Source organism: Atractosteus spatula, chromosome 14 (assembly GCF_055471065.1).
Source record: "Atractosteus spatula isolate fAtrSpa1 chromosome 14, fAtrSpa1.hap1, whole genome shotgun sequence".
Classification (NCBI taxonomy): domain Eukaryota; kingdom Metazoa; phylum Chordata; class Actinopteri; order Semionotiformes; family Lepisosteidae; genus Atractosteus; species Atractosteus spatula.
The window spans coordinates 26,542,801-26,611,833 of NC_142719.1; the positions used below are offsets into that span (position 1 = coordinate 26,542,801).

The 69,033-nt window shown below is 36.7% G+C and overlaps 1 protein-coding gene across 1 annotated transcript; it reads left to right on the forward strand.

Moving 5' to 3' along the window:
• Nucleotides 1-11,700: 11,700 nt before the first annotated feature.
• Nucleotides 11,701-52,712, forward strand: rad50 (RAD50 homolog, double strand break repair protein). Its single transcript, XM_088933506.1, has 27 exons — nt 11,701-11,737; nt 12,717-12,766; nt 16,593-16,754; nt 17,888-17,971; nt 20,341-20,492; nt 21,285-21,470; nt 23,702-23,906; nt 24,740-24,868; nt 28,474-28,639; nt 29,300-29,493; nt 30,636-30,842; nt 31,300-31,482; nt 31,728-31,885; nt 33,413-33,588; nt 33,965-34,202; nt 37,248-37,437; nt 38,254-38,380; nt 38,883-39,076; nt 40,529-40,639; nt 40,820-40,912; nt 41,008-41,121; nt 41,502-41,629; nt 41,745-41,969; nt 45,019-45,104; nt 45,390-45,532; nt 47,008-47,141; nt 51,865-52,712. The coding sequence occupies exons 3-27, from the start codon at nt 16,626-16,628 to the stop codon at nt 52,049-52,051; spliced, it is 3,939 nt and encodes a 1,312-aa protein (XP_088789632.1). The 5' UTR covers nt 11,701-11,737; nt 12,717-12,766; nt 16,593-16,625; the 3' UTR covers nt 52,052-52,712.
• The last annotated feature ends 16,321 nt before the right edge of the window (nt 52,713-69,033 follow it).

Consider the following 69,033-nt stretch of genomic DNA (forward strand, 5'->3'; position numbering starts at 1 on the left):
AGCGCTAGGGCCCTGGGTTCATTCGTGGGGTATTGCCTGTGTAGATTTTTCCATGTTCTCCTTGTGTTCACTTGAGTTTCCTCCTGGTACTCTGGTTTGCTCCCACAGCCCAAAGACATACTGGTAGGTTAATTGGCTTCTAGAAAAATTGGTCCTTCTGTTAGATTAAGTGTTTGTGTCTGTGTGTGTCCTGTGATTGACTGGAGTCCAGGGTGTATCCTGCCTTGAGCCCAGTGCTTCCTGGAATAAGCTCTGGGCGACTGTGACCCTGAATTGGATAAGAGGTTATTGATAGCGATGTGATGTTCTATTGATTTGCTCCATACACATGTTACTGAATAACTTTTACTCAATTTCTTTTAAAGGTAACCTCTTGACTCATCATATATACAGTGGTGTGAAAAAGTGTTTGCCCCCTTCCTGATTTCTTATTTTTTTGCATGTTTCTCACACTGAAATGTTTCAGATCATCAAACAAATTGAAATATTAGACAAAGATAACACAAGTAAACACAAAATGCAGTTTTTAAATGAAGGTTTTTATTATGAAGGGAAAAAAAAATCCAAACCTACATGGCCCTGTGTGAAAAAGTGATTGCCCCCCTGTTAAAACATAAATCAACTGTGGTTTATCACATCTTTGGAAAGCTGAGTTAAATTTCTCTAGCCACACCCAGGCCTGATTACTGCCACACCTGTTCTCAATCAAGAAATCACTTAAATAGGACCTGCCTGACAAAGTGAAGTAGACCAAAAGATCCTCAAAAGCTAGACATCATGCTGCGATCCAAAGAAATTCAGGAACAAATGAGAAACAGAGTAATTGAGATTCATCAGTCTGGAAAAGGTTATAAAGCCATTTCTAAAGCTTTAGGACTCCAGCGAACCACAGTGAGAGCCATTATCCACAAATGGCGAAAACATGGAACAGTGGTGAACCTTCCCAGGAGTGGCCAGCCAACCAAAATTACCCCAAGAGCGCAGCGACGACTCATCCAGGAGGTCACAAAAAACCCCACAACAACATCCAAAGAACTGCAGGCTTCACTTGCCTCAGTTAAGGTCAGTGTTCATGACTCCACCATAAGAAAGAGACTGGGCAAAAATGGCCTGCATGGCAGAATTCCAAGACGAAAACCACTGCTGAGCAAAAAGAACATAAAGGCTTGTCTCAGTTTTGCCAGAAAACATCTTGATGATCCCCAAGACTTTTGGGAAAATACTCTGTGGACTGACGAGACAAAAGTTGAACTTTTTGGAAGGTGTGTGTCCCATTACATCTGGCGTAAAAGTAACACAGCATTTCAGAAAAGGAACATCATACCAACAGTAAAATATGGTGGTGGTAGTGTGATGGTCTGGGGCTGTTTTGCTGCTTCAGGACCTGGAAGACTTGCTGTGGTAAATGGAACCATGAATTCTGCTGTCTACCAAAAAATCCTGAAGGAGAATGTCCGGCCATCTGTTCGTGACCTCAAGCTGAAGCGCACTTGGGTTCTGCAGCAGGACAATGATCCAAAACACACCATCAAGTCCACCTCTGAATGGCTTAAGAAAAACAAAATGAAGACTTTGGAGTGGCCTAGTCAAAGTCCTGACCTGAATCCAATTGAGATGTTGTGGCATGACCTTAAAAAAGCGGTTAAGGCTCAAAAACCCTCCAATGTGGCTGAATTACAACAATTCTGCAAAGATGAGTGGGCCAAAATTCCTCCACAGCGCTGTAAAAGACTCATTGCCAGTTATCGCAAACGGTTGATTGCAGTTGTTGCTGCTAAGGGTGGCCCAACCAGTTATTAGGTTTAGGGAGCAATCACTTTTTCACACAGGGCCATGTAGGTTTGGATTTTTTGTTCCCTTAATAATAAAAACCTTCATTTAAAAACTGCATTTTGTGTTTACTTGTGTTATCTTTCTCTAATATTTCAATTTGTTTGATGACCTGAAACATTTCAGTGTGACAAACATGCAAAAAAATAAGAAATCAGGAAGGGGGCAAACACTTTTTCACACCACTGTATTATATTGTAACGACTATATACATATCCCCATTAGTTTAGTTTAAAAGAAAGGTCACTGTCAGTCACACTTTTCTTATTTCTCTGATAACTGTAACACAAAATTACACCTGCTGCAGCTGGTAAAATGCAAAAATATCAGCTTTCACTACAGCACAGTAGTTACAGTGTTACAAGACATCCGTCTCAGTCTTTTTTGAACAATTACCTAATTTGTTTTAAAACAAATTAAAATACCAGACACAAAACAGAACACACACAAGAGATGGAAGCTCACATATTAAAGAAAATAGAGACAAAGAAGGGGAAAGGGGCTGATTTAAATGGACAAGAGATGGACTGTTTCAACACTGTAACCTAGCTGTATTTCTTTCCCTAAGACCAACAAGCCTGGTTTTGTAATCATATCTCTTACACAGAATATAAAGATTATCCCTGCAAAAAATGTAGGGAAACATGATATTTAACACGTTACTAGTGTCAAGTAGATTCTATAGGTCACCACTGTACCATGTGCTGTTAAATTTGAGGTGCTGCCTTCTTACTGTGCACTGATACTGTATGTGCATACAGTATATATAATATAACTCAGTGGCACAGAAGATAATGTTACCTCTTGGAATCTAGAAAGTTCTCTAGGAGCAGAGACCTGATGTAGTACTGTATGTGGGCAAGAGCACTGTGACTCTTCTGATAGAGACAGAGTTGCATCTGTTACTCATTCACCCATTATCTAGGGCCAGAGCCTCTCCTGGCAAGTAACGGGTACAAGGCATAGTAAACCCCAAATGAGACACAGATACAAGTACAGACATTCACACATTCACACCAGGGCCAATCTTTTGAGAATACGATTAACCTACCACTATGTCTTTTGACTGTGGGAGGAAACCCTGAAAAAAAACCATGCTAACATGAAGAGAACATAAAACTATGCAGATGGCACACCACGGACCCAGTGCTGCCTCATTTTAGCAGCCATCTCACCCTGCAACTCACAACTTTCAGCCCACTGAAGCTAAGCAGGTGTGAACCTGGTCAGTACCTGGATGGGAGACCTCCTGGGAAAAACTAAGGTTGCTGCTGGAAGAGGTGTTAGTGGGGCCAGCAGGGGGTGCTCACCCTGCGGTCTATGTGGGTCCTAATGGCCCAGTATAGTGACGGGGACACTATACTGTAAAACAGACGCCATCCTTCAGATGAGACGTAAAACCAAGGTCCTGACTCTCTGTGGTCATTAAAAATCCCAGGGCGTTTCTCGAAAAGAGTAGTAGTGTAACCCTGGCATCCCGGCCAAATTTCCCATTGGCCCTTACCAATCATGGCCTCCTAATAATCCCCATTTATGAATTGGCTTCATTACTGTGCTCTTCTCCCCACTGATAGCTGGTGTGTGGTGAGCGTTCTGGCACACTACGGCTGCCGTCATATCATCCAGGTGGATGCTGCACATCGGTGGTGGTGGAGGGGAGTCCCCATTACCTGTAAAGCGCTTTGAGTGGAGTGTCCAGAAAAGTGCTATATAAGTGTAAGCAATTATTATTATTATAATTTGTTATTTATATGTTACATTACTGAACAAATGGACCGCCCCCACTTACAATAATTGCACAATACCGCCATCTTTTGGCCATAATGCAGTAGTACAAATCCTCAATACATTCTAACAAGCATTTGCAGTTTTTGACATTCCGTATGTATGAGCCACATGGTATAAGTAGAGAATACGCCTTATGTACAAGAAATGTAGTCCCCCCTTTGATATATTCTAGACTGCATGTGCTTGCTTTACTTTGCTGTATGGCAAAGATTGGAAAGAATTTTATGTGCAGTGCTGCCCATACCGCTGCCCATACCGAATCTGAGAGTCAAGACCAGATTTGATTTGGTTAAAACAGATAGGGGCTATGCAATTAGAAATAGTTATTGCACTTAGGATATATACATAACTATAACTGCCAACAATAAGCTCCTAAATAAAAATACAATTTTGTCACTGTAACTTTAATGAATACGGTAGTCAAAGAAGTGAAGAAATTATCACTTGTTGGATTTTTAAGTCACTCTTTCTTTGATCACAGAACCTCATCATGTCTTTACTTGAAAATGTATGCCTGCAATAGGCTATTTTTTGAAAACCTACAATTCTACCATTCTCTGTGTGTAGAAGTCACCTTTTCAGTTAAATTCAAGCTTTATTATCCTCTGGGGGATTTAATATGGCACACTCCAGTAAACCAATACAATAGTAAAAATAGTATTACAGGAGTTAATTGTGCATTGTTTGAGAGAAATATTCCAGTGGGGATGAATAATTTCCTCAGTCTGTTTATCTTACAACTGGGGTCATACTGTAGGTCTCACAAATGGAAGGAGTGTGAATTCACAATGAAGGGGGTGAGGCACACACTCCACAATGCTCATGGCCTTCTTTGCAAACCTTTTGTTTGTAAAGGATCTTTTAAGTGAATTTGATTTGGTCCAATAATTTTGCTACTTATTTTCATTAATATTTCCTACATATTACAATTAACAGAACAGATATTACCAAACCAACAAGTCAGATGGTATTGTTACAAATGTTGGCTGGACAGATATTTTAAAACAATGACACAAGACACACTACAAACAACAACACACATTATATACAGTATTAACAGACCAGGTGTTTCAAAGACCTAACATTCTGGTCACCCAGAAAACCCCAGACTGCTACTAAGCACTAAACTCTTAATATGCCCACAGAGGCCACAAAAGAGATGAGCTCCTTTCTAACTAAATACAAAGCAACCTGCAGTTAAATCTCTCTCTCTGCACCCTGGATGCCATAAAATAAATGGGAGCCTATATCCCTAATACAAAATGCACCCTAATCAGGAAAGACTAACTGAGGTATCTTTTACCCAGGAAACCCAAGTTCCCTTAAACACAGAACAGCATGCTCTCTCTAACAAGGTTCAAATACTTAGCTCCAGTCAGGTTTGGTTTGGATGATCAAGAACTAGGGGCTCTCGCCTGGCACAAGCTTCAAGTCCCAACTCCTCTGGACTCCTCTCTCTTCTCCCTGCTCTCCTTGTTTCTTCCTTCTTCCTCTCCCCCTCACCTCCTGCTTCTCCTCTTCTTTGTACTCTTAATGCGATATTATATAGTCTCTTTCTCTGCTGCTCTTTGCCAATCAGTAATCCACAACATTCCTAGGTATACTAAGGTAAACTCTACCATTGTTTCTGCTCAAGGGACCCCCAGACCTCAGTAAACATCCTCTCTCCTTTGAAGTTAGAAGTGTTTACTTCCAAGTGTCACAAACTTTATCTAAAATCTAAGAGACACTTCTCAGTCACCTAAAGCTGTAACAGTATTTTAAGACACTTTCCATAAATAACTTGTGGAAAATTGTGAAAATAGTTCTATCTACCATAAACTAGCTGAATTTCTTGAGAAAAAAAAAGCCTCTGTTGCCTATTTTTCTAAATGGCATCACATTTGTCCCTCCTTCTCAGGTTTTTGTCTATGATTTTTCTCAGGAACTTGTGATCATTGACAGTTTCTATAGTCTGAACGTTAATTACAGTGGGTTGGAGGGATGTTGTATTTTTCCTAAAAACCAATGACCATTTCTTTTGTTTTCAAAACATTTAATTTCAAAGAGAACCTGTCACATCATTAAGTAACATCATTTAGAATTAACCCATGATGATTTTTCTGGGTCACTGGGTCTAATAAGCTGACCAGGGCTGTGTTATCAGCAGACTTAATGTGATGTCTATCAGTTTGCTTTTCCTAATGATAGTGTGTGTGCGTGTGTGTGTGTGTGTGTGTGTGTGTGTGTGTGTGTGTGTAATCTCACCCTACGGTCTCAGTGGGTCCTAATGCCCCAGTATAGTGATGGGGACACTATACTGTAAAACAAAGGCACTGTCCTTTGGATAAGACGTAAAATCGAGGTCCTGACACTCCATGGTGATTAAAAATCCCTGAGAGTTTCTCCAAAAGAGGAGGGGTGTTACCCCGGGGGTCTGGCCAAATTTTTCCCCATCGTGGTAATAACCCCCATTTCTGAATTTTGTTTCATCACTCAGGTCTTCCTCCCCCACAAATTGCTGATCTGGTGAGTGTACTGGTACACATCAGCTGATGTTGCATCATCCAGGACGTGGTGCTTTACGTTGGTGGTGGAGAGGAGTCCACAATACCTGTAAAGCTCTTTGAGTGTATTTTCCAGAAAAGCGGTATATACTGTACAGTCAGTGAAATTGATTATTATTAGTAGTAGTATCATCATCATTACACTGGTACTGTATTACCACTACCTCTCTGAGAGATATTTTTCAGATGAAGCAAGTTTTGTTCAGGAGTACATGTTTGAGACCTTGGTTACCCAGGGTTTATTATTGTTAGTTTTTGTTATAAAACCTGAAAGCGTTGGAAAGGAATGATGGAAATAAAGTAATCCTACTAAGTAACGATACTACATTATATTATCAGAAGGCTGCAGGTCAGATTGATAATATGTGCAAGGTCTATTTTTTTAGTGTGCAACTGTAAACATCGATTAAATCGAGATGAATGGATTTCAAACGCCTTTTCTACATTCGCTTTGTGAAAAGCTGCGGGATCTCGAGTAAAATAGAAGCAACGCAGAAAGACTCATAGCCGTTCAGTCTGGCGTACATACGCTCTGGCGGACAGCAATATTTTGACACCAAGTCACTTATCTGACAGACCCTCACATCATGATGTTTACAGTACCTGCGGTTATATATTTCTGTCCAGCCGGTGTAGAGAAAACCCCTCAGATTTAACATCGTTGTCTTTTACTGTCTCGTCTAGCCACATCTCCGTAAAATACTCAGGCATTGCAAAACTCGCACAAGAGCCGCAGGTTAACAGACAGATTGTACAAATTCCCTTTCAATGACCGACCATTAGACAAAACTATAGAAGACGGGGAGAGTACATTAGTACTAAAATTTCTGACTAAAATTCAAAATATTTCTTACTTACAATCACACTACTAACCAAGATAGGAATATAATGTTTAATTTTCTTGAATACAGGCAATAAATCTTTCAATAAATAAAAAAATATAAATCTGTATATGTTATATTAACGAGTTAACACAGAAATTTGATTTACCATGGCATAAAACAGATTTAAAATAGTGTAACGCAACGGGGTTCAGATGAGCGTCTTTGCCCCATTAGGTCGACCCCGCACTGTCGGGGGCTCGAACCCGGGACTCCCGCGTCACTCAACAGGACCCAGCTTGTTGAGCTAAAGAAAGAAATCCCTACATCCCACTAGCTGTAGTCCTGCTATTACAGGGAAGGGCGGTGACATCGGCAGCCATAGTGCGCCAGAACGCTCACCACACATCAGCTATCAGTGGGGAGGAGAGCAGAGTAATGAAATCAATTCATAGATGGGTTACACCCCTACTCTTTTCGAGAAACGCCCTGTGATTTTACATTTTTTGGGGATTTTTAAACACTTTTAATGACCACAGACAGTCAGGACCTTGGTTTTACGTCTCATCCGAAGGACTGCGCCTGTTTTACGTTATAGTGTCCCCGTCACTATACTGGAGCATTAGGACCCACATGGAGTGCAGGGTGAGCGCCCCCTGCTGGCCCCACTAACACCTCTTCCAGCAGCAACCTTAGTTTTTCCCAGGAGGTCTCCCATCCAGGTACTGACCAGGCTTTTACATTCAGAAAAACGTATAGTTTCTGAATGGCACGGTGGTGTAATGGTGAGAATTGCTGCCTTGTAGGAGCCCTGGGTTCCATTCTGGACCTGGGGTAGAATAGATCTGAACTACTTTTGAAGAGGCACAGCATTTTTGGGGTCAGGAAATGATACTTTTTTCTGTCTAGCAGTGCACAGCTCTGTGTCAATTTGCAAGGAGGAAGTGATATAAAAACACCAATAAGATTGCAAGAAAGCAAAACATTAATGAAGAACGGCAATTTCCTATTACCTGTCGGTCTATTTATCACATTCCACCTAGTTGTGAGGATGTACAAACGTGCAAATTTGAGAAAAAAGGAGAAATATATTTCAAATAATATTATAATATTACAACCAAGTATTTTATGTCCAATACATTTCTGTATTTATGTACCCCCTTTGAAATGTTCATCGATTGCAGAGAATCTGCCTTTACTAGATAAAATGGTTTTGTATCACCATTAATATCTGTTCAGTTATCATTTCTACTCTGTTAGACTGGCTTAGAATGACTGTTGGTGATTAAGCAACAGGTACACCACATCATAATGTTTCTATCAGTCACCATATATCGTTGATACAGGCCAATTAAAGACATAACAGTCTAAAGATGTCGACGAACACTGTTTTGCAGTACATTTTACCTTGCTCATTTGCATCGATGTAGATGGCAACATTTGATAACAAACTGAGGTACCCTTAATCAGAGAATTCAGGAAGATGTAATTTTTTTTGATGACTCAAGGTTAAAATCATCCACACTGATGACTACAGTGCTAAAGGCAATTGGGTGAGGGTACCTCTCTTCAGGAGACCAGGAAAAGAGTCAGAGTCCAGGCTACAGAGCTGAAGTGATCAATGGGCCTTTATTTCAGCTGAAGCACAGCTCTCTTTAACAGTCAGATAACAGAAGATACAATTCTCACAGCCCCAAACCTCCTCCAGCAACTGCATCACTTTCTATTCTTGCCTTTCTCTTAAAAAAACATATTGTTTTCTTTAATAATTTGTAGCTGCCTGCAGTCTACACATTTCATGTCAAAATTAAGCTAAAGCACTCAGTGTTGTATAGCCTCTATTTCTTTTGGGATAATATTCCAGAGCCCTGTCTCCCAGAGGGAATAAACAAACAACAGGAATACGAAAAAAAAACCAGAAACAACCATGTGAAGGTTATTTAGCAGGGAGTAAAAACAATAGCCTTCAATAATTTATGACAAGTCTTCCTTTACTGACTGCATTTTGATAGGGACAAAGCCAGATACCAAGAAACCAATAATACTTGCTGAGTGTGTAAATACTGTGACTTAACAAATTGTACCTGTTCCACCTGAAAATGAGGAAAAAGTTGTGTTTTACATGTATCACAAAAAGAAAAAGACAACCCTTCTTTAAATTAAATGTTGATACATAAATCATTGATACAGTAACAGTTTGCACATATTTTAGCACATTTAACAAAAATATAGATTTTCTGTCATGATTTCATAAATACCTTTTTAAACTCCATTAATAAATACATAAAATAAATATTTCAATAAATAAATAGTATAAAAGTATAAGTATAAAATTGTTGTGTATGGAAAAAACCAACACATTACAAAATAAATCTTCAGCAGTGTAAGGTTCTGTGATGTCAGGATCCTCATTTGCATTTTTCAAACCAAAGCTTGACATATGATAGTCGCAGCTGCTTTCGAAGTTTGAGCAGATGTAATGAATTTGCACGTACTGTATCTCTGCTGAAATAGCTGCAGGAAGACATACTGTACAAGGGCTCTCGAGGAAGGCAAACCTGCAAAGCTTGCAGTGCGAAGCAATTTGCAGTACAAGAATTGATCCATACACACAAAAACAGAGAAACCCTAGTGATTTAAATTCAAATTACTCCAGTGGTATGCATAACTTGTACTTCAATAAACAACTGCAAGAGTAGTTGCATAATTATACTGTATATCCTTTTGTTCCCTAAATACATTGATTTAAACCATAGGTGATCCATACACTCTGGCAGATTGTCTCGTTCCGGGATGTATCCCCATTATTTACTGCACATTGCAGTCATGATGAACTTTCTAAAGAGCTCTCTTTATTCTTCCTCTTTTTCCAAATTTTCGGTCTAAAAAATGCGGAGGTTCTTTTAATTATATTGATGGAATTTCAAAATAAAAGTCCCCTAAAACCTACCTCAGAAAAATAATCCTGGACCACGTAAAGTCACATTTATAGCACATTTGTACATCCTCACAACTAGGTGGAATGTGATAAATAGACCGACAGGTAATAGGAAATTGCCGTTCTTCATTAATTTTTTGCTTTCTTGCAATCTTATTGGTGTTTTTATATCACTTCCTCCTTGCAAATTGACACAGAGCTGTGCACTGCTAGACAGAAAAAAGTATCATTTCCTGACCCCAAAAATGCTGTGCCTCTTGAAAAGTAGTTCAGATCTATTCTACAGTCCCACAGGTAACAGAAAATCACCATGGTTTTTGGAGAGGCACAAATTTTGGTTTGGTCGGGAGGAGAGTTAGACCACTCCCTGCACCATCACTGCACGGTCCCAGTCTGGGAACAGCAAGTGGTTTTATAAACCCCAGCAAATTTAGCAAAGACACCAATCTGACAAAACCATGGTGATTTTCTATTAGCTGAGGGTCTGTAGAGTAGATCTGAGGTAGTTTTGGAGAGGCACAAATTATTGTTTGGTCGGGAGGGGGGTGAGACTGCTCCCTGTCCATCACTGCACGGTCCCAGTCTGGGAATGGGAGATGCTCTATAAACCCCATCAGTTTTGACAGAGACACTTATCTGAGAAAACCATGGTGATTTTCTGTTATTTGTGGGTCTGTAGAATAGATCTGAGGTATTTTTGGAGAGGCATAAATTTTGGTTTGGTCGGGAGGGGGGTGAGACCACTCCCTGCTCCATCACTGCACTGTCCCAGTCTGGGAATGGGAGGTGCTCTATAAACTCCAGCAGTTTTGACAGAGACACTTATCTGAAAAAACCATGGTGATTTTCTATTAGCTGAGGGTCTGTGCAATAGATGCCATCTACCTTTAGCAAGGTACAAATTTTCCCCATCCAATTCTGCACTGCAGTTTTTCTAGAGGTTATCCACCCAGACCAACAATATTAATAAAGGCTTAAAACGGAATAAAGAAGGATGATCTGCTATTGGCTGATTGTCTTAACATTGTATGTTTCACCACTTTTGATGGTGCAAAAAATGTTTTTGTCCCTGGTTATGGTTTAAAAAACTGATTTAATTTAAATATAATAAAGGATTTGATTTAATTAAAAATTTCAGATACAGCTCCTTTAAAGGCTTACATCTTAAAACATTTTTCATTGAACAGAAAAAAAAAGAAAAATAGCAATGACAATTTCTACAGTAGTATAAGTGGAAGAAAGGTGCTGTAAAATTAATCTTACATTTGTCAAACTTGGAGAATAGTGGAGGCGATTTAAAATTAAAAAAGGACCCTCTCAAATTTTGGCAGATTGTTCAAGGAATTACAGTTAACCACGAAGAAATAACAAAGCAGATGTTTCAGCTGCTTGTCACTTCGCTTAATGTTGCTATACTCCTCATACGCTACTGTGGTCGCTAAAGGACTTTTATTTTGATTGAAATTCGGCTATTTACATACACTTCCAGATCATTCGTGTCGCTTAGTTTAGCTTGCTTCACGCTACTACCTAACTTCTTGTAGTAGCGTGAAACAAACTACATTAAGCGACGCTAGCTTGGCAGTGCCTTTCAAAATAAAAGTACCCTAAAACCCGCCTCATAAAAAACAATCCTGGACCCGTTAAAGTCACATTTATAGCACAAGAACAATTTGTACATCCTCAAAACTAGGTGGAATGTGATAAATACTAGACCCATAGGTAATAGGGAGTTTACTACTTCCTTCCTGACCTTTCCTACCAGGCGGAAGTATGCGCTATGTTTAGTTTCCGGGGCCATCTTTAGAAACGCGGTAAGAGCGGTCCTATATTTCAGTTTTTGTAAAATGTGTAATAATTTTAATTTGTGTTTATGCTGTATTTTTGTACAACTATGATGGTTGTAATAAATGATTTGTGTTGTACACGTGTACGTGTGGCTTGCAATTTAATTTGATGTTGTCTTTATAGCGCAGCCAAGGACAACGTAATGTTAAATTATTGAGTATGTTGACGTTATTCCTTTGTAAGATAAATTATTATAATACTTAAATATCCACAGTAGAATTACAAAGATACAAACACAAAGTTGAATAAAATAAAGAATATTTTTTAAAGTTCTACGCGAAATTTCTGTAAACGGTGACAGTTAAACGTGAGGGCTATCGAGAGTGAAATATATTGGTAATTCTAATCCCAAGAATAAACCACGTTCTTCGTAGTCTGAACTCCATTGTTACTGGATTGCATAAACAACAGTTTCTCTAAAACACACCTTTTAATTCGAAGAGATTGACTTTTAGTAAAGATATTGGCTTTTGACTTTTATGTTAAAATTCTATTTTGAATTATTAATAAAAAATAACAACAACAACGAGTTAATCGGTTTAGTAAATGTATTTTCCTAGAACAGAAATCAGAAACCCTGCCTGACTGAAACCTGGGGCTTGGAGGTGTGCCTTCTGCTGTAAATAAAGCTGCACCATATTTTAAAAAAAAAAAAACTATTTGCATTAAAAATATTTTTATGAAATAGTTTTCAATTTTTATAAATACACAATTGCAACAAAAATATATTGATACAAAGTAATAAATAACATAATAAATATTTCAAACATTATAAATAATTTGACAATAAATAAGAGTGAAGAAAGAGTTCAAAGCCAAGGTAACATTGGCCAAGACTGTTTCTGCAACACTGCAGAGCTTGTAGAATTTAAATAAAAAAAGATGAATAAATGAGTGGTGGTTGGGCTTTTACTGGATCTTTTCTGAATTCTTTATTCTTTCCAGGGATACTGGGATCGCCTTTATTAGCAAAAGCAGACACTTCTGGTGATTTGGTAGGTATTTTGAATGGAAAAAAAACAAATGATGATTCTAATATCTTTAGGAAAAAGGTCTTTGAAGTATATCGCTACTCTTAACAGAAATGAATGTTCAGCTATGTAGTGTTTTTGTGGTTTCTAGGTTATTTTTGGCACTTTTCATTAAATAGTTGAATGTAAATGATGTATCTTTCAAACACCTTTTTTGGCCTATCTGGTTGTCCATTCACCCAACAAGATTGTGTCCCCTGGGGAAAAACAAAACAAAAATGTATTAGCCTTTTTACTGTACAAAAAATGTATTACATAATCACATTGTTGAGTGCTTCAGTTGTAGAGTTGAGTCAGAAAAAGGCTATTGATTTTTATGAACTGTAGAGATACGAAAATCATATGGTAAAAATGATATTGATTCGTTCTTGGCCCTTGTGAATTTCAACTATATCATGGGTCACTTTGTTTTGTAAATAAAACATTGAAGAGATCAAGGAATTTCTGTACATACTGTACTACCTGCATTTCCAGGTTTCCTTAGTACTGGTAATATCATTGGAAATTAAAACACTTTATAGAAATAAGATGCAGGAATAGACAAATCTGCACATGACTGTATTTGCATTATAGAGCCCATCGTAGTTTGAGCCTACCAAATTCATCGTTCATACAGCTGAATCAAGAGGGCAATAGAAAATCACCTTTGACTTCAGAGGTCTTTGTCACAGACAGGATAGAGACATTTGTACCCCTCGACACTGATTAACAGCACAAGAGGAAGCCTTACCAGACTAAACCCTAAAAACAATCCTACATGTCAAGGTTTTGTGATTTTGCAAATTTTTCCATCTTAAATGGGGAAAAACAAACTCACATTCACACTGCAAGAGTTAAGACAGCACTTACCGCTTTTTCTGATGTTTTCAGTAGATGTGCAATTTGAACATTCAGAAGTCTAGATGTCATTTTTACCTTCTCTGTAGCTTTGCTAAAATCTGTTTTGTTTAGTACTTTTTTCAGGTTTTCAAAACTTGTAGAAACACATTCACACTGCAAAACAAAATCAACAAGATATATTGATATTAAGGTTTGCATTAAATGCAAATACACGTAATGTAGCATATGTATGTAACAGTGTTTAATAAATAAATCTTTTCGATTTCATTTTATATTTTGCACTATGAAAATAGCGCCATCTCAGTTTTAGTAGTTAATCTTTGCTATTTTTTTAAGTTTGCAAATCATGTCTTTAGGTTATCAAAATGTCACGTCAAATCCAAATTGTTTAAGTAGTGCTCTTACTGAATTTCTTCACATACTGTTATATTCAATTTGTTGGTAGTGATGCCTCCAAATTGAGTTATTGTAGTCTAATGGCTTCTAAGGGCTTTTTTAGGCAGATTGATAATTTTATAAGTAGTACCTGCTTCCACCCCAAAAGCCCACACTATCAATAATCTAAAAATTAGTTTTGAATTACAATAAAGGCATATTGTTCCCTGTTGACAGGAAACAATACTTGATCAGATAACATTATTAGGTGTAATCATATGCATGTATGACATAAGAATACCATATTTTACCTTGTGTGCCTTCTTTGGAGTGATTGCCAAATTCTAAAAAAAAAAGAGCGAGATTGGATATTTAATTGATCGCCAGAAACGTTTAAGCAGAAAAAAATCAAACATTTTGATATTTTCAAAATAATGTTGAATATACCAAACCGCCTACCAAAGTAAGGTCTTCAGCATTCCGAAGGATTTCCAAATTTCTTTTTATCTCGCGAAGAAGTGACTTGTTGTCACCAGTGCAGTAGTGTGAGAAGAATCCGATGAGAACCAAAAATTTAATCATATTGTCCTCTTTGAGAGACAGCGATGCTTCTGAAAAATGAACTCGTTGGCGGACTGTATATGTACCTGCAGATCCGGAAACTGTTTCAACACTTGTTAACCAAAGATAAGGCACACAAAAAAAAAATATTTTACCCTGAGATGGAGAACTCTAATCACTGTTTGCAGGTTTGGGGATTTTCCCTTTTTACTTAGAAAAAATATTATACCATTATTATATATATATATTACTACCACCATTTTATTTTGAGGTAGTTCAAAGTCCTTGCTCAAAGTTGGATGCAAGAAAAAATTACTAATTATCTTAAGGAACTTGGGTTTTGTAGTTTTTTTACAACATACACAAAAAGGACAGTAGACAAGAAAGTGCTTTGGAGTTGGCAGCCCCAGGTTCAACACTTTATCCATTGCTGCTTAGCAGAACAAGACCGCACCAACAAATTAATAAGTAACGTTTCTGCTATGCATTTCAGCCTTTTTCCATGGTTACTCCTCCTCAGCCAAGGTAATTGAGCACTTAACACTCACACAATTTTGTGGTAATGTGCATCTCCGTTTACTAGAAGTGACGTTATAACAAAGTAGGTCTTGACCAAAGAGTATTCTGGATTGCTGTCTGTCATCATATAAAATATTCACCGATTTAATAGGTTTCCTGCCACTACTGCTTTCATTCTCAATAATACTGGTTTTGTACTGCTTCTAGAAATAGACTTGCAGCCCCGCTGAAACATGGACTCTTGCAGAAATCTGTTGCTTGCACTAGGTTTCACAGGCTATGATTTTGATTCCTATATGCTGCTGGTATATTATTTATTTCACAATAGATATAACTACATTACACATTACAAGGGTATGTGTTATAATATTTACTGTATGTGGGAGTGGCAGAAGATGTTTAGTTTTAGTGTAACTTACAAGGGTAACATTTATAGATAGAATACTATATCTATAATATCTTGAGCTAAAATCCTTGTGATCTCAGGTCAAGTCTAGTGTGACCAGCAAATGCATTGCATTTAAAATCTGTATGCTTGGAAATTAATAAGAAATTGAGCACTAAAGTTTACATCTGGACTTTTTTCACCTTCAATTAAACCAAAATTAATTTTAAATTCATAATTTAATGTACAAAGTAGTTCTCATGTTAGGTATTTTAATCTAATTTAATCTATCATTAGAATTTATAAATAGATGAGTGTGAAAGACCACACCGAATTCAATACAGAGTTAATGTTTCAACCATATTAACTGACTAACGCACCCAGGAATCACTGTTCTATTATTCTGCAACAAACACAGTCCTGTATTTATTTACTGTTTAGTGACATTTCATGTCTATGGAGGAATAGCATTGCTGGCTGAACTGTGAAAGCAAAGAACTAATTGGTCAGATGACTAAATTGACAGTATGACTCAACAAATATGAGTACATGTGTACAATTTAAAGGGCAACATTGCATTAGTCAGTATATATTTTAAAACTAGATTTGAGAAGAGAAAGAATTTTTGCACTGTGAACTCATTAGTAGGAAGTTTTAGTATCAAATGTACCAAATATACACGATTGTTCTAATAATGAGTAATATTTTACTCATTGAGGTATTGTTGGTGTTTGAAACAAATAAACAGGAACGTGTTGTTATTTCTGAAATAAGTTTGACATGAAAGCAGCAAAAGGAAATTAACCTACGAAGCCAGTCTTAAACATTCACAGATTCATAGGGAAACAAAAAGGACTTCCATTGCCTAGTTATCCATTCCAGGTTTTATGAGATTCAGAGTTTGAACCAAATTGTACTAAACAAGACAGTTGAATAGTAATTTTGTGATAATTTCAGCTCATCATTCTCTGTAAATACAGTCGTAATGAGAACACCACTGGTGCTGCATTAAGGTATACAAGTGATGGTAGTTGTATAACTAAATCTAGATGGTAGAATTTGATTATTGTACTTTAATAAATACCAGTGCCATACGCTGTTATTTTTCAGATGTGCATCTGACTGGATCAAAAAAGGAACAAGATGTCGAAGATTGATAAGATGAGCATACTTGGAGTGAGAAGTTTTGGAATAGAGGATAAAGATAAGCAAGTCATATCCTTCTTCAGCCCTTTAACAGTGTTAGTTGGGCCCAATGGTGCTGGCAAAACAGTAAGCTCTCTTTTGTATTTAACAGAAGTCCTCCCTTCAGTAGTGACATGTACTCTGCTGATAGCGATGGTCTCTATCTCTTTAACATCAGACCTGTGTGTTATTATAAAGGCAATGTTACAGCAGCATAGAATCTCAGATGTTATATTGATATTCTGTAGTAAATATTGTTTGTTACACTGACTTTTTTCATAAAAATTATACTTCATCTAATGACAAGAATAATTTTAAGTAGCGGTAAACTGTGAGTACTTTCCACGATATTCAGAGGAACTTCAGAATTACAGAGGTGTCCCTGTAGGTTGAAGTCATATTTCACACTTGATTAAGCATTCAAAATTTCCTTTACACACCATTTTGAGCTTCTAGGCACTGTGGTTACTTATTTCACTTATACAAGACTTGTTATCTTCCCCCCAGCTGTCTGATAATATCTGTGTTAATGTATCAGCAGCTCTAAAGACTGTAGAGTTATTTCCCTTGTAAACTCCGATTTTCCTCTGTCCTTAAACAAGCGTTTGTGGAAAACACAAGTGGTCAGTGGGAAGGAATTTAATTAATGGGTTCTTAGTAAAAATATCCCTTCTATAGGTCATGAAACAGAATTTCAAGAGATGCAAAAAAATTAGAGTAATGATGGTATGTTTCATCATAACAAGGTTTTGGCTGCTTTAGAAAATGAAAAGTACAGAGTCTTTACATTTGAACTAGTAAAAAAATGGAAAAGACATTCATCATTGTAATTAACTTGTAGACTAGGATATATTATTTTTTGTATAATGCTATCCAGTAAAAGTGATTGGAAACATATTTCCAGTACATAAAAGTACATTAATTTACAATTTATAGTTTAATTCCTTTTTTAAATATAATCTCATTTTTGTTTTTTACAGCAGTAGCTAAAAGCATGTTTTATAAAAAGACTGGGAAATTTACTATCCTCATTTCTACACAGTTGTAACAAGAAATCGAGACATTAACTCCTAATGTTCTGAATCATGTTAACTGAAATATAATGATTAATATACAAACCATGTGTTCTTCAGCAAATCTGGTGCAGAGTGTTTCTTTTTAATTTAATATACATACTGATGTATTAAATGCATATTTTTCCTTTGCGTTTTAAATTCCAGACTATAATAGAGTGCCTCAAGTACATTACAACTGGTGACTTTCCTCCAGGGAGCAAAGGAAACACTTTTGTACATGATCCAAAGGTAAAGGTTTCAGTCTAATGAAAAAAGACCTCTAAGTACTTAAAAAGTAATACTTGTCAGTATTTCTTATACAGCCATATGGATTTGAAGATCATAGCAAGTACTGCCTATGACAGATGATCATTCATCAGTGTTGATGTTTTAACTGTATTAAGTGACTGTCTAATGCAACTCATACAGTTGTGAGAAAAAGTTTGTGAACCCTTAGGAATTATCTGGATTTCTGCATGAATGGCTCCTAAACTGTGATCTGATCTTCTTCTAAGTCATAATAATAAATAAAGACAGTCTTATTTAACAAACAATACACACAACATTTTACAGTGTCACATCTTTATTGAACAAATGGTTTAAACAATCAAGGTCATTGATGGGAAAAGTATGTGGACCCTTATATTTAGTAACTAGTCGAACCTCCTTTATTGGCAATAACCTCAACCAATTGCTTTCTGTAGCTTCTGATCAGACCTATGCAGCAGTTAGAAGGTATTTTGGCCCATTCCTCTATACAAAACTGTTTCAGTTCATGTGTATTTTTGGGATGTCTTGCTTGAACGGCCTGCTTCAGATCACGCCACAGCATTTCACTGGGATTGAGGTTAGGACGTTGATTTGGCCATTCTAAAATACGGAATTTCTTCCATTTGAGCCACTCTGCTGTGGTTTTACTCCTGTGTTGTGGATCATCATCATGTTGCATGACCCAGCTTCTTTTGAGTTTTAGGTTAACAGACGCCCTGACATTCTGCTGTAGAATTTCCTGACTCAACTTGGAATTCATTGGTTTGCAAGCCGTTCAGGCTCTGAGGCAGCAAAGCAGGCCCCACACCATTATACTCTCTCCACCAGGCTCCACCAGCTGGGATGAGGTTTTGGTGTTGGTATGCAGTGTTTGGTCTTGTTTTCTCCAAACATAACGCTGTGTACATTTACCAAAAAGTTCAACTTTTGTTTCATCTGTCCACGGAACAGTGTTCCAGTAGTGCTGTGGAACATCCAGGTGGTCTTTAGCAAACTTGAGACAGGCAGCAATGTGTTTTTTGGAGAGCAGTGATTTCCTCCTAGGTAACCTCCAATGAACACCACTCTCTTTCAGTGTTTTTCTTATGGTAGATTATTGAACACAGACGTTATCAAGTGCAAGAGATGGCTGCAGATCCTTAGCTGTCACCCTAGGGATCTTTGTCACCTGTTTGAGGATGTCCGGCATGCCCTTGCACTGATCTTTTTAGGAAGCCCACTCCTAAGGAGAGTAGCAACGGTGCTATCTGCCGGACTGTGGACTGATGGAGGCCCATGTCTTTAGAAATCCTTTTGTAACCCTTTCCAGTCTTATGAGCTTCAACAACTCTTCTTCTGAGGTCCTCTGAAATCTCTTTTGATCAGGCCATATTGCACTTCAACAGAATTCTGTTGTGAAGAGCAGGTAACCAAAATTGTGAGATTTTTTTATATGGCAGGGCAGGTCAAACCCACATCTGAATTGATTGGAACACCTGACTCATTGATGTGAATACCTGACTCCAATTACCTTGTTTTCAAAATGTCATTATCCCAGAGGTTCACATACTTTTTCCATCAATGACCTTGATTGTTTAAACCATTTGTTCAATAAAGATATGACAATGTAAAATGTTGTGTGTTGTTTGTTTGTCTTTATTTATTATTATGACTTAGATGAAGATCAGATCACATTTTAGGAGCCATTCGTGCAGAAATCCAGGTAATTCCAAAGGGTTCACAAACTTTTTCTCACAACTGTATCTCAAAACACACCAATTTCTGTAGAATCTTTCTAGGAATCAGAAGGAATTGAGTAAGATAAACTGATACTAGGTGACTTCAATGACATAAGCGACTATGCAGTGTTTACTTATATTGAAAATTACAAATAATGATAGTAAAATACCAGACAGTACAGAGGTGTCTCAAAGCTGTGCAAAAGTAAATAGATCTACACAAAACTCTGGCAAGAGTGAACAGACTGCTGTGCCTGTCTGTATGAACTGTGGGTCATACATAAAGCATGTTCATTTGTGAACAATAAGTGAAAAAAAAAGAGAAAATAAATACAAATATTTTAATTTAACTTTCTTGCCCTTTTCTTTGTGTTCTTCTTATAGTAATTCCAATAGAAAAGTACTGTTTAAGGTAATAGAAAAATCTAAGTATTAAGGAAGAAATTGTTACAAATTGGAATATTTGATTTAAACCTTTGATCTGATTAACATCAAATATGTATCATTATTGGGAAAAAAAAACTTTGTCTCATGATAACTTTCTTAAAAGATGTGAATAATGCCTGCGTTCCATCTCATCCACGCTGTTACAAGACTTGTTTTCTTTTTATTTTTCTTTAAATCCATAAGGTTGCTCACGAGACTGATGTCCGAGCCCAGATTCGGTTGCAGTTTCAAGACGTCAATGGAGAAGTGGTCGCTGTCCAGAGATCAATGCTTTGCACACAGAAAGGAAAAAAGGCAGAGTTTAAAACTCTGGAGGGGGTCATCACTAGAATGAAGTAAGTTGCAATTGCAGTTTCTTTTCCTTGTCCACATCTCGTTTTTGAAAAAAAAAAAAAACAATAGTTCAAAAACCTGCATATGTGTTGTTTAATCAATGTTATTGGTTAAACATGAGGTTTCATGCATAAAATGTGAATAGACAGGTTTCTGCTTTGATGCACTTACTTAGCAATCAAATCACTGTCTGTTGCTGTATTTTTAATATAACTTCTGCATTTCCTTAGTGTTATTTTCATGGTCATGTTTCATGTCATGTTTTCATGTTTTTTTTCAGAGGACATGAATTGCCTTTGAAATCAACATGAATTTAATTGCTTAGTATTTGTTTAAAAAAATATAAGGTAGTTTATGTTATAATGCAGTGGGTGTATAAATTAAATAATAAATTATTATTGAACCAAATATATTTAGTGTTGACTATATCATCTTATAATTCACTAGTGATTTTAGGTATAGTATTTAAGTATGCAATATTTTTATTGCATTGTGTAAATTTTTTTATTCTGTTCATAAGTTAACTGTAAAAGGAAGGAAACGCTGTCAATTTGAAATAGGTATAGGTATATTTGTGACTCACATAATCCAAAATGTAATGGCATTTCTGGTAAAATACATATGATTGCATGAGTAATAGTGACAGTCTCGTCATTTCTAGGTGTTCTCATTACTAAATAATTGAACGCATCTGAGTTTAGGTAGAATATTGCCTGTTTTCTTCAAACTGTTCATGGGGAGAATGGTAGAGAAAGGACAGCCATAACTGAAGGTGGTAATGTGTTGCCCTACAGACACGGCGAGAAGGTGAGCCTAAGCTCGAAGTGTGCGGAGATTGACCGTGAGATGATCACGGCGCTGGGTGTTTCCAAGGCAGTCCTGAACAACGTCATCTTCTGTCATCAAGAGGATTCCAACTGGCCCCTAAGTGAGGGGAGGGCTCTCAAGCAGAAGTTTGATGAGATTTTCTCTGCCACAAGGTACGACAACTTTTTCTTAGAAGTGTTACCCATTCTGACTTAGCAGTAGAAAAAAAAGTGTGAAACTGAGAAGAGGATATCTACTATTCTGATGATATGATATCCTCATATGTAAATGATACCAAAAAAATGCCCTTACTAAAAGCCCTCCACCCCCCACGGCAGTGTAAACTCCTGTAAATGTCATGTTTACGTCAGTTTCTAATTTTGTCTGCTTCTAAAAATGTACTATGCAGCTTTTCAAAATTTGAAAGCAAGAATCCTCCTGTTGTATGTGCCTGATGACAGGCAGTGACTTTATTTCTTCATAAAATCACTTAAGAAGAACATTAAGAAATTAACAGCAGAAATAATATAATAATATAATAATAATATATTAATACGCAAGGAATCTCTGAAACATACAGTATTGTAAATACTTAAACAAATACATTATATATAAAATGTTTGTAGGCACATAATGAGTGTATAATTATTTACCCTTTGCAGCCCAAAAGACTTGTTCTTATAGTCTTCCTTCACAGATAGTTATTCCACAGATAATGAGGACTGAATTTCAAAGCAGTGCATAGTTCTGTGGAACTTTCCTTCCTGCATCCTTACACGAGATATCCAAATTTAACATATACAGTGGTGCTAGAAAGTTTGTGTAGAATTTTCTGAATTTCTGCATTAATTTGACCTAAAATGTGATCAGATCTTCATCTAAGTCATAAAAATAAAGAGAACCCAATAATACAAATAACACACAAAAGGATATACTTTTTCATTCATTTACTGATCAAAATGATCCAACATTAAATGTCTTTGTCGTAAAAAGTATGTGAACCTCAGTACACTCACTTTGTTCTTCAAGCTCTAGACTAAACATTCCAAGAACTTCCCATCATATATTAGAGGACGCAATCTTTGGAATTCTCTTCCAGATCATATTAAAAACACACCCTCTGCTGATGTATTTAAAATCCTGCCTCATAACTTACTTTATTTCTTAACCAAAACATTTCTTTTCATTTCATATTTATGCATTTTTTGTATTTTATTATTATATTTTTTTCTGATTACTGTACATTTTTAGATGAATTAGTTGCCTTGAGAATTCTCTGGATTGAATACAGTGGCCAGAGTTTGATCTGTATTTGTATCTGTATTATGTAATGATAGGTAAAACATCATCTCCAGAACATTAAGGTCAAAATCATGCAATCATTTGTGTATAATTACTTCATTTAGAGTTAAAACTGAAGCTAGAAGTAGAAACTGTACAAAAAACTGTAGAATTACTATTTTACTATTTGAATTGAGAGATGATAGAAAGAAAGATAATACAGCTTAAAAGTGTTCCTATACACTTATCAGTTTAATATAAACTCTTTCACTCCTGCACTGTTTTGGAGAATTATGCTCTTAGCCTGCCCAGTAAGAGATGTTTCAAGCCTCATCTGCAGAAAGCTAATTAATTCTGCTGCTAAAATATTGCATTCTCACACCACATACACACTCGCCAGCAAATAAGTAATGTTGCATTGGTATCTTTAAACACATGCAGTGTTTAAGGAAAATATCTTTACTTGCAGTTTAAATTATAAAGTCGTTGTTTTAACATATTACAATATTCTAAATGCACTTACCACTTTAAACCTTTTGTTCAATTTTTTATTTAAAATGCCAATAGAAATTATTCGATGTGGTCACAAATGATCAAATTTGTTAGTTGCCAGTCAGGAAAGTCTCTGCCTATTTAACTGTTGTTTTTTTTCTGTACCAATCCCAATAATGACTTGACTGGCAAAATGAATCGGATTCCACTATAAGCTGCGGAACATAAAGCTGCATGTATTGAGAAATAGGCAAAATATCTCTTAAAAAGTGCCAGGAACTTCAAATGTTCACACATTCTAGAGGATTCACCAGTATGTTGGCAAGCATGTTTGTATGCTAGGTTATGCAGTTTTTATACTTAGGGTTGTGTAAAATCTGCTGTTTGGTTATAAATTTCATGTACATTTTTAAATAGCAAAATTAGAATTTCTAGCAAAGACTCTTATTTTGTCTCATTTTTTAAATACATTTAATGCAATGTATGTTTAAAAAATACTTAAAGTGTTCCCTTAAACACTCACCAAGGCAATTCAATTTTTTTTCTGAAAATCTTTCAAAAAACTTTAAAATGAAATCCTGCAATGTTATTGACTGACGTCTTTAAATCCCTTGTTACTACAAACCTTTAGGTACATTAAAGTGTTGGACACGCTGCGCCAGTTGAGAATGAAGCAGGGGCAGTGTGTGAAAGAGTGCCAGATGGAGCTGAAATACCTGAAACAAAACAAGGAAAAGTCCCTGGAAATACAGGATCTCCTCAACAAAAGGGAATTGCAACTAGCAGCTTCTAAAGAACACGTGCAATCCATTGAGGGTCAGATTGAACCACTGGAGGTAATATTTCAAAATAACATTTTTTAAAGAACAGTCTCACGCACACTGAAGCACAGCATTCTTAAAGTTGCACAAATAGCACTAAAATAATGTATTTTCTTTTAATAGTTTAACATTATTGAGTTGAATGTACATGTCACTGTTTCAGAAGTCATGAGCCAAGGATGCTATTATAGCAAAATAGATTAAAATCTGCACACACTGAATGACTTATAAGTTATCTGTTTTACATTATTAAATGTTAAGCAAGAAACATTCTCAAAAGCAATAAGTTCATCATACAGATTAACACTTGTTAAATTCATGGTTCTTGTTGTCTTTGCACCATCTGTATATCATGCATCCGTTTAAGGAAATTGCACTGTTAGCTACTGGGACTTTCAAACTGTTTCCAGTTCTCAAACACTAGTCATGTTTACTGTATGTTACACCACCTCAAGTTAAACAGAACATGTAAGAAACAATTTGGACATCTCTGAATGGTAGTTTTATCACATTTTTTGAAAAAAAAACCCACTTGTCTCTTCTAATTATTTCCTCTTACTACTATTTAAGGATAATTTTCTTGTCAAAACGGTCTGCGTGGCTTGGTAATGTAACAGTTGATGCATTTAACTCAATTTTGGTATCCTCCGTTCTCATAGGATGATTTCTCTTCATTCCCTTTAAGAAAAATGCCCCCATAAAAATATTAGAATTAAATTTCTCCCTAGAATTGTTATTATATACACATTAATTTAAAGACATTTGGTGGTCAGAGTGATTAGATACTAATATGAGGAGCTTCTGAATTTTATGAGTCTTTTAAATATTTTGTCCAAACACTTTCTTAGACCCGTCTAATGGATATTGATCAAACTTTGGGGAAGGTGATGAGACTTGACAATGACATAAAAGCTCTGGACAGCAGAAAGAAACAAATGGAGGAAGACAACCGCGAATTACAGGAGAAGATGGAGCAGGTATGGCATTAACCACTCATGTCAGTGAGTCAGTGTAAACAACACTGTTCAAATATAATTTATTTTTTGCAGATCTTATTTGCAGTCTAGTTTATAAAACTAATAGGTATACTCCTGCGACAAAAGAGACAAGAGAATATTTTATGTAAATAGTTTCATGGAGCAAATAAGTGTCAGTGCAATCCCATAACAACATTAGACGAATTTGTTTTTTTTATTGTCAATTACATTTTGGGGGTTTTCAAACCTATCTACTGCATTGCATTAGAAAAGTACTGATATACCTGAGGACCTTGTCAAAAGTGTTAACCTGAGGGCTTTCCAATCCAGGTCCTAGAAGTTTGGTTGGTCGTTCTACAGGTTTTCATTGCATTTCAGATCTTAATCACCACCTTTGGTTCAGCTGCCTTACCTAAAACAATTGAACAAACTCTCCCAGCAACTCGAGTGCAAAAAGAGACCTAGAACACTAGTGGAAAACACGTGTCTTCATGGACTTAGATCAAACTCCCCTGGTCTGCTGCATTTTATAGCATTAGGCAAGCTTCTAATTTCAATCCTTATTTGATGTAGATGCAATATCTCTTTTATATCTGTGCCACACATGTGAGAAAATAAACCTTGCGCATAGAACGGTACTCTCTGTGACAGACATCAACGAAGTAGTGGGTGTGAAACTGGGCTTTCCCCATGTCTGGTAAAAATACTCTCGGTCAAAAGCCACTTCCATTATTGGTGTCATTCATGTCACAAGAGGACAGATTGTTACCTGGCATACACCAGATTTCCAGGTTCTAAATTTACACACTAGGTTCTTTACTGAAATTTGAAGAGCACAAGCTTCTACTGTAAAGTTGTCAAATGACAAAACGCTATTCGTTCTGCAAGTTTCTCTGCCTATCTAATTTTATTTTAAGGACCAAATTGAAGATCATTTAGAAAGTCTTAGTTTTTTGACAAGGTGGGCAGTCAGTGATAGGACCAGCCTTCTAAATGGAAATCACCTTTGGCTCTTTCGCTGATCGTTAAAGATAAAACTGCTGCCCGCCTAGTCATCTTCTGTAAATACTGCTGTCTCTGCATATTTCAGACTTGCTAATTGATCTGACCATTGATTTCAGAAATATTTAAGCTACGCTTTGTTAACACATGATAAGAAACGGCTATATGACTATAAAAGAAACTTGGTGGTATTTGGCACTGTATTCCCAGTCACTTATAAATTCATTTTAGGAGATGTTAACACTTACACACTTGTACTTGACTGTCAGACTAGAAATTCTCAATGACTAAACCTACCTGGGATTGGTCATAGTTGTAGAAACCAAGAAATTAGAGCCTGAAGTGTTCGTTTGTCCAGCCAAGCTTTATTGTATGCATACAAGGAACCACAATAAGCACCATAATAGTTATAGTACCTATCGTAGCTCAAAGTGGATATGGTCCTACAGAACTTATATATACGTTTCCCCCCCCCTCCTCCTCCCCCCTCCTGTCTTTGATGTAACCGAAGGAAATAGAAACCTTCCTTTGTCATCAGGAGTTTAGTGTAAACATTTACCATTTGGGTAAACATTCACCATTTGGGGGTAAGTACAGGGGGAGGAAAAGCCTTTGTGATCAAGCAGGTGTGATGATTACAGTTCAGCATGTAAAAGCCATTAGCAGGCTCCATCATAGTCAAAGACATAAGATGAAAAAAAAGTTGTGATATCATTTATAAAAAATGCCAACAGAGATTTTAGTCTTAGGAAACTCAGTTATTTCAAGGTAGAACACTTACGCTTTTCTATAAGAATTTATTGAAAGTGTCATTACTTACATTTTATTGGTTTGATAAAATCAGTACTGTTCATTGTAATAGGCTGGCAAAATTAGCGAAAATAAGTAGCAGAATAATTGGGGCAAATCAAATCAACTTAAATATCCTCTACAAGCATAATAATAATGGCTTTCACTTATATAGTGCTTTTTCTGGACACTCCACTCAAAGCGCTTTACAGGTAATGGGGACTCCCCTCCACCCCCACCAATGTGCAGCATCCGCCTGGATGATGCAATGACAGCCATAGTGCGCCAGAATGCTCACCACACACCAGCTATCAGTGGGGAGACAAACAGGGTAATGAAGCCAATTCATAGAGGGGGATTATTAGAAGGCCATGATTGGTAAGGGTCGATGGGAAATTTGGCCAGGCCAAATAGGGGTTACACCCCTACTCTTTTCCAGAAACACCCTGGGTTTCTTAATGACCACAGAGAGTCAGGACCTTGGTTTTACGTCTCGTCGGAAGGATGGCAACTTTTTACAGTATAGTTTCCCCGTCACTATACTGGGGCATTAGGACCCACACAGACCACAGGGTGAGCGCCCCCTGCTGGCCCCACTAACACCTCTTCCAGCAGCAACCTTAGTATTTCCTGGGAGGTTTCCCATCCGGGTACTGACCAGGCTCACACCTACTTAGCTTCAGTGGGCTGCCAGTTGTGAGTTAAAGGAGCCATATCACCCTGCAAGCATAAGGTTTGTAAAGAAGGCTAAGCATTAAGAGTGTGTATGTCGCCCCAACCATTGTGAATTTACACTATTTGCATCTAGGAGACACCTCTATGTCACACAGGTGTGAAAGTAACAGACTCAGGAAATTGTTCATCCCCACTGGAATATCTCTTCGAAACAGTGCAAAGTAACTTTATCACCTGTAACACTTTTTTACTCTCTATGCTGTTAATTTTTCATGTATAAGTATTGTACTGGAATGTGCCATAAAACAAATTTTCCCCAGAGCATAATAAGGCTTGATTTGAATTTTATATAATACTTTGTGGTAGGCCTTTAACAGTTGTTTAATGTACTTTTTGTATAATGCAAAGTCAGCCTCTTCAGAGTGCAGTTCAGCAAATGAATAGTGTATTTACATCTTTTATTTTGATGTTTTGCTTCAAAAACTGCTAAATCATATAATATTTGAAAGCACCTTAAATTCAAATTACATTTCTACATATACATTTTTAGGTGTTATTGAAGATGATGCCATTTTTTTCAAACCTAGAGCTACATACTTTTTCCAGCATAGAGAGTGAGTGTTTAATATAGACATGAAACAGTACAGTTGTTTGTGTTATTTGTTTAATCAGACTGTGTTAGTCAAATATTGTGACTGAGATGAAGATCACATTTTAGTAGAAAATACTGCAGGAATAGATCATTTCAAAGGATTCACAAATTTTTCTCATTAGGTTTTCTTTTTCATAAGCTTTGAAGTTTTGAAGTTCTGCTGTGTTATTATAATAGCCCTAACTTAGTAAGTTTTTTCTTGTGCAAAAATATTTAATGTGGGACCTTGGAAACTCTATCAGTGCTTCATTGTTTGCAGTATACTTGAGGCTTTTATGTCTATTTATAATTTTGTTCTCCCTCAGTTTTTAATGCACTACATCATAAAATGTAATCTGCTGTGTATTTTTTTGTATAAAATCTCAGAAGTGTTGTTAATTCTGGAGGTACTTGCTGGTGTTCCATTGAAGAGCGGTTCTCCAGCAGAAGGCCTGTTCCTGTTTCCCTGTGGTGCACATGTCACTGTATGTCATTCCACTGGTGTCAGGAGTTCCAGGGCACAGATGAGCAGCTGAGAGAGATGTACCAGAACCACCAGAGGACAGTGAGAGAGAAAGAGAGGAGACTGAATGACTATCAGCGTGAGGTAGAGCGAACTAATAGAGAATACCAGAGACTGAACCGCCAGAAGTCTGATCTGCTGGTGGAGCAGGGTACAATTTTTTTTCTACCTTTCAAATTATTAATAACCTTAAGCAGATAACATAGATAATTAAGAGTCTAAATGTGGCGGCAGCTGATATACAGATAAGTGAGCAAGGCTTCCCTTTCATTGTAGTTTGATCCATTGCAGGCTTTTCCATAATCTTTTGTGAGATGTTGAATATTTACAAAAATGTTAACTTGTTTTAAAGAAGCCTGCATAAAGTTTCATTATTTGCTTTTTTTTTTTTAATGAACATGATCGTGCAGACCCTAGAATCCATCAGAATGACTCAAAGTGGGAGTCTATTAAGTAGAATGCTTTATTTTAGCATTCAAACATTTGAACTATTCCTTTGTATTCCACTGTAGCAAAAACACTTTTTAATAGAGATGTGTTGGAGAAGCTAAAATATCCACTGCAGCAGAGTATTTCAGGTATATTTTGAGTTTGCATGTAGGAAAACAGTGGGCCTTTAAAAAAAAGAAGAAGGCCCACTTATTCTCATATTGCTTATGAGAATAAGGAATTTCCATGATAGCATGTTGTACGTCGACAATAATTACTCACTTTTGTCTGCAAAACATACATACCTTTCAATACCAACTCCTTGTATATATATTGTCTGTATATTTGTGGGTGCTTATATAGATATTTTCTTTCATACTAGGCCGTCTTCAGTTGCTGGCAGACCGAAACCAGCAGAGCATAAGGAACAGAGATTCCCATGTGAAGGCCTTAGCTGCTTACCTGGAAATGGATGGCTATGAAAGGTCACCTTTTAATGAGAGGCAGCTGCAAAGCTTCCAGGGACAAGTTAAAGAGCGCCAAGATAAGGAGACAGAAGCATTAAACCAAGTGATGGTAGGACTATATTCATAACAGAATAAGTGTTTCTTGCAATTAAACTTTGCAAAAAGAGAAAAGAAAACAGTTAAACTGAACATGTTTCTTCCCTAAACTGAAATGTCTTTTTATACACAATTACAAAACAGGTACCTAAATTATTATAACAGGAATGGGCTTGTGCCTTAACAGCAACACATTTAAGCAGTTCACTGGTGGAAATTTGTTATTTTTCAGCTAAATAAGGTAGTCTTGGCATTTCTGATGCAGAGTTAGCAAAATGAAATTGAAACAACAGATATTTCCTTACTGTAACCTCAAATATATTCTCAGTTAGTCTTCAGATATAATTTGTTCCTCAGTTAAAGTCATGTGGGGACCTTCATCCTTGGCAGTGGACTAGAGTTCCCAGTTGAAATGAATAAAACAAAGACAAGTCAGGATATGGAGATGAACTAGTAATAGGTTTATTCCATGCTGAAAAGAGAAGAGAGAAAACACAACGTTTCGGCTGTGAAGCCTTCAACAGAAGAAGGCTTCACAGCCGAAGCGTTGTTTTCTCTCTACTCTTTTCAGCAAGGAATAAACCTATTACTTGTTCCTTTGCAGACTACGCATGCTGACGCAGCTACCCACCTGAACTACTTCAGGATATGGAGATACTGCACAGATGATCCGTAGACAGAAGGCTGAACTGTTTCATTAAAAATATAACCCATTTATTACCATTTATTTAATACCCATCTTATTTGCCTTTTAGGAATACCACAATTTCATGCTATTACTATCTTGACTTGGTTTTGACTGAAAGCTAGCAAAATACATCATGATCTCATTTCTGCAAAACTGAAACTTAATTGATCTCTTTGAAGCCTTTCTGTCTTAAAGAACTATTTTCTACTGAGTTTTGGAAGAACAGGCTTTAAAAGCCCGTATATGTTCAAGATATAATATCTCCAGTTGGCCTACTTATACAGCACGTAGCACTCTGTAGATTGAATTAAATATTTTCTTTGTAAATATTGTTTTTGTCCTTTGCGAGCAAGAATTATCACTATTAAGGTATTTTAATATTTTGAAATAATATGAATATATACAGTATATGTCTTGCAATTATCTAATAATTGATGTAAAATCTTTAATTTCTTCAACAAAATTAGAGGGATTTCCAAGAGAAAGAAGCAATGAAACAAAATGCTATGGATGAGATACGAGACAAAAAGACAGGACTGCAGCGAACAGTTGACTTAAAGACGGACCTACAGAATAAAAAACAACAGGAGCTGAAAAGTGTGAAGAATGAGCTGCTGAAGTTGGAGGGGTCATCAGACAGACTGCAGGAGATGGAGCAAGAACTTCTGAAAACAGTGAGTAAAAAGAAAAAGATTTTGAACTTAATGTTGAAGATAACATCAGTTTACTTTTCTTAATTAGATAGAAAACTACAGTACACTGTTGCTTGATAGCCCGCAGTTTCACTGAACACCACGAAAGCTTCTTTTATTCATCTGTAAACGTGAGAGTTTTGACTTGAATAATGCCTTTCAGCCATTCCCAGTGATAGACTACATTTATGTTAAATGGTAATAGTTCTGGAGTTTCATATCTCCAAATTTCTCATTCAGGCAATTACTCAGCCTCATTTAAATCAAACTTCTAAATAAGGGTCTGGAAACAGTGCTGAGTATTGTACTCCTTTTATTTAATTATTATGCACATGTATCTTATAACATGTATCTTAACCTCTTTGCATCTGAAGGCTTGCTTCTATTTTTCGTGTTGTTTTAATCTAGGTTATTACTTACTCCTCTCTCTCATTTGAAGGAGCGGGAACTGGAGAATGTTTTGGAAACCTCTAACATAGAAGCCCTGAAGGCAGAGGTTACAGACCTTCAGAGTGAGAAAGTCGAATTGGACCGTTTACAGCGCAAACTAGACCAAGAAATGGAGCTTTTGAATGCACACACAATGGCAAGGACTCAGATGGACATGCTGAAAAAAGATAAGGTAAAACATGTTGACTCACTCCTGTTGTAGCATAAAAGTATAAATGTTAGTATTTGTTTTTAATAAAACTTGCTCTCTCTTTACCTGCAACTGTAAAACTTCACCGATCTTAATAGAAGCTCAATGCTCAATATAAATTTACCTTTGGAGAACAACGCTTAAATCCTCTTCACATATGTTTTTCAGTGTGTTTTAATTTAAACAATTTCACGGGCCAAGAATACATGGAATTGTTTTCTTACTAGGTTGATAAGGATGAACAAGTTAGGAAAATCAAGTCTCGTCACAGTGATGAACTGACGTCCCTGTTAGGTTATTTTCCAAATAAGAGACAACTGGAGGACTGGATTCACACAAAGAATAGAGAAATTAATCAAACAAGAGACAAACTGTATAGGATGACGTAAGTATACAAACGTTTTCACAGTTAATTATTTAGTTGCTTTAAAGTACTTTTTTAGATAAGGCATTGCTGATGTGCACATCAGTCCCATCTGTGGTAAAGCTTTCACATAAGGATGTTGGAAGTTTTGTTCCTTTGTTTCACGTTTGTTCCTTTAGATCTCGGAGGATTCCCCCAGGCCCGTAGAGGAAAATTTTTCTCTCTGCTGTGACTACACATGGTTTCTGTAATAATTATGAACCACACAAGCTGTGGCAATTAATTGTATAATAGAGCTGTGTTCTATGACGTTTCGTTAGTGGGTGATGTTTTAGATTGTGTGATGATACGGAGCCTAAAGAAAATTCCGCCACGTTTCTGTTCTTAACAGTTGCTTTTGGTTTTCACAAATGCAAGGTGTTGGGAAAAAAATCACCTGTTTTAGTTCTGAAGAAATCATATTTTTCAGGTAAACTAAATACTAAGGTGTAGAAGAGTAAGTTGGTTGGCCCCTCCTGGTGATTAATAGATCTTATTGTAAATTCCAGTTTGCATCATCCGCTTTTAAGGTTATTGTTCTTCCGTTAGGTTACGTAAATATAATTAAAATATGTAAGCTCTGTACTGACGTTCTGAAATCAATTTGCAGTTCCACAAAACTACATTTTACTGTTAGAAACACTAAAACATTTCATGTAGATGTCAAAATCATGCTTAGTGAGTTGGTATAAATGAGGATCACTGCTGAAATGAAATTTGTTCTTTTGATCAGAACCTTTAATTAAGGTCCTTTCTTTTTTTTCTGTATTAAAATATTGACAGTACTCTCTCTTTAGATGAATATTTATCTTTAGATGAAAATATAACTAGGGAAGTAATTATTATTCAGGTTGTTTTCAGATCATATACAAGCTCTGTTCTTATTATTTTTCCCAGATGTTCTTTTAATTACAAATTAAAACACATACCGTACAGCATGCTATGCTTTTTAACGTGTAGATCTGTCTCCCTCTAGTGGACCTGTAGAATAACCTAAAGAATTGAATATTATAAACTAGACAGACTTTTCTGCACTCTTTCAAATCCAGATCCATCCAAGAACAGACATGGTAATTTGAAGTCACCTCTTAAATTAAAATTGAAAACATTTTCATTCCTTTGAATTATACAGTTTATAACACCAACAAAAATGTTAAAGAAAGTATTTGAAATATTGAAACATCCCATGATTCATATGAGTAATATTTTCTTATTACCAAATGGTTTGTGGATAATTAATAAGATTAATTAATAAAAAATGAATTAGTCACATGTAGTTGTAGTGGATACTTTAATATATGTAGACTAAGGAACATTTTTGGAACATTAGTACTTGTATTCTAAGAGGTAGCAATTAATCAAAGAAAAAAGTACTAATTCTTGCTGGTGTACTGTTGTGCTTAAAGAGATGTGAAATAAAATACTATGTGAAGTTATGGGATTATGATTGACATGCTTTACTAGTGAAGTATTCAGTGATGGTTGACTTGTCCATTTTTTTCATACAAGTAAGGACCTGGCTTCTGGAGAACAGAATAAAAACCACAGTGCTGCTGAAATAAGACGCAAGGAGCAACAGCTGGAGACTTACCAGGAGAAACTGTTTGAAGTGTGTGGAAATCAAGACTTTGAATCTGATCTCTCTAAGCTGCAAGATGACATAGAAAAAACCTCCAAGCAAAGAGGTGTGGAGATGTTTTTCATCAGTATCACTTATGAAATGTATCATAGAATAAATGTAGCATTGCTTAATTACAGATTGATAAACATGGCTGTTTTGCAGCCTGGTTCCAAAACCTGTTTACAGATGGTTCCAGTAACTTTATTCACCCCTATTCATCCAACCAATGACCATCCATTCAGCTCAGTCAGACTCACCCGTCTCATTCAATCTTGTCTTTACATATGAGATCCTTCGTGTCATGCTATGTTTGAACCAGAAATAAAAGTACAGTTTATTTCAAAATACTATTTCAGATGAGTTTTTCTACCTGGATCGTTGTTTTGGTGACTGTAAAGTGTCTTGGGCTTGAGCTTTCTGAGTCCCTGCTCTTTTGCCAGCTATGCTCGCTGGGGCCACAGCAGTGTACACGCAGTTCATCAGCCAGCTCACGGAGGAGAGGGAGCCCTGCTGCCCGGTCTGCCAGAGGATGTTCCCTTCCGAGGCCGAGCTGCAGGATGTCATCAACGACATGCAGTCCAAGCTGCGCCTCGTTCCCGACAAGCTGAAGAACACCGAGCAAGACCTGAAGAGGAAGGAGAAGAAGAAGGATGAGATGATGGGGCTGCGACCTATCAGGTATTGAGCCACATGAAGCTCCAGATTCACAGGGGACAACGTTCCTCGCGCATCAAAAACCTCTTTCATTTTCTGTTATTTTTGTATTCATATGTTTCTTTTTGGGCGGCAAGTTGGGCCGATGGATGGCATTGCTGCCTCACAGCGCTGAGGCCCTGGTTTCTGTATTTTCTTCCTATGTAGGTTTTCTCCCACAGTCCAGAACCACACTGGTAGGTTCATTGTTTTCTGGGAAAAACCGTGGTGTGAGTGTGTGTCTGTATACGTGCCTGTGTCTGTGTCTGACCTGCTGGGATAGGCTCTGGCTCCCCCAGGACCCAGAATTAGAAGAAGTGGTTAGAAAATGGATGGATGTTGAATTTTTAATTAATATGCACTATGCTTTTTGGATTATTAAATTATTTTCTACAGATTCTAAACACGGCTTTACATTCACACTTCATTTTAGGGATCGCAGAATTACACTTTCTAATTGGATTAAAAAACAATTGTGAATGAACTACCATCTGCATTTAACTCAAGGATTAGGGATAGGCTCCAGGTTACTGTCAGGTTTATACTTTCTAATTGGATTAAAAAACAATTGTGAATGAACTACCATCTGCATTTAACTCAAGGATTAGGGATAGGCTCCAGGTTACTGTCAGGTTTTGTTACTGACATTAAATTATTCTATAGTACAGGCTGGTCACTCTATCACTAATAATTTTATAAATGTTAACCTAGTGAAATAATTGCAACACCTAAAATGAGGTGTTTGTGTCATTTTTGTTTCATTGTTTATCTAAATGCTATTATCAGATCAGCTATATCACACTTGATCCTGGAAGTCTGCCATGTCTTCTGATTTCATTCCACCATCACCATGTCTTGTAATGAGTTTATTTGAATGTATTATTTAAATAAAGCCATTATGTAGTTCTGATCCTACGCAATTATAGCCGAATCTACTATTTATCTAGATTTCCTGTTGTTTCCAAATCTTTACTCATTGGCAGTTACAGTATATGTTCCCTATACAACCTGGTGGACCAAAACCATCCAGCACCAGGAATGAAGATCGCTGCTTTATCCTGTCCTTACAATTGCATAGTACAGTGCACACACATAGCTGCAAGCTTATTTCCACAAGAGGTCACTGTAGTATTAGGAATGATCATGACATTTCTCATTATTACTGTTATTACTTCAAGTGTGTTCTTTACTTTTTTTCATATGATTTTTGTTACTTGATTAACAGCTAATTTATTTAAAACTTAATTATTATAAAAGTTATATTTGTACATAATTATAGCCTGTATCTTGCAATTCCCATAAAATGAGACCTGACTCATCCCAAATTTCCAAACGTGATTGTAATATCATAAGATCCACAGGATGATATACACACATTCTTATCTGACATACACCCTGACTAATGCAAAGATTCTGTTCATCAGGCCTTTGTGTAACACGATTTTTACCTAAGTCAGAACTGACCCTTTCTTAGCTTTTGCTTGAACACATACAGAGAATGATCATTCATTATATTTATAGTTAAAACGTTTTGCTTAATGAATAACATTTTAAAATAATATAATTAGAATAAATTAACACCAAATGTAATATCCGCCCATTTCCTAAAAGCTTCTTCCAGGGTTGCTGGGGATCCAGAGACTATCTCAGCAAATGAGACAAGCGCAAGGCAGGATGGACCCTGGGCCATCACAGATGCACACACTCACACCTGAGCCACATTTCACATTGTGGGAGGAACACGGAGCATCTGGAGGAAACCCACGTGAACACAAGGAAAAGTTGCAAACTACACAGCGATAGCACCATACAGCCCCAAATTTAGCATACACTTAAAAAAAATTCCAGTAAATAATAAATTAAACATTGGAGATTCTTAACCTTTTACCACTGTTCACAAAATAAAATATAATTATGAGTGCAATGTGAATTATTCACAGTTTTCAGGTAAAAAGTGCATGAAAATACACAGAGGATGCCACAAAGAAGGACTGAGTGTAAAATGGCATCCTCGTGGTGTCTCTGTTACTTGTACTCCTCATTATTTATTCACAGAATTAACTCACAGAATACTTGTTCTTTATACACCTAACATTTCAGTGACTTGAAAATGTAATTATGAAACCTCTGCAAGGTTTTACATAAAGCTGAATTTACGTCGAGTCATAGGTGACTGGGAGAGGGGCTGTATTAATTGAACCATAATAGCCGTAAACTATTATACATTATAAAGTCTGAGATTTTGTTCAATGCTTAGATGTAATATATGTCAGCTCAACTGCTAGAGAAATGTCATTTGCAGGTGTTACTTAAAACAAAATCTGAGACGAGTTGATGGGCAGCTTCTCAGAATGATTTTTTTTTTTCAGAATTAACCTTTTTTTATCACATACACACCCTGTTTTCTGACAGTGTCTTCTTTACTAGCTCGGAAAGAAATGAGATGTGCTTCTCCACCTGCACGGGCATTCATTATTTGCTCCAAAGCACCTGACAGGGGAGTTAGTACTAATTGGTGGAGTAGAAGATATTTCAATGATGTCACTGCAAGCCTGCAGGTGCACCAGTATCCCACAGTTGTTGTTTGCTTGACTAATCCCAGCCTGCACTGGGCTTCAGCCAGGTTCTTCACCTCTGAGTTTAACCAACTCTGCTCCATCTGTTCTTTGAGCAAGCACTGTTATGGGCCGAGCCACTCAGGAACCCCCTTCTTTTTAACTGTTTTTGAAGAGACTAGAGGTTCCAGAATAGTCCAGAAATATTCCTGATTCCCCAACTTTAAAACAAGCAGTTCTGCTTTACCAGTGATGATAAACAAAAGACATTCTAGACTAAATGTTCCACCCTGAGTGAAACAACAGCTGTTAAAGGGTTTAATTGCCATTTATTACAGGTTATCCCCTGGCTGAATTTCTTTGCATGTTATTTAGATGTTATTGTATGCTGTAGTTTACTTGTCAGTTTGATAGAAGAACACCTGTAATAGGTATTATCTGGAGGTTTTCTGAAAATTTTCATTATTTTTCAAAGGCAGACTGTGTCTGAGCTGGGCGAGAAGGACCTGCCTGAGTTGCGGAACAAGCTCCAGAATGTAAACCGTGATATAGATCGTCTGAAAAATGACATTGAGGAGCAGGAGACCCTCTTGGCCAGGCTGATGTCTGAAGAAGAGACAGCGAAGGCTTGTCTTCAGGACATCTCTCTGATGGACAGATACCTGGTAACCTTCAGCTTTTCAAAAGAACACTATTGCGCATGCCATGGACGTGCATATTGGCATGCTGATGCTCGTTAGGCTACGTGATTCATTTCTTGCAAATGTTGTGCTGTGTAATGCAAAATTCCATTGAGATGATGTGCAAATGTGGTCTGACCTCTGATGAAAAGCAGTGACTTTTTTTTCTATCGAAAATCACCTCTTTAAGTTTGCTCTGCCCTTCATGGTATCAAACATTTTGTTACTTAGTAAAAATACAGTGCCAGTTGATGATTCACAGGACTATTAAAAAACAGTTGCCCTTTAGTTAATTATAATTCTCTTACTGTTTCCCGTAGCACTTCTAGCAATTATTAATTATAGTGCATGTTCTTTGTCAAAAGTGTTAAGGGATTACACTAGCAGCTTTAAAAGAAAATAAATATTCCTTTATTTAACAAAATGAGAACAAAGTTTCGTTGACAGTGATGCCTTTGATTTGTCCGTACAGTAGGACATTCACTGGAGCAATCTGAATGAAGTACCTTGCTCAAGGGTTCGCAAGCACTGTCCCATAGTATCCACATTTGTACTCATCACCCCCTGGTTTGCTGTCTGGAACCCTGACCACTTCAACACTGCTGCCTAGTGCCATGCCATGCATGTTTATAGAGGTCTTTTTATAACCTGTAGTAGTTCAGGTGGGTAGCTGCGTCAGCATGCGTAGGCTGCAGGTGAAGAAGGCTCCACGCCCAAAATGTTGTGTTTTCTTTCTTCTTTTTTCAGCATGGAATAAACCTATTAACTTGTTCCTTTTTATAACCTGTTCTACTTTTCTAGATGGATTTGAAAGATGTGGAACGGAAAATTGCCCAGCAGGCAACGAAACTGCAAGGCATTGATTTGTCCCGCACAGTGCAACAAGTCAATCAGGAGAAACAGGAGACGCAGCACAAACTGGACACAAGTGAGCTCACTGTGCTCCTCACTCATATTATCATCCATCTTCCTTAGAGGGTTGCTTTAATCTGTATCGGAAAGTTTAAAATCTTAATATTTCTATATTTGTGTTAAGATATGTTATATGTTTGGTTTATTTTTGTTAATTTCAGACTGTGATTTGTGTCTCTACGAATGAAGATTTTTTTAAATCTCCTTTTTAAAATTGATTTATTAATTATTAAAATATTAATTTTGAAACTCAGTGTTTGAACAAACTTTGAAGAAAGTACTGTAGGTTCTTATTATGGTCCATCTTGTTATGTGTAAGGATTCTGTTGTTTTCATTTGTTTTCTTTATTAAGGATATTTTTTAAATGGCTTAGATTGGTTGTATCTAGAGGTCACAAAGTATCATGCTATAAGAGAGGACATCTTTAAATCTTTATAAGTGATTATTAATGAATGGGTACAATGTAAAAAAATAACATTGTTTATGTAATTCTTCCATAATATTCTCTTTTTTTAAGCCTCCAGCAAAATTGAATTGAAACGAAAGCTAATCCAGGACCAACTGGAGCAAATCCAGCTCTTGAAAAGCAGCATTAATGAAACGCGCGCTGAAAAACTGCAAATTTCCAGTAATATGCAGCGCCAGCAGCAGTTGGAGGAGCAATGTGTAGATTTTTCTGCAGAGATCCAGTCCTTACATAGAGAGATTCGGGTACATTAAGTCATTTACTTTCTTGTATTATAAATTAAATGTACATTACTGTACATTAAATGTTAAAACTATGCACATTAAAGGAGTCTATTGAGTTCTTTGCTTCAGAAATGTCAAGGGATCTGCCTATCCCTAAAATAACAAAGTCTGCTTGATATGCCACAAAGTTTATGTCTGATAATAAAAAGTCTTATTTTTTCATTGTAAAATGAATAAATAAGACAAAAGAATGTCTGTCAGAGAGAGGGTACGTAGTGTGAGTGTAATACAGTCTAGGACAGATGAAAAAGTCGCCTACATAATAATGTATGTAGAAGGTAATCGTCTGGAGTTTAGTCATCAAGATTATCATCACAAATACTAAATGGCATCTGTTGTTCTGTGGAAGCTTTTTAAAGTATCGTGTTTTCACACCTAATTTTTTTATATTGACTAAACTCAGAGCAAAGAGCACTGCCATCTAAAATTACTGACATTAACAAATGGAAAAAAATGTTTTCTTTTGCTTCTAAAAATGGAAAAAAGGGGTTAGGTTAGTAGTGTTTCAATGTCTTATAAAGTACTAATATCTGTAGTTGTGTATTGTTCAGGTTTTTCATACAGGTTTCGTAACACCTCTTTGTCCTTTCCCAGCTGACAGCAGTATGGTGCTGCTGGCTTTATGCATCTTTGCCTGCATTGTTTAGGTGCAGTTTAATCTACTGATTGCTTCCTAGACTACATAAACTGCAGGGCTGACCCTTGAGATTTTAAATAGCCCTTTTCATTGACACTTCATGTCTGCATGCATGCTTCCACTGGTATTCAGGTTACTTTTCAGTTGTCATATCTAGAGCAAGACATGGTACCATGAAGCGGCCTTCATTTCCATCAACTGAAGTATTAGTTTTTTTAATATAAAGTGGCTCTTTATATATCATGTTAGGGTTTTGCACCTTTTCCACTGGTGCAAGTGTCTCGTTCTGTGTGTCCCCCTGCAATGGACTGGTGTCCCATCCAGGGTGTATCCCGCCTTGCACCCATTGCCTATCTGGGTCGGCTCTGGCTCCCCTGTGACACTGTATAAAGTAATGCAGTTAGAAAATGGATGGCTGGATTATGTACTTATTGATAATTGAGTTTGAATTAATGACTTTTATCTGTGAGATATTGATAGTGGTAAATCCAGTACTTTGATAGGAGTTATTTATACTACCATCAGCTCAGCTGGACATTCAAACTTAATCTATTAGCGCAGTCTTTATAGTGTTTTTTAATATGATTAATACACTTCTATTAGGATATTTAACACACATGTTGTAAGTAGTGTTTTGGGATAAATTAGTATTTTGCATAATGCACATAATGAAAACTTGAGGACTGTTCAATCACATAGGTCACAGGATGTTTTGCATCTGTTACAGCTGAATGGCATTATCCTCTAGTTACTAGTGTGATGCTTCTTTTCTTTAGGAAGCCAAAGAACAGTTGTCGCCTCTTGCAATGACCCTGGAGAAACTGCAGCAGGAGAAGCAGGAGCTCATAGAGAGACGAAGGCAGAAAAATGAGGAAGGACAAGAAAAGGTCTGGATTAGTAATTCAATTTCATTTCATAAGATTTCTAAGTGATTATAAGCTAAATATGAAATGTAAAAAAATTGATTTGTTTCTTTTTTTATAATGATATGATTGACATTAACCTATACATTGATTTTTCTTAAGAAGGTTATTTCGGACACTGAGGGATTTATGTTTTTTTTTCAGATTAATGCCATTAAGGAAAAGATCAGGAACATAAACATCTGTGATAAAGAAATTGAGAAGTATGTTAAAGAGGGGAAGGATGAATACAAAGAGGTAATGCTGTCGTGTAGTTTTGGTTTTTGAGCTCATGTTCAAAATCAAAAACGATTAACCAAACTTGTAATGAGAAAAATGTGCATGTGTTGTAGCAAAAGGAGGTAGAACTGCAGGAAACAAACACACATCTCCATGAAGCCGAAAAACAAAGAGAGAAGATCAACATAGAAATGGGAAATATCAGGCAAGACATTGATACTCAAAAGGTAAGAAAGCAACATGACTGCTTACTGTTGCTTCTGCAGAACAACTTCAGAATGAAGTGCTATATTCAGATTAATCAGATCCTGTTGGCAAAACAAATGCAAGCATAGAGTGTAGTGTGAGTTATAAATGTCCATCATATCTAAAATAAGTCTTTAAGCAATACGATTAAATTGTATATGTTGTTCATTACTGGCAATGCCCTTATATATTTACTGTTCATAATGTGTCAAGTGCTTAGTCAAGTATGTGCCTTCTGAAATGCACCTAAAATAAATCTGAATCATCTGCTTTATGGAGGTGGTATTTTCATTTTTGTCTCAGTTTTTGCCTCTGTAGAAGCTGTAGAGAAACAAAAAAGTTAGCCTTTTTATTTTTCCAGATCCAAGAAAGATGGCTCCAGGATAACCTGACTTTAAGGAAGCGAATTGAAGAGCTTCAAGAAGTCGCTGAGAAACGAAGGGCCCTGATAAAGGAAATGGGAGACATGCAGGTCATGCAGCTGAGGAAGTAAGAAAGACTTGGAATGCAGATCGATGCCTTTTTAAAAAAAAATGTCACAGTCTGACCCCCTGCCATAAATAAACATGATCACAACAGGATTGTTTTTTCGTTGACTGTTCAGTGAACGGAAGGAGGTGGACAGCAGAATTGAAGACTTGAAGAAGAATCGCAGCGTAGCACTGGGCAGGCAGAAGGGGTTTGAGGAAGAGATCCTGCGGTTTCGGAAGGAGCTGCGGGAGGACGGGTATTGTGACGCGGAGGAAAAGTTCAGAGAGAAGATGATAGTAATGAGAACAACTGAGCTGGCCAACAAGGACCTGGACATCTATTACAAGACACTTGATCAGTAAGTATAACTAGACACATAAGGGTCTGTATTTTATGTGCTTGGCAGAAAAAAATAACAAAAGGTCATTTTCCAGGTATCCTAGTGATATGTACTGTCCACTTTAACCATACTGTTTTCTCTAAGGGGATATCCAGAGTTATATCACTTGCTTTACAGTTACTCGTGATTTGAATTACTCAGATGAAAGGTCACTGATGTTACTCAAGTGATTTAATAGATAGTATTGTGGTGATGCAGTTTTTCCTGGTGATTTTTATTTCTGTGGACTTTACATTATTTATAAACTTATTAACATTATATACTTCCTAGCTTTTTTAGGACTTTGACAGAAAAGCAGACATTGCAGTACAAATATAATTAATATATTGTTTTGTTAGTTATCATAGAAGTGACTTTTTCCAATTGTTACCCATTAATTTTTCCATCCTAGATGTGGTGGTCTTTTCTTATTAGTAACAGAATGAGATTTTATATGTGAAAATAAATGTGTACACTTTTAACATTTCACATGCTGGTTGATGCATTTGCAATTTTTTTTATAATTGTGTAATCTTATGATCAGTGTTTCCATAATCACAGCCTAAACTTGCAGTGTAATATGTGTCTATTTTGCTTTATCAAAGCATCTAGACTAGATTGACTATATATTTGCCAAATATAGGTTCTCAAACCATGCTTTGCATAGTGTACAATATGTGTACAGGCATATGTGTATTTTTTGTATTTTTTGTTTTCTTTAGTAAATAAAAAATAAAGAATTAAAAATGATGATAAGGTCATCAGAACAGTTGTTGAGCAAAAGCAAGTACATTGCGGCCTCTTATCTAATAGGAAGTGACAGCATTACTTACTGCGAGCACGCAAGATAAAGATCATATTATGAACACCAACACTGTCAGCTTCAGTGCACCCAGAATAGTCAAACTCAGTCTTACCATGATGTCTTTTTGGAATGACTGTTCTTTTTTCCATCAATCACTTCACTTCCCTGTGGGCAGTTTCAACTGGCATAACATGAATAATGATGGGGAATTTCAATATCTAGTCTACACTGTAATTAAGTACATTATGTGATAAAGAATAAAGAAATAAAAAGACTGGTCTCAAAACTCAGCATGGAAATTGACACATGACATCAAAAAATAAATGTAAGATGTACATATTTTTTTCTGTGGATCCAAACTTTTAGTAAGACATGGACAGTAAATTAATTTGACCTCCAAGCTTGAGAGTGGATGTGGTCTCTGCAAGATATAATCTCTGCATGTTGTTTTTTTTCAGGTATTTTGTCTTCCTGAAAGCATTCTGCTGATTCATCTCACATTTGTTATGTGTTTGCAGAAATCTGTAATGGTAATAGCTAAAGTGAACAAAGGCATTGATAAGGACACTTGAGTTTCCTTTCTTTTTCAGTAGTTCATGAACATCATGTAGGGAGTTTCCATGCTCACTAAGATCAGTGTTGGTTCACTTTTATTTGCTCAAAGTTTAAATATGCACATTTTTAATCCATGTTAAATTTCTATATTTCTGAACATAAAAGTAAGAAGGATTTACAAATTAAAGGAACCACTTCATCCAAGTTGCAGGTTTGGTGACGAAGACGTCCTTTAAAAACATAGCTGACACCTTAATACTCCTGTTTTGTTCCTGGCACCCTTAATGCTATGTCATGAACTTTTTGGATTTTGTTTCCCTCACACAAGAAAAATAATTGCTTGTGATTGAATTGTATGTATTTCACATCAGAGGATGCTAAAGCTTTTCACATAAAAAAAGGACTCACTTCATATAATACAGAAGTGCAGCACCCACCTGGGACACATAGCAAGCGTGTGCCAGCAGTCCCACTACACACTAGATCAAATAATTCACCAACTGAACAGAGGGGGAAATTTAGACTAGACTAGAAGCACAGTTTAGCTAGGGCACTGGAGTCACAGCCCCACTAACAGTACCATAGGATTTTTAATGTCCAACTACTTAAAACCTCAATTTAATGTCTGACATTAAATTGTCCCTTGCAGCAGCAGTGTCCCTTGACAACAAAGTGGGGGCATTGGTTTGAAAATTGTGTTCCATAAGGAAAGGTGCCACCTACTGGTCCACTACTGTCAATTACAGCAAAAACCTCATTTTCCTTAACAGGCTCCTATCCCATACTATGACTTGCTATGATTCTAAGATCTAACAAGATCAGTTTAAATTTCAGACAGGATACAGCATCTGTACCTTGTGAATGAGGTGTCAATGTCCATGTTTAAGCATTGTAGTGATACATGTAGTGTAGCATGACTTACAGTCCTGAATATTTCATGAACTCTGTATTAGCAGTACATGATTTGTGATTATTATTCCACATCACGAAAGGTTTGTTTCTAATCATGCCTGAAATGAGTCCTGGTAAACACCCATGGTTCCTTTTCTGTTCTACAGACATTGAATATGTGGAGATTCCTCTCATTAGAGGAATTCCTCTCTTTGTTTTTGTACACACTGTTGGAATGATTGTAATTAGATTTTTTTTGTTTATTTGCACCATCAAATTTCTCCTATAAGTAATTTAAGGATTAAAAGTATGTATATGTAGTATGTACTGTATCAAAATCAGTTGCTCATTGCACATCATGAAACAATAATAATGGCTAATCATATCAATATTGCATGCAGTGATCTTCCGTCCTGTAAAACAGTAATTACAGGTATTTAATGCAAAGCATTGGATAACCTCACTATAGGTGAGATCAATAAAAAGTTTATTTGATGGGTTGCTTTGAAGCCATTCTGCAACACTAAAGGGTATAATCAAATTAAACCTACTTTTTCCCAAAATTTTGCTCAGAAGAATGTTTAAAATTTAAAAGATAAGATGTAGTTGCATTGCATGCATGTGTACTGTAAAACCTCACTTCAAAGGCATGTCATTTTTTGCTATTATTTTAAAACTAGCACCACCTAGTGTTAGAAAAAATGTTCAATTAAAAAAACATCCTGGTAGAGGTGATTTTGTCGTTTGTATTCTAATCGGTTATTTCTGATTCCACAGAGCAATAATGAAGTTTCACGGTATGAAAATGGAAGAGATCAATAAGATTATCCGTGACTTATGGAGAAGTACTTACCGTGGACAAGGTCATTTATAAACTTACTTGACTTTTAAAAATGGTTCAATTACATGACTGTGTCAGAAACATTTGACCACTGTTCACTTTTTTAATGCTGTATGTTTTGATCTGAGGTATCAGTGTCCGTGTTTAGTTATTGTAGTGTAACATTGTCCTGAACCGACAGATTTCATGAACTCTGTATTAGCAGTACATGATTTGTGTTTATTATACCACATCACCAAAGGTTTGTTTCTTTTCATGCCTGAAATGAGTCCTGGTAAACATCCATTGTTCCTTTTCTGTTCTACAGACATTGAATATGTGGAGATTCGCTCTGATGTCGACGAAAACGTATCAGCTAACCTTAAGAGGAGAACTTACAACTACCGAGTTGTGATGGTTAAGGGTGACACTGCACTGGACATGAGAGGGAGATGCAGTGCTGGGCAGAAGGTAGGGTCTAGTGATGTAATAGCTTCATTCATATCATCTGTAAATGTACCACAATGTGGATCATATTTCTAAAACCATATTTAGTCAAAGAGTTTTGACATGGCAACAAGATGCAGTTGCATAAACAAACTGTTACTAGCTTGGACTGGAAGTTAGTAATGAATATTCTGGCAAGCAAAGAAAGACTGCACAGTCTGCAGGTATGTTTTTTGTCAAAATTGACTAATTAACCTTTTAGGAAACCGGTAAATATTCTGCGAAAGGGTTGTGCTGAAGAATCGCTTTTGGAATCTCAACATCAGTTTAGTTGTTGTCAGCAACATTGAAACAAATCTTTGAAATGTAACATCATTTTGCAATAGATGCAAAAGAACCTATTCGATTTTATGTAGCATCTGCTAATTATTTGTATTGTCGCAAAAACTGTTGGTTTAGAAATGTATTGCAAAAATCTATTAACATTAAAATTGAGATATTTGGTATATAGCAAAGTACTGTACTACAAAACCTGTTTCCTCTCAGTACGTAGATTAGCATCAGAAAATAGGAGATACCAATCAGGTCATCATAATCATGAAAGAGGAGCATTTTGAGGGAAATCAAGACTTTCAGTTCTTGGAATTACCAAATAAGTACAAGTTCCTGACATTGTGGGTCAACATTATGTCAGTTGTGTGTCTCATTCAGCATTTTACTTTCACATTTTGGTTATATTGCATATTCATTAATAACTGAATGAACTGAAGATAGTACTTACTGTGTGAGAGAAGGTTTGTAGAATTGTCATTCCTTCCGGACAAATAGACATTGAACACGCACTGCCTTCACATTTGAGACCTGTGCATTTATTACTTTGTTACTATATAAATATTGGCTATAATCTCAGGAAAATGCATCTTTTTCTGGTGGGTTTGTAATTGAAAATTCAAACCATATCCTAAAGGAAAATACACTGAAATATAAAATCCTTCACATATCCAATATTTTTGACATTATTGAATCTGTAATCTCTTCGTGAGTTTTTTTTACTAATTTTGTGTGTTGCTGCAAGAAGATGAGGACACAACTAACCTTATCCATTTGTAAAACCTTCAGGATATATTACTTTTGGTACATTCCATGTGAACTGTCCAGCAAGCCAAAAGCACTTACTTTTTTTAAAGAATGTGGTTCTTAATTTTTATTTATGATAAATCAACTTCCCTATCCTATCTGAGTTGCCTAATTTAAAAGTGATTACACATTGACTTGAAAGGGCTTCTGGTGTATCCTTCACTTAAAAAAACAAAGGAAAATAGTCTTAAAAATCAACCATGTCTACTTTTTTCATTTAATTTGGTTACATGTCTATTATTTGAGTTTACACAAGTGAATTCTGGCCGTTTGAAAATCTTTAATGATATTGTGTACCTCGGTGTTATCAGATACTGAATCCTTTTTGTGTATTTTGTTAATAACATTCACTCCATCTTCAGGTACTTGCTTCTCTGATCATCAGACTTGCTCTTGCTGAGACCTTCTGCTTAAATTGTGGGATTCTTGCTCTGGATGAGCCAACTACTAATCTGGACCGTGAAAATATTGAATCTTTAGCCCATGCCTTAGTAGAGTAAGTACACATGATGTTTTAGGTGTTTTTTACAAATATCCAGTGTCATTGCTTTGGTTTTCCCCTTTCAATACTATATTAAATGAAATACCTTTCTTTTCTATAGCTCGTTTCATCTCAAAGAATCCTAAAGGGCTTTACATACATAGAGCAGGACCCACAGCTTCTATCACCATTCTGCTCCAGCTTGCCCTCTACACAACAGATCAGATGGTGAAGTCATGAATTACTGACCAGGTCAATTTTGCTTAGCTGCTGTAAACTGATTGCAGAGTACAGTTTATATTAGGCTTATTTATTTTAGTTTCACAGTAAAATTAAAAATACATGAAAAATTACACACTTTTTAAATTTACCTAAGGTATAATAAAACATAGTAGTTGTACTTACATGTCTGTGCTTAATTTGTGTTTTTGATGATTTACCAAGACAATCTGTCTTGTCTCGTACCCCCAGAAAGGACATCAGGGGTGTGTGCACCCCAGGTTCAGAACCACTGGTCTAGGGCAAGGTTTTCCAGTTATGGTCCTGGTCCTCTGTCTCTGCTGGTTGTCATTTAGATTTGAACTGTCAGTTAATTACACTTAATTGCATCAATTGCTTGAGTTCTGTGTTCTGCATCCCTTTTTATAGCGCAAGTCCTAAAAATAACTACTAAACGTGTATTGCTGCCAGTAAAGACAGCAAATGGAACACTGCTCAAAACTGATTCAAATAGTTACTTGCTCATAGCTTTCCAAACAACTCTGAATTGATTATCTAAGGATGTTCATACAGAGGTGGAAATAACATTAAGATGTGGCCTTTATGCATGTACCCATTCGTAAATTGCCACCTCATTGATCAAACAGTAAAGTTAGGTGAGAGGAGTCCGGAAACCCATTATGTTCATGTTCCCACAAAAATTCACACTCACTTGTAACAGTGTTCTTCCTGTTTGTGAACTCTGTTGTGCTTAGTGTAAATTAATCAAATAGCCTTTAAAGAATTAATCTAATCTAAAAAAATTGGCCAGAAGCCATATCACCCTGCAATTCACTACCGGCAACCCACTGAAACTTTGGTGTGAGTCTGGTTAATACCTGGATGGGAGACCTCTTGGGGAAAAACTAAAGTTGCTGCTGGAAGAGGTGTTAGTGGGGCTAATGGGGGGGGTGCTCACCCTCCAGTCTATGTGGGTCTTAATGTCCCAGTATAGTGATGTTACGTCCCAGTGTGTGTTCTGTGTGTGTTTTTCTGTTATGTCCACACTGCGGACCCTTGATTGTTCTCCCTTCCCCATTGGCCCACCATTACACCACACTTTCAGTTAATGTCATCATCAATTAGCTCTCAGCCAATCAGAACACATCTTATTCAGCATATAACATGGAGGTTTTCAGCGAGGAGAGGCCTTTCGTTTGACTTCGGTCCCGTTTGGTTATCGCTTCGCTTCACTTCTGGTTATTGCTTCGGCTTCGTTTGTTGGTTTGTTTTGCTTTGTGTGTGTGTATTTTCGTATAGCTTCGGCTTTGTTGTTTTGTTGGTTTTTTGTTAGTTTCTTTGTACTTTCGTTTGTTTATGTGTTCATCCTTGTTTTGTCATTACCTTGCCCCAGTGTTACATGTTCAACTTCTGTGTTCTTTTGTACCCTGCTCCTGTTTTTACTCTTGTTTTCCCTTATTTGTCTTCCTGGTTCACTTGTGTTTTTGTGTGAACTTTTGTATATAAGGTTAGTTTAGGTTGTTGGGTACACTTACACACTTAGTTGATTTTGTATTAGTACACTAGTTTAGTACGGGTGAGTGCCATTTGTCTTGTATGGTTTTGGGTAGTCAGTGCAGGTTAGCTAGGGTGTTGAAGACGCCGAAGACCGTGTATTTCGGGTTTTCTTTTGTAGTCAGATTAGCTTTCCCTCACTGTCCTAGCCAGCTCCAGCTTTGTTTGTTATTTTCTTTCCTTTGGCACCACTCTAGTTCCTTACCCTTCTTATCACGCTTCCTAGTCCCTCACCAAAACCCCCCTGCTTCCAAAAGAATTATCCTAAATGTTACACCCCTTTTCCCCTAGACACTTGGGGTCATAACAAGTGACATGGACACTCTACTCTAAAAAAGGCACCTTCCTTTGGATGAGACTTAAAACCGAGGTCCTGACATTAAAAATCCCGAGGCATTTCTCAAAAACAATAGGGGTGTAACCCTGTCATCCTGGACAAATTTCCCATTGGCCCTTACCAATCGTGGCCTCCTCATAATCCCCATCTACGAATTGGCCTCATCACTCTGTTCTCCTCCCCACTGTTAGCTGAAGTGTGGGGAGCGTCCAGGTGGATGCTGCACATTGGTGGTGGTGGAGGGGAGTCCCCATTACCTGTAAAGCGCTTTGAGTGGAGTGTCCAGAAAAACGCTATATAAGTGTAAGCAGTTACATTCTGAAATAAATTAAAATTAGCTTTCATTTGCCTCACCTGCTAAAAATAAATAAAGATGAAGTATTCTCAGAAAGTTTAAAGCTGCTCAGTTAGTCAGATAAAGTCAAACTATATACAGTACAGTGCTTATTTTCTATGTTCTGTGTTTTTTCTTTAAATCATTTGCAGCAAAAACAAGAAAAAATTATGTGAATGTGAGCTCAAATACTATGAAATAGGAAACAGTTTCTAATTGAACATGTTTTTAAGAAGAAGCATTCAGCCAAGCTGTCAGAATTTGTGCCCTAGCAAAATATAACCTAGCAGTACATATTTTCATAAGAATAATTTCTGCAAATGAAAACACCCAAGTGTTTATTTCAGTCTCCATTTAGCCTTGCAAGATACATTTTTTATATGCCCTTAGATCTGCTCGTCCTTGTGCCTGAAGACCGAATGTAGGCTTTGCTGAGATGACTCGATGATGATGTTGAAATCATGGAATCATTACTGAGAATGTGCTGTCTGGGGTTCAGTGGCACAGTTGCACCAGTTACACTGAAAAAATCCATTAGCAGCATATTCACATGTATACTTTGTATAAATCTTCTTTGTGCACAATTAAATTGGATAAGCTGGTGTAAGCTTCCTCTTAGAGTAAGAGAAAGTATTCTTCCATACTGCAATTGCAACCAGGACTCCCGACCAGCTTGTCTAACTATATATGATCTATAGATAGGTGTGCATGGCTGGAGAAAGGTGCATAAAATAGAAATATCCTAGTAAGGTTCCACCTAGAATATTACAACATATTCCAACATAGAATAGCCATTGGCATCAAAGATGTCACTAACAGTATAAACATTTAGATCTGGGTGGCTAAGTAAAAAGGGCTGAAAATAAGGTCTGGCTTTTACTTCTGCTCTGGACAAATGCTATATGTCAAACTCACACCACAGGTGGGAAGACAGGATTTTTTTTGCTTACAGTGCATGAACAGATCAAAGGCTGCTGACATAGTGGTTGCAGTGATAATTTATTCCTGCAGTCTTGCTTTCTGCACTGGAAAGATTGGTATTGTAGTACTTCTGCTACATTTGTGCATTCTAGATTCTTCTAGGTTCAAAAATATCACATTTCGCACATTAAGGAGATTTCAGTATGAGATAATGAAAATCACTATTGAAGGTTTAGAAAGATCAAAAAGGTTTTGTAAAAGATGAAAAAGAAACTTGTCATTATGGTTATTACTGGATAGTAACCTATTTTTTTAAAGGTGTAAATACTTCAACACAAATCATTGCCCAATAAAATAACAAATGTTTTGTTAGGATTAGAGTATGCATAAATTAAAATTGTAATCCAGAGTATTTTAGCTACTGTTGATATGTAGGAATGTAAATTTCACCATTATTTATACTTCTTTAATTTTTATTTGCATTTACTTCCCAGTGTCAGGGAGCAAGGTAGGTAGAGAATTAGGTGACCCTCTCTCCTAATTAAAATGTAAACACTGAAAATTATATACATTTGTTTTGAACGGTGTTTTATAATAAAATTGCAGATAGTTATAGACATTTTGTCAGTGATGTGCAAATCCTAAACGGAAAGACAAAGCAAATCTATGGGCAGTGATAAGGATCAGCTGGAGAGCTGAGCAGCTTATATTTGCACAATTGTCCTGTGAAGTGGATTGATAAAGCTGCAGGTTGAGGAGCACTGAGCTAGGGTTTCTTCAAATTTTATATTTTTAAAAAGTATCCTTTTAAAAATTGTGCTTAAATTTTAAAATCTGATTTACGTCAGCAATACATTCAGAAACCGTGATGCTCTCTGGGCACAGATTGAGTCCTATGGCCAGACATTGTCCACCCAGCAGTGATTGCAGTCCTCTAGCTCCACTAATAGCAGAATTCCTTTAGGTATATGATGGGATCCTCTCATCCTAATCAGTGATGGCTTGTTACTTGCCGGGTGTCCGAAAGTTTGCAGTGACCTTACGTGAAAGATGTTCTGCTCTTCCAGTGGGTTTCAACTCCCCTGCCTGAGGCTCTGTAGAGTCCTCGGGTCATCAAAACTGAATGGCTTACACACTCATAGGTCTTAATACTGGTGATTCTAAAGCAAGTGAGTATAACTCACTAACATTTCATGCTCAAGAGCTATATCAGGTTTGTGAAGCTGCATCCAAGCCAGCTCCAGGTTTGATTTTTTTTATAGAGGTATTTCTGGTTTAGGTATTGTTTTTGAGGTAATTCACAATTCCTACCAAAAACAGGAATTGCAAAATGTCATCTAACTGTCATAAAACTGTATGTGTATCTCTTTCAGGATAATTAAGAGTCGTTCCCGTCAGCGTAATTTCCAGTTGTTAATCATCACACACGATGAAGACTTTGTGGAGCTTCTGGGTCGGTCAGAGTACGTGGAGCATTTCTACAGGATTAAAAAGAACATTGACCAGTGTTCAGAGATCTTGAAGTGCAGTGTTGCATCCCTGAACTCTTATCTTCATTAGCCAAAATGCCCATTGACCATCCAAACAAACTACAAAATGATTCACTAAAACCCCGCGTGAAAATGACTTCAGTTAACATTGCTCACAAATGTTCAAGAAAAATAGTCAGATTTTTCAACAGTCTCTTAGAAAAAGCTTTATAAGAGTGAATGTATTGTGAATACCAATTTCTGGATTAAGAAGATATTACATGTATTAATGTTGGGCTTTGAAATGGAAATGATGTTATGTGCATTAGTTTCTGTTACATTTTGCCTACCTTCCCAAAGAAGGTAAAAAGATTAAAGTACAAATCTCAACTGTTAATGCAAACAATTGTAGTCTTTACCTTAGTAATATAAAAGCAGATGCAGTATTTGTGATATGCTAGTCTCAATTTTCTTCTAACCTAATCTAATAAAAGACATTCTACTAAAGGCTTAATGGTTTGAAAGAACATTTTTAAAAGCGCGTTCCTTTGAAACCATTGCAGCACTGATTGTCTGCAGAGCTGATTTTTGAAAGATAATTTGTGTACTTGCATAAAAGATCAAAAAGGTTATAAAAATGTTATTCTATATGTTGTTTAATATTCTTTGTTGGAGATTACAGAGAATAAGAAATATATATGCATGTAATATGCATGTGATTCTTTTTGAAATAAAGCATAGAAAGTCATGAAGCTTGTAGTCTCTTGTTTATAAGGTAAGAACATTGTTCTTGAAGTGAATTTCCTGCCATCAGCTGTGCTTATCTTTTCTTAATGCAGATCAGAGGTACTTGAGAATAATTTTTTTTAGATTAAGTAGTCTTTTTTGGTAAAGTGCAATAAAATTAAATGATGCACCTTTTTCTGTTTTATAATAAATGTTATATATTAAAATTAAGTTATGCATGGTACAAATGGGAATATATATATATGTTACTTTTAGTTTAATTGTGTTATCAAATATAAATGTTTTATGGTATTTTCTACATCCTGTCTCGGATCTAACTTTGTCCAATACCAGCCAAACTTACATTATTAAAAATGGATGGATTTATGTTAGTTACATGTCCCATAATGTCTTAGTTCACAGGAAGCGCAAGAGGAGCTTCTTTGCCATAACAACAGAATTGATTGAAAGTTCCTGTGTAGAGAGCTCGCCAGTTCTGATGAGATGTGGTCATAGAGTTGGATCAGGTCTACAGCACGAGCAATTGTGCAAAGCAAAAATAGAAACCTTAACAGAAATCAAACACATCTCCCAGATAGAAATGCTAAAATAGCAACAAAAAAATTTAACAAAATAGTCTCACATGCATTAAAAAAGGAAAATGTACTGTATGTATCGGTTGGAATACTGTTCATGTGCAAATGGAATATGATACCGGCAATGTGCATGTGTGAATTTAAGATCGCACTTTATACTTTATACACATGGCAGCAAATCCCTTATTGCAGAAATGCTATGGCTTAGAAGTGTGACTTCCGAATGGTGCCTAATTAAATCTGATTTTTATGCCTTCATCTCAGTCTGGGCTGCTATTTGTGTTATTATGCATCATTTATATTTTTTCAGTATATTTTACAATTAAACTTTTAATCATTATTTTAAGCAGACAACCTGTCATACTTTGGGTTGGTAGTACATTGAGATGTACATGCTTAATGTCTTACAGTGAGGCCTTTTGAGATACGTGAAGGTGTAGATTTGTCTTACAGCATGATGGCATGGTGTGTAGCACTGCTGCTCCACCCCTCCAGAAACAAGGTTTGATTCCAGCCCTTGCTGCCTGTCTCTGTGGATTTTGCATGCTATCCATGTTTTCAAGTGGGTTTCTGCCATTTCCTACCACCTCCCAAAGACATGCAAGATAGGTTTGTCTACATTGGTTCATTGGGAAGTTTATCCTCATGAGAAAAGCATTTGGGTTCTCCACCTCTTTACTTAGATATGTGGATTTTAGTTATTTTTACAACAAGTAGTGCTTATGAAACTAGAGAGAGACTGATTTATCTAATATTCTGTATAACTATATTAGAATATTATATTGTTCTGCAGCTTGCAAAAAAATAACACTCTGCAGAAGAGAGACTGATAATGCTATTTGTTTCTGGACCTTGTAAAGAGTCAAAAGAATGGACATTGTGCCGTAGTAAAAAGGCTGGGTTGGTTTGGCCTACATAGACTTGATGGTGGAGGATTTCACTTTCTAAATCTGACTAGCACGCCAGCCTTAAATATCGTACTTCCTAAATTCTGTAAAACCAAGTAAGGATTTTTTTAATGCATAATTCAAATTTATAAGTCATAGATAATGTCCAGATCTATTAGGTTTCTTGCCTTAGACCATAGACTCTGTTGAATATCTTCAGGTAACACATTTGAACAGCACACTTCAATGCACCAATGCTCATTGTAGTTTAAAGTACCAATCAACTGATAAGAATCAAAAGTTGTTTGTTCTCGTTACCACAGTCTAGATTTGGACGACTTTGATCTGATCAATATTATTTCACCTCAGATCTAATGATGATATATGTTAGTCAACAGTTTCGTTGCTCTTATCAAACTATATTTTGCAGATACAGATATACATCAATGTAAAAGACACTATAAATTTGGAATATGCTTTTAAGTCATATAGAAGAAATATCTGATAGCAATTAATGGCCTTATAGTTGCTTTTAAAGGTAAAGAGATGAGTCACGTCTTATGTAACAAAAGGTTCCTTCTATCACTTCTTTAAAAGGGGCTCCCCTCCGTCTTTCTCATCAGTACTGCCTGAGGTAAGAGGCAGAGTCTTCTCTGAAATCATGAGGTTTGTAATAACATCTGTAATTGTTTGCTTCTTCATTGCTGCTGCAGAGAGTCACCAAAATCTCAGAGTAAAGGAAATTCTTAAAGCTGCTTCCTTTATTAAAACGGTAAGCCCATTGATTCTTAATGACATTTTTTGCCTTTTTTGTAACTATTATCAATATGCTAATTTATTTCTATTTCATATTTAGGATAACTGTGACATCTTTGTTCCAAATATATATGTCAACACTGGGGTAAGTGGCAAATTGCAAACACACAAGTTTTCATCAATATTCATCATTGCTTGGATGTAAATTTGCATCATGCTAAAAAGCGCAATAGTTTTGTCAAACAGATTTTTAGTGTAATGTAGCAGCTCAAACGCCATAACAAACCAAGGTTATAATCTGTGTGCCCTAAAAGAAGCATTGTTGGTGCAAAATTGATTTTTCTTAAGGTTTCTTCCAGTGGTGTTTACAGTACCAGGTTAGCAGAGACTTCCAAACTCTCAATTATTTTTAAGGTTCTGTGCTTGTTTCAAGCATCTAAAAAACTAAATAGAATTTCTTATCGCATGTTTTCAGTACATCTTCTTTGATTTATTCTGCACATTCTTCCCACACTGCTATTTAATGTAATTGTTTCTTTACTTCCTTCTTTGCTTTCCTACTATATTTCCAATCCTTATTGTAATTGTGTAATTCTGCTGTCTCCTCTCATTGTGTGCTTTCTCATTTTTTCCTTCAAAAAAATTGAATAGGAATTGAAGGAATTGGGGAATTCATTGTATTAGGTTAATACTCTGTAAATATTCATGTTAACAAATCACATAATTTTGAGTCCGAATTTGAAGCAAAAAATGGATTTGCTCCAGCATGTTTAGGTTTGTAAACCTCTCCGAAACAAACTTCTGATTTGGTTCTGCCTCATTGTGATCATTGTGAAGATTGCTGACTGTATAGACTGGGAGATGAGTGTGGGGATCTATCAGAAGGTGCTGGAGCCTGCAGTCAGGAAGGACAAGAGTCCTGAGTAGAACACAGTCAAGGGAAGACTCTGTAGTAGACGAGGTGTGTGCTTGTGTTTGTATGAACGCTAGGAAGAAAGTAATATTAAACTTTCTTTTTTGGCAGGTGCAAAAACTCAGTAAGCTTCTGTGTAAAGGAGTGAAGGCCTTGGCGAGAGCTGTAAATGCAAAGGAATGTGCCCCCATGAAAGAAAGCATCACAACCCTAATAAGAACTATGAAAACAAAGGTAATGACATTGCCGCATGTTCACTGCCATACCAGAATATTAGATGGTGCTACTAACAGCAGGTCGGTTCACCTCTGGAGAAGTGCCACACTTCAATTCCAGATGCTGGTGGAGATATAAGATCACTTTACTGGCCATATACAATTTCTTGTTTTAGGAAGTTGTCTTTTCACATACCCCAACTTGCTCCCCATGAGACACACAGATAGGGAAAGGAGCCTGGGGTCAGGGTGCAGGGTCAGCCATTTATATGGTACCCCAGGAGTATTTGGGGGTGAAGGGCTTGCTCAGAGGCCCAATGGAGTAGGATTCCTCTGCCAGCCGCGGGATATGATCCGGCAACCTTCTAGCCACAGGCGCAGATCCTTAGCCACAGAGCCACTGCTCTGCCCCTATATGGGAGCCAACAGCAGCTGATGCAGCTCTAAATAAGATGTGGGTAGTGGTTCAGCAGCTTCTTGAGATCTGAATTGCGGTTCCTGTCCTCGGTGTTTGTATCTGCCAACCTCTACCTCTACTTGTAACCCTGTACCTGAAAGATGCCTTAGACAGGTGCGAGAGGGGAGTCGTGTCAACATGCAGTGGAACAAGTAAAGGGGAAATCTCACCACTGAAAAGGAGAAAGACGAATTATAAGGTGGCATTGTGTCTCAAGTGTCACCTGAACAGGGCTCGGCATGCCAAAACATTGTTTCTACTTTCTACTACTCATTAGACACGTCTACTGTTGCTTCCAGTGATTCATGCATCAAAATCTCATCTTGTAGGAGGACACTTCCATCAGCCTTCTTTCCCAAAACATACAGGGGAAATGTTTCCAAGAGACATAAGGTGTTGGTCCATTATTGGGACGTTGGACAAGATAGTAACAATATGCGATAAGAGCAATTGTTCTGATAGTGCACGTTGAATTGAGATCGGAATTTTTTATGATTTTATACACACACACATACATACAACACATTCTTAGATTTGTCTGGCCTGTCTATTTAGCGCAAGCATGTGTCTGAACCGTGTGTAAGGAAGCAACGCTTTTTGGGAGGCTGCTCCATTAGCCAAGCTGGTGATCTTTTGGGGTCTGCAGGGAGCTGTATATTTGCTATCTGCTGAAAATAGGACTGGTGACATGTACGCTCAGTAGTGACTTTAATATTGCATTAAAGCTCTGACACTTCTTGGGTGTAATTAGGCTTCTGAGCGCTGAGGCCAAATTCTGGGCTATTGCTGAATACACTCCAGACCACAGAGTTTTTTTTTTTAGAAATTTTCTCACACTCCAGAATAAAAGAGATTAAAAGAGATTAGATACACAGAGACTGCAATGCTCTATGACAGAGTTCATTTGGTAAGCAAAACCATTTTTAATAATTAAGCGTGAATTCTTTAGATTAGATTTTTTTTCTTTTTCCTTGTTTCAGCACAATAGCATAATGTACTAGCGCAGTTACTATGCGTTTCACTCATTTTACCAGTGGCTAAACACATTGATACCTGGAACTCAGATTTTTGAAAGAGAACTGTCTATGTGCAATCAATTTTATTTATTTGTTTTTCTTTTCCTTTAGAATAGGAAGTGCAAAATGAAAAACAAAATTGAAATGAAGATGGTGGTTTTCCTGCACAAACTCACTGAAGACCTAAGGAACAGAAACAGCAAAACCAAGTTTTAGGCTCAAGAGCCTGTCTGCAAATCTGCACATTTTATTGTTTTAATATATGATATTATAAATGTTTGATTTATAATTTTCTTACTACTTCAGAAATATGTAATATACATTAAAAGGGTGTGACTGCTTTTAAATTACAGCAATATCCATTATTTAACATTTTCATAATTTTGTGAATATATTTTGTAATGGTTTCAAAAGACAACATGTTCCTTTTAGATTGTATCTTTGATGAAGATGTCGCATGGGTCCACTGTCATTATGGTTATTAATATTATTAAATTCAAATTGAGTTGAGTGTCTGCTGTCGATGGACATACCCAACTCAAATTTATAAATTGTCATTTATTTTACTTGCATTCATATGATCTACAGTCTTTGTTGAAATCTGCAACATAATTTAGTTCAATTGCACTGCAATATTATGAGGTAGAGGGCTTTACAATTTCTCCTGAGGGACCAAGAAGAATCCTTGGAAGAATGAATGAAAGGACCAGCTGGATCATGGATTTTATCAAAAACATCCCTGCCTATATTTATAAATGCAGTATCTGTAAAGGATGGAGGAGGATTAAGTTCTGGGAGGCACATATATATCTATCATTAAAAGTAATATAGAGCCCTGCAGTTTTTCAATTCGCCAGCACTGGACACAGTGGGGATTAAGACTTTACAGAGTTGTGCTGCCCTGGTTGTACAGAAGATATACCTCAGGCTTTGAAAAGATGTAGGTATGTGTGTGGTAATCAAAACTGCTTCATACTGATGCTGATGCAGTGGAAAATGTCAAGAGAGACACCATGAAGAAAATTTCATATTGGGAAGTGGTGGCTCAAACCCGTAATTTGCATTCCATCCAAACTGTGTACCCTTTACCAGACCTAGTGCCATTCGTGATTTAAAGATACTTAATAGACCAGAACAACACTCCTTCACTCCCCTACAAAATACATATGATAAGAATTGGTCATAAAAGGTACATTTGATATAGAAATTCAAGTTTAAAGTTTCATTTACTTAAAGAATCATTGCAAATGAATTAACTACAAAACAGGTTAGATCACCATGCAACCCATCTAGACTGTACCATAGTTAGTAGCTAATTGATCTAAGGATCTTACCCAGTTATTTCTTGAAGGAAGCCAGGGTATCAGCTTCATACCACACCCCCTGGGTAAAGAAGAGCCACCTGTTCTCAGTTTTAAATGTCCTTCAATGTAAATTCTGCCTCTCTCCTCTCTTTCATGTTTCACTTTTCATTCTGCTGAAGTCTGCTGGGTCTCCCTTTCCTAGCCTGAACATGGCACCCTCCTGTTTTGCGGCACTGGGTACAATTCCTGGGATATTATCTGTCCCTTCTTCTGGGAAATTTGGCCCAGCTGTGAGTCAGTGCTCGTCTGTGTCTGTACTGCAATGTAATGGCATCCCATCCAAAAAGGACCCTGCCTTGCACTTGCTGCTTGCCGGGACAGGGTCCAGCTCCCCTGTAGTCCTGTAGTGGATGAAGTGATTAGAAAATGGATTTTTGTTTTCTACATTTCAACAATTAGTTCACATGAATGTTACGTAAACATCGAAAAGATGTATCACTATTTATGCATGAATTTGTTTTAGAGAAATCACATATACAGATTTTGGGTTTTTAATAATTCATTTTTGGCCTAAATTTGGTATACTGATCTTTCATAACTGACCATGATTCACCTAAGTGACTTTTTCACTTGAAGCATTTAGTGAAAGGGCGCAGGTGATGAGACACCCTTGTTCCATCAGTGTGCTGGAGCAGTGCCTCAGGTGGACTTGCCAGGAGTGGAGCCAAACCATCTTCAGCGATGAAGCAAGGTTTTGAGCAGAGCACCCCTATGTACATCTGTGAGAGTATTTCAGACATACTGTGCAGTACGCCTATACATCTGTTCAACACATTAGTTGATGGGTAAGTCAAAGACTGATGTGGGTAAGAGTGTCTACATCCAACATGAAATGAAAGACCCTACACTGGGTAAGTAAAACAACTCCACTCACTTCCATTTCTGAAGACTCATTGAGATTTCAGTGTGAACTAAAACCAGAATCAGATGCTGAAAACCCATCTCCTCCAACATACAGTACAACAATGAAACCCACATTACAATGAGCATAGGTATCCTGCTAAGAGGGACTTTAAAAGAAAGTAAATTTATAATCATGTGCAAATCTTTCAATTCATAGAACAGCAGTATTGAAGACTAAACCAAATATGGTTGCTAATATAGAAAATTTGGGGACATCACAGCAAAATGTCTAAAAATATAATATTGATTTTAACAAAAATACATGAAAATGTATTCAGAACATAATTTGTATATTCATATAAATGTGAAAGTAAGTTCACTGGCACCATTTCCTGTATGAAAGACTGCACTTTTTTTTACTGACAGTAATTGGTCATTGGTTATGTGGTCTTTCCTTCTTCGCTATGATAACTTGTCTTATGGGGTGGAGAGTACCAACTATCTCTTATGTTGTAGAATTCTGCCTCTGACGAAACTATCGCTTACCAATCTAAACCAAGATTAAGATTTCTATTCAATTTCCTTTCTATATGGCTTTTATATATTCATATACCACAGAGGATCCGTGCTAAAAATATGGTTTATGAGTCAGCAACTTGAGAATTTTTGCTTTTGGGGAAAAAAAAATGACGTTAACTTTCAACAGTGGTTGTGAGCCCTATATATATTTCCAAGAACACCTGCAGCTACCATTCACAAACTCGCTCCTCCAGTAGAGTAGTAGTGGATAGGTTTGATTTCTTCTCTCAGCCAAAGCTGAACTGCAGCATCATGTTTAAAGGGATGAAGAGCCTGGTGATCCTATCCATGCTGGTTGCACTCATCAGCAGTGCCCCTACAGAACACAATGAGAGAACAGCGCTGGAGGAGATGATAAAATATCTAATGAAACTGAATAATACACTGCCTCAGGTACAGTAAGACAAGCTGTGATAACTGAACTCCAGTTAATCCTGTTGCTGATATTCTCTGAGTCTAGGGTGTCACCTTTTAAAACTGTTTTAAAAGGTCTCATTCTTTCATTTCATTGAGCCCATAACCTATATAAAACCCAGAACCTGCTTTGTAACAGGTTCTAACAATTTTTTAACAAATAAAGCAGAAGAGCTACAGTAAAGGAAGTAGTACTTGTAATGGACCATCATCGTATACAGTACTTAAGATGTTTTAGTGTAATGTATCACGATGAGCTTTAGCCCTGTGAGGGCTCCGTTTTAGGCTTTCAAAGGGCATATTAATAATTTTTCATAAATGAAGTGGTAATCAACAATTATTCCTAGAATATAGACCTCATTGAAATGTGAAGCTGTTTTCTCACCAGTCTAAGTTTATGCCTATGAAATGTTTTATAATAGCTGTACCTTAACCTTTTACAACTTTCTATTTTTCTTTCTAGAAAATAAAGGAGAAATTTGTGGCTGACGTGAAGAAAACATGTGAGGTAAGGACCCGTTGAGTATTTTTTTAGCATATGATCGATTTATTTTACACTACCGGTTGCCTGTGTAACCTCAATGCCCTTGAACAAAGTTCATGATTGCTGTTATGCACGATTGTTCAATCTGTACTTTGCTAAAGAGGAGTGAAGGGAAGTGCTCATGCTATTTGCCACACAATGCTCTGCACACAATGTAGCACAATGTATTTCCTTCTAACTATGTTTTGGAAATCACTTTACAGTAGATACATTTTTTGTTGATGCAGTGATCTCAGGGAGATTTTCTAAACCCTTTACTATGATGGAGGACATCCTTCATTACTCTCAAAAGAAATACGTAATTTATACAGTGTTAGCTATCACAAAATAACCATAGCTGAATGGCTGGTCTGGAGATCCACCAAAGTCACAGTGTGAAAGTCTGAATTTTGCAAATTCCTGCTGGACTTTTTGGAGCAGAAAGATTTTTGTTTCTTTCTGGGAATCCACCTAGCCTCCTGGTTGTGAAACATTGATTTAAATATTAAAAACACATAAGATGGGTTAAAGAAATAGTAAAATACATACTGTACGGTACTATAGAAGGTCTCCTTTAAATCTGAGCTTCTTTAAAAGCTGCACATTTTAACAACCTTTGGGTGCCAGAAATGCAAGTTCCAGCTGGCTGTTGAGATTATACCTGTAAATTTAATCAGTATTTTTGGTATTATTATTTTGCAGCCCACATTCTTCTGTAAAATTCAGAAAGCTCTGAAGTCATTAGATCACACTGAATTTGGAACGGATGGAGCGCTCATGAAGTTACTGAATCGGTACAATGGCTCGATTACCTTACATCATAAGGTAAACTGTGTTTATATGCTAAACTCATCCCTAAGGTGGTGAATGTCTAATATGAAGCCATAACACAATATGTCTGGAGAATATGTATTGATATTCTTACAAATGGGTTATGTTCTAAAGCAACTGCAATAGTACTAGACTATATACTACAAATTGTGGGTTTTGACAACCCCTAGAAACTCAGAAAAGGCTGTTCATAAAGCTGTGAGGATAAAGCAAAAGATTGCAATATGTACATGAAGAAAAAGATATTCATCTGTAATTTAAGATATACTATATCATGTAAACTATTTTGCAACATGTCTTAGATTGTATGCATGCATTGTTCTGATTTTTCACATATATCAACATAATGCTTATTTAAAATATTTGTCTGTTTCAGGAAAATTGTAAAATTAATGACAATGGTGACCAGGTACAACTTCATGCGCTTCTAAATAAGATGAAGGACTGCATCCAGAAAATCAATTCTAAACCAAATTAAGACTGGAAAAGGCTGCTATTATGAATGACATATGAAACTGTATTTATTTATTCTGATATTGTTTTATTTATAAAAAAGTTATTTTATTTAAAGCATTTTAAAACGTGTCTATTTATAAAAAAAACAATAAAATGATTTATGTCCTTTGAAAAACAACTTTGAATTGTATGCTCTGTTGATTTTCATTTTTGAACATTTTGTAGGTATGATAGATATTAATATACCCATTACATTTGAAACAGTGGACCAATAGGTCCTTCAACTATTATAATGATAATACAGCTTTTTATATGCATTCCAGAGAACACTCATTCATGTTCATGTTACACATACACATACACATATAAATAATCTCTCCCATTTATTAGCTACTAAATTAATATATAAATAATAAATTCTCTTTTATGTTCATTTTTTTTCTCCACTGGCTCAGATTTCCTTTTTTATAATTTAGTAGACAAACAATTGCTTCAAATTTAAGGTGATGAAGTCTGGTTTATGAGAGCTATTAATAAAAAATATTTTCTTGGCTGCAAATCCTATAGTCATCTTTTAAAAATGAGGAAAAGCAAACAAGAAAACAATATATCAACAAGTCAACAACATCTGCTTCATGTACAGATGGTTAATCCATTTCAAGTTCTAGACAACAGGATTAAGCGTAAAATTTAGTTACAGTATTAGAATTTTAAAAATGATTAACCTTTTAAAATGTGAATAGGTGAGTTGTTCCTTTATACTGTTCCTGAGGATAGCAAACTTCTGCTCTCAAGTCATGGGATTTTGTAAAAAAGGTGCCTTGATACTTGAGTGTAAACAAATTAAAAATCTGTAATAATGATCTTCTAAACATACAATTTTAATTAATGCAAGAATAGTGAAAGATATGACCATACTCTGTATTAGTAACGAAAATCACTTGATTGTTCTCAGCATGACTGTACCTATTGTGATTTAAGTAAAGTGCCAGGAAACGTTCTTCTACAGTATCTAAACAATTACCACACTAGTCTGGGGAAACCATGAGACTAATTCAGTGAGGGATAGACCATGTCTTGGTAAGCAAAGAGTCACCAATTATGCAGAATGACTGCAGTTCACTATCTGCCACAAAAAAAAACTTGTTCAGTGTTACAAGTGTTTTAACATATGGTCTAATAAGTTGGGGAAAAGTGAAGATAGTGAAGATAAGCAGCAACATCACTGGGGTAAGTCAAATCGGCCTAAATGCCCTCTACAAGCACAGGGATCTTAAAAAGAATAAAAGTATTATGAAGTGTTTTACACACCCCCACTACTGTGAATTTACACTATGGTTCTACTATTTGGGAGATACCTCTGTGCCCATAGGTAGAGAGGTAATAGATTCATTAAATCTTTTATAGAGATAGATAAGATCCCTTTATCAGCCATATACAATTTCTTGCATTAGGAATTCATATTTTCCCATACCACCATGAAACATGCAGACAGGGAGAGAAGCTTGGGGTCAGAGCACAGGGTCAGCCATTGTATAGCACCCCTGCAGCAGTTGGGGTTAAGAGCCTTGCTCAGGAGCCCAACAGAGTAGGATTCCTCTGCTAGCTACAGGATTTGAACCAGCAACCTTCCAGCCACAGGTGTAGGTCCTTAGCCACAGAGCCACCACTTCACCCCCCTGCCTCTCAAATAACATAAAATAGTTATCTCCTTAAACACTGCGGTCCTAAACTCTGTTGGTGGTATTGGTTTTTATTTTATTACTGCGCTGCACTTGTAAAACAAAATTCCCCTAGGGGATTAGAAGTGAGTTAGCGCACCATGTTGAAAGTTTAAGAAAAAAATCTTCATCTTCTCTACCAGCAGGGCTGACTGCAGAGAGAGGAGTCTTTGTCTTTGATGGACCTGATGGAAGGCAAAATGTGTGAAGACATCATGGTGAACTTTAAGTGAACTGACTGTTATTATGAATTACATATGAATTATTATGAATTGAAGACAGCCCATGGTGCCCCCAAAGTGTGAAGGAAGGAGTCTCCTTTGGTGCAGATTGAGCATGACCTTACAGGTCAGTGATTCATGGAGAAAGTCCTTGAGCCAACATACCTGCAATTTGCCATTCCTGCATGCCAACCCAGAAGTGACAATTTTCTAGCAGGAAAATGATGAAGCTACACAGAGCTAAGATCGAATGGCATGACTTCAAGAAAACAAATTCTTGTCATGAACATTTATTTTCCTGAATCAAGTCCCAGATAGTATCTTTGGCACCAGGTCACCTGTGCCATCAACAGGATGCAACTGGCCAGCACTTCCTAGCTGGTTGCAAATAAAGAATGGCAGAACATCACCACAGCCTTCTATCAAGAGGCTTATCAGGCCTATGTGTTAATACACCGCCAGTACTGAGATTTTGCTCAAGCGGCTCTTACCCAGAACTAACTTGTAACATTTCTTACGTTCTAATACACAACAGAAAATCAAACATTCTGTTTAAAAGATTTTGAAATCAGTTGAGTAGTACTGCAAATGCATTGCTTAAAATGTACAAAACAAAAAAAATCGATTCATAGTTTCAAAAGAAAAAAAACAGCTTTGATGCATTTGTATTTATCCTTTCATTGCAAATTCAGTAAGTTGTCTTAACTGATGGTTGAAAGCACCCCTACTATAATATGCTGACTGTGTGTTTTTAGTCAGACATTGGCATGCAATCTGATTAGACTGAACTGATGTAAAAAGTCATTTCTGAGGTTTGTGATTCAAATTGTAATAAGTGCAAAGAAGCAACACAGCATGACATATATCTGTATATTGAGTCTTAAAACAGGCATGCAAGGCTTTGTTCTTATGAAGGAAAAAAAATACTTATTACGGTATTGTAACAATTTAATTAAGCAAGACTTCATTTAAACAATTTTGTTGCAGTCATTGATTCAGTTTCCTCCTTTCATCAAAAAATTGATATTACATGTGCAAAAATACAAGAAATGCTAATACCTGTCAAAGGTTTGAGTACACCTCCTTGAAAAAAGAAGTTTAAAATTGTCTTTGTCAGATGTTCTCACAGTTAACTAGCATGTTAACTCATTTACCTTTTGTCACCAATTATCAGTAAACAGGTGAGGGAGCATGGGCAAAAGTTTATAATTCCTGAATGAACATGGCAAAATTTGCTCACTTAAGCAAGGAAAAAAAACAGTCTATAATTACTTTAAGAAATGAAGGTCAATCTTTAAGACAAATTGCCAGAACTTTGCAAGTGTCAGTAACTGCTGTGGCCAAGACTATCAAACGATCTGAAGAAACTGGCACTCATGAGGGCTGAAAAAGTTAAGAGAATCAGAGAATACGTTCATTAGAGTCACAAGTCTGCAAAACCGGCTACTGACTGCTCCTGAAATACAAGCTGAACCTGATGCAACTAGAAGTACAGAAGTTTCAACATCAACTGCTCAGAGGAGGTTGAGTGAAGCTGGCCTACCAGGAAGAATTGATGCAAATAAATCATTGTTAAGAGTGCAGAATAAGAAGAAGAGACTTGCCTGGGCAAAAAACACAGAGGCTGGAACTTTGAAGCCAGCTTAACGCAACCTCCTCTGAACAGTTGATGTCAATGTTTGCCTTCTGCAAATGTAAATAACAAATGAGGATCACTGATCAGTAATATCATCATAACATTTAAAAAGTTTATCATCGAACTTGCTGTTAGCTACGGGAGTCTCTTTTCTCCCAAACAAAATTGGATTGCACGCAGAGTCTAAACTTTTTCTCTTACTCTAGCTAATTCAGTTGAACTAAAAATCTGCATACTTCAGGGCCGAGCTACAACATACAGCTGTTTAAGCAAGTGAAGGAGCATTACATTTGTATTAAACTTCAAGTGCTCATCAATGGACCGCACAATAGTTATCTGGCTGAATTCTAGTACTTGTTTTTGAAAGAGGTCAAGTTTCTTACACCAGATGTTAAAGGTTTGACTGGTTTGAGAAAATCAAATAGTGTAATATACCAACTAGAATCATTCACACAGAAATAGATCCTTTGACCTGAAGCCACTTGTTAACCTACCACACAGCTGAGCTGAGGTCCAACAATGTCAGCTTGAAATTCAAGATGCCAACACTTTAAATTCTAAGGTTAAGTTTGGCAATTCTAGTGCCTATCTTCAGCCATTTTGTACCAACAAAGCAATAAATCTAACAAACAAGACATGTCATGAACTTGAAATTGTTATGTCATAGTTTGTGTTTAGTGGCAGACATTTCAAAAGTTTATGCTTCACCCATCATAGTTTTGTATGTGAATGTCTAGCACTAATATACCAATGAACAATTAAATACTTATATGGAGCATTAAAACAAATTTTTAACTCTGCATGTTTTTAGGGAGCTCATGTATAAAAAATAGAGAATGACTCTAGTGAATGCAGAAGTTGAATAAGAACTAAGTCATCACATTAGTGAGTTGACTGGGGATAGGAGATAAGATGATTTTCCCATTGAACCCTAAGCTTGGTGAAAATCAGGACACCTTCATGCCATCAGAGGAGTTAAGTCCTTTTTTTAGCATTGAATCAAGGTCTCATGGAGACCCCTCTGAATGACACAGCATTTGTGGTGAAGAGCAGGACAATATATTGTTGTGTACAATGTGCCAATTCTTTGGAACATCCAAATGTGATGGTCTAGGCAGTAGTGTCTAGCTGCTACAGAACTCCATTTGTGATGGATGGCAACCTGATTGCACAGCACTACATTTACTGTATCTAGTCCTGCAGTCCTTCCTGTGGGCTCATTCAGACATAAAAACATCCACCTATCCAGCTTATGTGCAAATGACTGTGTTATTTGCAACCATATATCATGGTGCTTATCTTGAAGTGTTTGAGATGGTTTCTCCCCATAGATGTGTTAAATGTTAATGTTATGCGTTTTCATTCATAGAGGTTTCAAATACATTGCGCCAGCAGCTATATCACTCTGCAACTCACAACTCGCAACACACTGAAGCTAAGCAGGTGTGAGCCTGGTCAGTACCTGGATGGGAAAGTTGCTGCAGGAAGAGGTGTTAGTGCTCACCCTGTGGTCTGTATGGGTCCTAATACCTCAGTATAGTAATGGGGACACTATACTATAAAAAGGCATTGTTTTTCTGATGAAATGTAAAACCAAGGTCCTGACTCTCTGTGTGGTCATTAAAAATCCCAGTGTGTTTCTAGAAAAAAGTAGGGGTGATACCCCAGTCCTGGTCAGATTTCCCCTGGCCTTTACCAATCATGGCCTCCTAATAATCCCCATCTATGGATTGGCTTCATTAGTCTGTTCTCCTTCCCCTGAGAGCTGATGTGTGGCAAGTGTACTGGCACACTCTGGATGCCCTTGCATCATCCAGGTGGGGCTGCACATTGGTGGCACTAGAGGGGAGTCTCTGTTACCTGTAAAAAGTGCTCGGAGTATCTAAAAAAAAAGCACTATATAAGTGTAAATAATTATTATATTTCAAATTATTTGTGCAATGGTGATCTGGCTACCTCCTTTAAGTCAAAAATCTATAAAGGCTATGTTCTTTGCAATCCCACTGTTCTTAAACACTGAAAACTACTCTCCTTCATTATATAGGATTACTTTATTGGCCATATAGAATTTCTTGTATAAGGAACTGGTATTTTCACATTCCCCAACTTGTTCTCCATGGGACAGTTAGAGAGGCTTGGGGTCAGAGCGCAGGGTCAGCCATTTACTGTATATGGCATCCCTGGAGCAGTTGGGGTTAAGGGCCTCGCTCAGGGGCCCAACAGAGGATTCCTCTGCCGGCTGTGGGATTCAAACCACCAACAGGCACAGATCCTAAACCACAGAGTCACCAGATACCATTTATTATCATTTAGCATTGCTCCATATGAGGGTTTGCTCATTTTTAGGACAGCCTTCCACATAAGTGAACAATAAGTGAATCGGGTGATGTATTTCTGAATGCCTCTTGTATAACACTCATCCAAAGAATTACTCGAAACTTTCAAATATTTTATTCTTCTTATCTTGCACCTATAAATGTTAATGTTGTTACTATGATCCACCCTTCATATGTGAGCCATCTTGCTTTTTTCAGTAACTTCAGATGATTTAATGATACGCTTTAGGAACTAAAAAAATGCAATATTTATTTTTCTGTATTTTTGCATAGAAGGAGCCCTTTGAGGTTTTGCTGTTTCATTCATATACCCAGGAATCATTTCTCCAACCAAGAGGGTTAGGACATCATGATTCTCCTTGTTGATAATGCTAGACTGCGTTTCATTGTTCTAGATAAATGGAGGCTCACTTGCCTACTGTGCTCATCCGTAGTCCATCACCGCCGGACATATCTAAATCACCTGTAAACTGCTCTTTGCTTCATCTGGCTGTATTAATGGTCAAAGTATTGATAACTCTTTAAAAGGAGCCATATCACCCTACAACTCACAACACACTGAAGCTAAGTGGGTCTGAGCCTG

What these genes read in the sequence shown, in the direction of transcription:
- rad50 (XM_088933506.1), top strand. Translation starts at nt 16,626, where the DNA reads ATGTCGAAGATTGATAAGATGAGCATACTTGGAGTGAGAAGTTTTGGA. An exon ending in TGATCTGCTGGTGGAGCAGG is followed by an intron (nt 28,640 to 29,299) that starts GTACAATTTTTT and finishes CTTTCATACTAG; the next exon opens with GCCGTCTTCAGTTGCTGGCA. An exon ending in ATGAGGAAGGACAAGAAAAG is followed by an intron (nt 40,640 to 40,819) that starts GTCTGGATTAGT and finishes TTTTTTTTTCAG; the next exon opens with ATTAATGCCATTAAGGAAAA.